The sequence below is a fragment of the Peromyscus maniculatus genome, chromosome 9 (assembly GCF_049852395.1).
Source record: "Peromyscus maniculatus bairdii isolate BWxNUB_F1_BW_parent chromosome 9, HU_Pman_BW_mat_3.1, whole genome shotgun sequence".
NCBI classification, from domain to species: Eukaryota; Metazoa; Chordata; class Mammalia; order Rodentia; family Cricetidae; genus Peromyscus; species Peromyscus maniculatus.
The window spans coordinates 53,006,976-53,079,064 of NC_134860.1; the positions used below are offsets into that span (position 1 = coordinate 53,006,976).

Genomic DNA, 72,089 nt, shown 5'->3' on the forward strand with positions numbered 1-72,089 from the left:
AACCACACATGACTAGACTGGTAAAAAGAGAAAAAAAGTCAGTGAAATGATTCCTAATGATACTCTGCTGTACTCGTAGACTGGAGCCTAGCATGATTGTCATCAGAGAGGCTTCATCCAGCAACTGATGGGAGTAGATGCAGACCCACAGCCAAACATTAGGGCGGGCTCAGGGAATCCTGTGGAAGAGGGGAAAGAAGGATTGTAGGATACCACAAGAAAACTCACAGAATCAACTAACCTGGGCTCATAGGAGCTCACAGAGACTGAAGCAGCAGTCACCGGCCCTGCATGGAACTGACCTAGGCCCTCTACACATGTGTTATCGTTGTATAGCTTGGTCTTCTTATGAACTCCTAACAGGGAGCGGTAGGGGGCTGTCTCTGACTCTTTGGTCTGCTTTTGGGACCTTTTTTTGAGACAGGGTTTCTCTGTGTAGCTTTGGCACCTTTCCTGGAAAATCGCTGTGTAGCCCAGGCTGGCCTCGAACTCACGGAGATCCGCCTGCCTCTGCCTCCCGATTGCTGGGATTAAAAGCGTGCACCATTACCTCCCTGCTGAGGTGCCTAGTCTTATTGCAACTTGATATGCCTGGGAGGCCGACCCATTTCTGAAGGGAAACAGAGGAGGAGTGAATCTGAGGGAAAGGGGAGGTGCGGGGGAGGGGGACTGGGAGGAGAGGGGGGGGACTGCAGTCGGGATGTAAGAAAAAATACAGGAAGGGAGGGAAGGAGGGAGGGAGGGAGGGAGGGAGGGAGGGAGGGAGGGAAGAACCTAAGTCGTAGAGAATGTGAATGATGCTGAGGGAGAGGCTGTGGTGGGGTGAGATGGATTCATAACCCCTGGTACTTCCATAAGGAGACTGCCAGCAAATGGATCAGGGTTCCATAACAGGAAACATTTCTATTTAACTAGGGGTAAACGGTTTGTCTTTAACAAGATTTTGTTACTCTATAAAGTATTTTTAAAGAAATAAAGCACTTCAAGAAGGAGCACCATCAACAAGAAGACAGGGTCAACCAGGGCACTTTGATCCTAGTGTTCAAAAGCACTCTGCGCACAGAATCAACTTTGCCATTGCCTGTGTCTGGCCCAGGATAAGGCCTAAATGGTTTTCTCAGTTTGCTCTCTATTTCTGTGATCAAGAAAACATGACCAATACAACTTGGGCAGGAAAGGCTTTTTTTTTTTAACCTTACAGCTTACAGTCCATCATGAAGGGAAGTCGGGAACTCAAGCAGGACAGGAAACTGAAGGCAGGAACTGGAGCATTGAGGATCAGTGCTCACCAGCTTGCTCAGCTTGCTTGTTGTGGTGATTGGAATGAGAATGGTCCCCGTAGGCTCATGTATTTGAATGCTTAGTCATCGAAGAGTAGCACTTGAGAGGGGCTAGGAGGTGTGGCTTTGTTGGAGTGGGAGTGGCCTTATTGGAGGAAGCGTGTCACTGGGGGTGGGTTTTGGGCTTTCAAAAGCCTAAGTCAGGCCCAGTGTCTCTGCTCCCTGTGGCTTCAGATGTAGAACTCTTCTCCAGCACCATGTCTGCCTGCATGCTGCCATGCTTCCCACCATGACAACAATGGACTAAACCTCTGAAACTGTAAGTAAGCTCCAATCAAATGCTTTCTTTTATAGGAGTTGCCATGGTCATGGTGCCTCTTCACAACAATAGAACACTGACTAAAACACTTGCTTACACAACCCAAGACCACTTACCCAGGCATGGCACTGCCCACAGCGGGCTAGGCCCTCACACATCAATCATTAATTTGAAAAAAAAAAAATGCTCCCAGATATGCGTACAGGCCCAAACTGATGGAGGCATTTTCTCAATTAAGGTGCCCTCTTCCGAGATGCCCCTAGCTTGTGTCAACTTAATAACAACAACAACTAGTCAACACAATGGTTTACAGAAGCCAGAAGCAATAGAATGTGGATATGTGTGGGGCATGTCGAGCAGGAACAGAGCATGGAAGAAACTATGTGCTGTGTGGGGAAATCGCAGAAGCCCATGACCATGTGAAGGGCCAGCAAACAGAAGAGCACCACTCACTTGAAGACCTTAACCAGACCGAGTGGTCCCGCACATGACTAAGGCCATGAGCTCATTCACTGCAGAGCTCCAAGATCCACCTGTATGAGCCCCAGGCCTGGGCAGAAAGATGCTTTAAGTCTGATGGGAAGAGATGGCTCTCTCTCCTCACCTGGTGCTTTTCTCAGCTGCTCCTGGGTTTGATCTAGGGAAGACCTTAGGGACACTAAATGGATATCACCTCCCCCTACAACAGGAACCTTCTTGACCCTGATGTTATTAGTGAGAGTTTTCTAGAGAAACAGAACCAATGGGATAGATGCATACACACATACACAGTAGTATATTCTCTGTGTTTATTTATATATATTCTATATGCACATATAAAAATGTATTAATTCAGCTTATGTTAAAACAGCAACATCCTCTAGATGACATCTGAAAGGCTGAGAACCCAGTGGTTCCTCAGTCCCTGAGGCCGGTGGCCCAGCAGTTGGAGTAAATCCTCCAGTAGCCATCTCTCATTGGGGAGGTTCAATCCTCAAAACTGGGTGCCTGGGCAGTCCCAACCTGGCACTGAAAACCTGGAATGTTCCTAGAGAGCTGCTGGGCCTGAGTCCACCATGGAAGCCTGGGAACCCTAGTTCTGTTAGCAGTGGAGGGAGCATCGGTCACAACTCAGTGCTGAGAGGGACCCCCAACAAGCAAACTCAAGTGCTCTTCCTTCTGCCACGCCCTTTTCCTCCGGACTGCTACCTGAAGCTGCCACACCTTCAGGGTGGGGTTTCCACATCAATTAAGGCAACCAGGACAGCTCCTCAGGTGCAGTTCCCTGCTCAGGTGATTTTAACTTGTGGCACATTGACCTAAAAACTGACTCTCCGGGTCTTCTTCTCCTTTGCAGGCCCTGGAGTCCTGTGGGGAGACTGGGCTTCCTGTCATGAGTAGTAGGGGTCAAGTCCGTGAAAGGAAATATAATAAGGAAGAAGGGCAGGTTGGAGAAAGATAGGGTCTGGGGAAGCCAGTAAACTGCCAGCAGGTTTCTCTCACTTTCTGAGGAAGGCCCTCTCCATCTTGGCCCATCTCCCTCATTGCTCTGGTTTCAGATCCTGAACATCCATGTGAAGCATGAAAGCACCAGCCCTGTTATAAACCCAACATGGACTGAATTTGTTCAGGCTCCTGTTTAAATATGTCATTCTCTAGGGTAGTTTTATGGGTGGCAATGATCAATATTCCTAGATGCATCTATATATCCCCCTCAAATCCAAACAGACAAAAAAGAGGTTGTGAGATAAGTTTATTTTTTATTATGACTGTGAAATGTCATGTATAGTTTCTACTCAGCCTATTCCCACGAATTTGACCACTTGGATAAGTTCTTGTTTTTCCGCAGGATTTGTCAGCCAGCTTTTGTTGGTCCCAGGTGTCACCTCTGCAGGTAGGTCAGCTCTCATGCAGTCTTCTTTACTTTCAGATACTATCAGATGATCAACATAAGACCAAGCACTTGAATCTGTCCAAATACAATTCCACCAAATTATAACAGTGGATGCTGAATTCAAACAACCCTACAGCAATTCAATAAATCTAAGTTGGAATTCTTCCCAAACAAAACCAAACTGTCATTGGCTGTTTTCCAAAACTGAGACAGGAAAAAAAAAAACAGTATTATTGGGCAAATCATTGAGTATCAGTTCGATTAGCCTGCTGTGACTTGTGTGTTGATGAGCAATATCAGAGATTATCAATGCTGTGGTTGGCGAGACTTTATTCCAGCCTCACCCTCTGCTTCATCAGTGTCCCCCACCTTGAGTAAGCTGGCCGAGCTCAGGGGTCACGTCATCTTTGCCCTCTGAGCTTCTAAATTCTTTCAAGTAAGAGAAGAGTTATAAAAGTCTCACCAATACTGCAGGCAGGCAACAGGTATTATTAGTCTACCCAACTTATTTCAACAATTTTCACTCTCATTATTACAGATAATAACCAAAGAATTTAATATTTGGCTTAATCTTTTTTTTGTTGTTGTTGTTCTTTTTTTTTTATTTTACAATACCATTCAGTTCTACATAACAGCCACAGATTCCTTTGTTCTCCCCCTTCCTGCTCTCCTCCCCTTCCCCCCAGTCCATCCCCCATTCCCACCTCCTCCAGGGCAAAGCCTCCCCTGAGGACTGAGATCGACCTGATAGACTCAGTCCAGGCAGGTCCCGTCCCCTCCTCCCAGATTGAGCCAAGCGTCCCTACATAAGCTTGTTCGTTTGAACTTCTTATGTACCTAATGAACCAACTCCGTGAGGGCTGAGTCCACCACTTCTAAACTCCATAGCAACTTGGTTTAGTAAATGATCACTATACAGACACAATATGGAACATAGATAACCAGGCACCCAGCTAAGAACCAAAGTTCATCAATAATTGCCCTCCTAGTCTTTCCTCTCCCAAACCTCATATTGCAGATCAGGGTTGATCTAGTGAGTCCTATTGTGATGCCATCTGTAAAAGCTACCTAACTATGAAGCCGGAGAATAGTTCACAAGATGGCCCTTACTTGTGGCTTCAATTGCAAGTTTGGAAATTGGAGGTCCGTAAACCATGCTCTTTCAAAGAATAACCCATTAAAAGGATACACAGAACTCAGCGAGAGCTATTATACAGTCAAAGGGCACTGATTAAAATCAGCCATGGAAAGCGCACAGAGGGCAGAGCCCAGGAAAGGAACCAAATGTGGAACTTCTCATTGTTTTCTGTGCATAGAGTCTGGACAGCATTTCTTTCCTGATATTTGCAGGGACACACAGAGAGCATGGTCAACTCATTCAATCTCTGGCGTCTAGAACTTTTGAGACACTATCCAGGATGTACAGATACATGCACAAGACTGATTTCCATTTCCAGCACACCAGGAAGCTGAGCTGATACCGTGTGAGGCCATGGCCCTTACTCAATCACCTTCTGAGTGTGGCTCAAATACCTTAACCTTAATCACAGTGTTAGCATTTGGCTGGGCGAAAGCCTGAATGTACAAAAACACTCCTACCAGGTCTTGACGGATACCTTCAGAAGATGGAAGCAAGTACCAAACCTCTTTTGGGATATCTTTCCTTTCAGTCCAACAAGTCTCAAGTCTTACTGAAAAATAGAAGGCAGGAAGCTGGCTCGGTGGGTACACGTGCGTGCTGCTCAGGCACAGGGACCTAGTTCAAACCCTAACACCCACCTGAAAAGCTGGACATGAACACGTGTGCCCCGGCAACCCCAGAACCTTGGAAGGCAGAGACTGGAAGATTGCTGAGACCCTGTCTCCGGGGTAGAAAGCAGAAAGTAATTCAACAGGGTACACAGTGTCCTCCCCTGGCCTCTATGAAAGCACACCAGCACACACTCACATCACCACATGGGTACAGCACACACACACACACACACACACACACACACACACACACACACACGGGGTGGGGGGGCAGAACAGATAAACAGTGTTTTCCTTCCTTTGCACACAAGCAGAGGCCCAGGAGTAGGATCCTGCCTCCAGGTGTGGATGTTCTGCTCACCCCGAGAGCTTGACTCTGAGAGAGGAAGAAATTTGTAAGCTGAAGAAAATCACATGGGATTAGCTTGTGTGCCCTAGAAAAGGCCGAATTCTGTAAGAGGAGATATCTTTCCACTCAGGGGAAAGCAGTGAGATCCCTGCTGATGTCATGTGAACAAGCTACCTTAGCAACCACCAAGAACAAAGGAAGAATGGCTGGGTAGGTCTTAGGCCAGAGAACCTAGTGTTGTTTTGTCAGCTGGTCATGTCTTCTTGTGTTGGTTTCCTTTCCTGTTGCTGTAACAAATACCCTGACGAAAGCACCTTAGGGGAGAAGGGATTTATTTTAGCTCACAATTCCAGGTTATAATCCATCTTTGCAGGGAAGTACGCCTTTGCAGCCCATCACATCCACAGTCAAGCACAAAGAGGATGGATGCATGCTTCTGCACAGCTGGCTTTCTCCACTCTCCCCTGCCTAGGAAATGGTGCCACCCACAGTGGACGGGTCTTCCCACCTCAAGTGATGTAATAAATCCCCAGATAAGCCTACAGGCCAACCTATCTAGACAGTCCCTCCTTGAGACTTTCTTCCCAGGCCATTCTAGATTTTGTCAAGTTAACAATTTAAAACTAGCCATCACGCCTCTGAACGTTTATGTTTCTATCCATAAGTCATTGTTCTCAGCCTTAGTCGGACAAGCTCCTTTTTTCAGTGGACCTCCCAGACTCATAACTGAGCATGCTGAGAATAAATGGCTATGATATCCTAGTCCTACACGGGCATTTATATCAGCCTCTCACCCCCTGGCCAAGGCTCAAGCAATGTCATGGAAGAGAGGAAAGCAGTAGTCTGGGATCTGGTGATTTGGAGGCCTGCTAGGAAAGGCTACCCACTGACGGGAGCCATAAGCCTAAGTGACCCTTGACACACATGCCGCCATATTTGGACTTCTCTCCTCTTTTCCTAGATCTAGGCCTTGCTTAAGTCTCCATAGTACCAGAACCTGGTCTCATAAATACCAGAACCTCTTCTCAGATATCAGGTGACCGCGCTGCAGTTAGGCAGTTAGACAAGAGTGGATAAATAATCCACATAGCAACATTCCCTGCTGGCCAAACAACCCATGTTTAAAGTCCCCTCCCTGCTTACATCCCCCTTTACCCCCGTCTATAGATGCCTTTAAGAGAAAACTAAAATTTCGGAGCTTGATCAGACGTCCTGTCCTGTTCTCATTCTTTGTGTCCCTTGTCCCTCTCATTCGCCGGCCCTCCCTTCGGTCCCCGTTGAGGACCCTGCTGGCCCGGGCAACCCACTGGATGTGACATTGCTGTCATGGACTCACAGCAGTTGTGGTCACCGGCACAAGATCAATCAATCAACATGCCAGCAAGGAGAACAATAGTTAAGGAGTTATTGGCAGTTCATGGCTCCTGGAAAAGGGAAAGTCGTTTTTCTTTAGGGGTATGGCCACTGGTAAGTGGCTCACGCTCCCGTGGCTGGCCCGGCACCCCGGAGTACACAAGCGGCACTCGGTTATAAATTATTTCTTCAAAAGAAGAGAATATGAAGTTGGGAGGGGACCAAGGGGAGTTGGGGGTGGTGTAATTAAAATACGTTGTATATATGTATGAGATGTCTCAAAGAATAAATTCAAAATATTACAGAAAAATTAAAGGAATTTTTTAAATAATAGGGGCAGATGTTGTCTGATTTCAAGACAAAATACAACTTCTGTATGCTTTCAGAAGCTTGACCCAGAATTCAGTCTTATGCAGTCAAAATCAAGCATTAGTTTATATAAAATTTTAGGCCCATGCACATGTGCATACAGCATACACACACACACACACACACACACACACACACACACATTTTTAATTAATAAAAATTTTAAAACTGTGCCTGCTAGTTTTTGTTGTTGTTGTTGTTGTTGTTGTTGTTGTTGTTTTGGTTTGTTAAGTAAAAAGTATAGCATGCCATTGTTTTGGACTAAGCTTATGGATTAAGCCTCAACAGACCAGATCAAAACTTAAAATGGAGTTACTCACACTAAAGCTCCATGGTACTGAATTGAAAGTTGTTATTGGATCTCTCAAGAAATCAGGAGGCATGATCCACAAATTCTCAAGCAGTCAAGTTTTGGTGTGTATGAGAATAAAGTTCCCTGGTTTAATCCTATAAAACCTCTGTTGGAATCACCTTGTGCTACCCATCACTTCCCTTTCTATTGCCTCCCTTTCTCACTCCAGAGTGAGGCCACTCTGAAATGGCCAGTCCGCTCAGAGGTGTTTGCCTCCGCTTTCCTCAGCCTTCCTGTGCTCACAAACACACATCTCTCCTCCTTCTTGGAACACTTACCTGTGTCTTATGGAACAATGTGTTGCCCAATTCTAGAATCCCACGTAAAACCCATTCACATCTTCAAATAGCTTCAGTTTTGTCTTTTGAGAAAGCCTGCTCGCACCAATGAATGAAATTGTGCATGTCTTATTTTTATTCATATTTCTCTGGCTTGTGATTAATTGATTCACTTTAAACAGTGCCAATTTCTTCATATAATAAAAAAATTAATTATCACTCTTATTTAAATAAATCCACCAAGCTGACCTTTCAAAAATTCTATCTTTTTTTCTTCTTTATTTGGCTTAGGCAGGTACTTAAGGGAAGTAAGTATATGATGCTTGAGTTAAGAGTTCTTAAGATTTATGAAGAGGAAGGGGAAAAAAAAGATTCCCTAACCTTTAGATAACAGGTTTTACTCAAGATAGATTGTCTGAAACAGCCGATACTGTCAGCTGTCATCAGGAGAAAGCACTACTCTTGCACAGAGCACATACCGCGTTCTGCGCCTCATTAGCATGTCCGGTAGTTTGAATGTGTGAGCAAAGATGAGGTTTTCTTGGATAATTTTTTTTCAAGAATCAGCTAGTGTTTTTAAAAGGAAGAAATTGAAGTCCCTTCTCTGACTGGCATGCAGAAGGAGAGGTACCCTTTGGGGATAGAAAAACCACACAAAAAGAAGAAGACTGCTGTGTTGTGCACAAACCCACAGAAAGATGTCATTCCCTGTCCAAAAGAACACTGGTGTTGGTCTACAATACCTGCACCTTACTGTAGAGGCATGACCCAGGCTTAGATGTGACAGTGGTCATGCATGGATTCCTCAAGACCTACAACTCACTTCTTGTCTTCCATCAGGATAGAAAGACCGAGAGTGGCCTCGCCACGCCTCCTGCCCCCGCCCCGGTGTGACTGGGTTTCCTTGCTCTCTTTTCTGCCCACTGCTAAGCCCCAAGGCTTCAGATGAGCAAAGTTCTGTCAACTTCTGAGCGGGGCCCCTCAAATGGCAGGATCTGTTATGAAATTGTTTTCCCACAGCTTGAGCTCCAAATACCACGTGGACACCGCCTTCACTGTAAGATGAACTGCCGTCGGGACTACCCTTGCATTTCCATGAGTCCCTTTAATCCCACACTGCAGAACGGCTGCTGAGTAAAGCGCATGCTGTGCTGTTCAGAAGGTCCCTGAGACACAGTCACACGAAATAACCGAGTGGCAAAGTGATAGCTAAAGTGTAAATACCTTATGTAAAATAAGGTAGATGGTTCTGTCAGTCTCCAATCAGTGTCTGACTAATTACATGTTCAGAAACATACAGGTCAAGACATGCTCGCACAGTTGTGCTGGGTAAGAATTGATATGAGGCATCCGCCAGAGAAGACTACTTGGACACAGGTTCAAGCCAATAGAAAGTCTTTAGTAGCAGCCAGCAACTACACTGGGTGTTTGGGACCTGAGTGCAGTCCTGGGCCTTTCTCAGGGTGAACTTTTAAGCACAAAAAAACATGTTCTGGGTTGACACACTTCAGTTAACAAGAACATTTAGCCAAAAACAGAACTACAGAAGCCAAAAAGCAAGGTTAGTACACTCAGAGACTTATCCAGAACTATGGATTTGACGGATTAGGTCTCTGTTTTCATCTTGGCAGGTGGTGCTGCCTCTGTGCTGGGTTCCAAGGCCTGAAGGGTGCTTCCATCATGGTGTGCTAAGGTCTGGGGGCCTGTCGTAAAATGGTGTTCTTCCTAGCTTTGGGACGGAGATCCTAAAGCTTTTATCCTGTCCTGACTGATGGAGTTGGAGGAGTCTGTTTTATTCCAGGCAGCTTCTACTGAGCCTCTGGGTGTGGGGGTGACTCATGAGAAGAACAAGCCATGTGGAGGAGTTTGTGATGTTCAGCCCATCTCCCCTTCTCAGAAAGCAGGGTGAGTTGCAGATTGAGTTTGCCAGTTCTGCCTACATGATGGAAGTAGGCTCTAGAAGGTGTCCAGGGCGGAACACATCCATGCACCAGGAAGGCAGCCTACTCGAACCCCATGAGACAGAGCTCCTACCCTTGGGGCACGGGGACCTCATTGTATGCATCCCTGTCTCTGCCTGGCCACCCTTGTCCTTTACCATGTCCTTGCTAACAATGTCCCAGACTCTTAAAACTTGAGACAAGAGTTGTGGAAACCCTCATTGTAGCCACGGCAGACAGATGTGTGGGGAATGTGAGTGTCTCCTACTTGCCATGGGATCTAAAGTGGAAGCATCCAAAAACTAAGGAGCTCTTGGCCATTGGTAGCTGTGGGAATCTGCTTTCCCTAAGTGTGTGTGGTCCCTGGTATGCCATCCGTGCTGTGGGTAGGTGGACATCCATCCAAGCCAGGGACAGCATAAATTGTACCTGATAGGTTTTTAAAAAGAAAAAGAAAAGAAGACACAAAGTTGGGTGGGTAGGGAAGGAGGAAGAAATCTGGGAGGGGGAAGGGGGGAATCCCGTCAAAGCACACTTTATGAAATGCTCAAAGAATTAATGAAAAATGGGAGGAAAAAGTGAACGTCAGTCCTGTGGGACTTAACCCTGAATCCTCTGGGTTTCTATTAATTCCTGGATGGTGTTGGAATGGAATTCTGGGAGATCCAGTCAGTGTTCCGAGAGAGGAGAGATGGCTGTGTAGGAAGATGAGCTCTGGAGGAGTGTGTGGGAGAGAAAGCCGTGTACTCTGGAGGTGAAAAGAGCAAGAAGAAAATGAAAACAGTTGCCTCATTACAGACTATTGCAATGAAAATTGTTTTAAGAAACTAAATAATTACAGTAATGAGAGCCACTGTATACAAAATGATGTAATTAATCAAGTAACATATCCAGCATCTGTACAGAAGTTATTAAAATGTTTGCATATGAACACATATAGTATTTATGTATGTATGTATGTATAGATTTTCTGCTAGAAGACAGAAAAAAAATTAAGTTTCCTAAAACTAGGAATATGAGTTTCACCTTCCAGAATTGAATCATAGTGTTCTGAATATAGAAATAATAATAATAATAATAATAATAATAATAACTTGACAAAGGTTAAAAAACACTTTTCATGAAAAAAAGCATATATGGATTTACAGCTGTGATAAAAGTGAACATAATTTGGAAAGAAACTGTCTTATATAAAAGGAATGGCTTTCCGACATTTAAGTCTGCCTCTAAAACGGGCAATGAAACCCTGTGTCTTTTCAACAAGTCTTAGACACATAATATTATAGACAGAAATAGATTGCCACAAAACAATGATTTTGAAATAGGGCCCAGGAAAATGGTAGGCAAGAAGACCTTTATAGCATGTGTAAGTAGAAAGTTGGGAAGCCTGCCTGGAGGTGGAGCAGACAAGGGGCTCTGTGTTAGCTTGCAATCACATCTGCAACATCACTTGACTTTAAGTTCATAACATTTATCTGAGTCATAACTGACGCTTTAGAAATACAGCACAGTGGCTCCCACCCCTCACCACAGGTGAGGGTGATCCACCCTAAGAGCATGCTTGTAGGGAAGCTGACTCTGCCCCTTCGCCCAAGGTGGGTAGCCCCAATGACCTGGACAGATCAGTTCAGCTACCACCCAGGCCCATGGCCAGGCCTTGGGTTGACCCACCCTAGCATCTCCCCCATCTAGGACCTGCTGGAGCTCGTGAAGGGACTGATCCTGTGGAATGATACCCACAAGATCTTCAAGACTCAGGGTGACCACAGGATATCCCAGAGGAGTTCTGGTGAGGATCCAGTGAGGGTGGTGTACAGAAACCAGAGGCTGTGAACCAGACCAGTGACTCATTGCAATGAACTTTGCCAATAAAGCTGATGGGACAAAGGGGTCTACTATTGACACACCGAAGCCTCCAATGCCACCAGGAGGAATGAAGAGGTGATGGAGAGGCAGGGAAGAAGAAGCAAAGAGGTTCTTCTGTTGTGGTGGTGGCTTTTGTTTGGTTTGGTTTGGTTTTGGGGAGGGGGTTGGTTTTGCTTTTGTTTGCTTGCTTACTTTGTTTTGTTTTCTTTGGGGGGTGTGGCAGGTATGAGGGGAGGATATGGGGGGAGCGAGAGGTAAGCAGAATTGGGGTGCATGTGAAATTCCCAAAGAGTCAATAAAGAAGTTAAATAAAAAAAATAAAAGAAAGAAAGAAATACAGCTCAGAAGTAGGAAACAGCATTGGAGACAAATCTCAGTAGTGATATATAACTATTACATTTTTGGACAGAATATTTAACTTGTCTATTACTCAGCTTCCTTGTGTATAAAATGGGGATAGTGCTACCAGCTCTACAGATTTTACAGGGATGAGCCTTGAGCCTGGGTGGCATAAGCCTATAATCTCCAATACTTGGGAGACTGAGGCTGGAGTACCACAAGTTCAAGGCCAGCCTGATTAACTTAGTGATCTAAGAAATGGGTACTGGGGACATGACTCCATGAGCAAAGTGCCTACTGTGTGAGCATGAAGACCAGCGGGCAGATCCTCAGATCCCATGTAGAAACTGAGAATGCCATCTCATGTCTCATTACCAAAGCCCTGGCAGTGAGGGACAGTCAGGAGGACCCCGGGAATTCATTGGACAGCCAGTTCAATGTGAGACCCTGTCTCCAAAAGTAAGGTGCAGAGCAATTGAGAGAGACAACCAACATTGACCTCTGGCCTCCATGCAGATGCACACATTGCACACACCTATATAAATGCACACACATGTAAGCGCTCTACAGCCAAGGGCATAGCGGAGTGTAAAATGCTTTCCTAGCATGTGTGAGGTCCGAGAATTAGTCATCAGTACTACACACACACACACACACACACACACACACACACACACACACACACACACACACATACACACACAATCCTTAGTAACAGAAACCTGTTCTAGCAAGCTCTTGAGAGGAAAGAAGTTTGCTTTGCCAGAGAACAAACACCCATGTAGCACTCTCCTTCTGTCAAAGCTCACCTTTGACCCCCTGAATCTCAACACACAATCTTTACAGTCCCATAAGAGACCCTCGACATCTCCACAGAAATGTTAAGATAAAAATGTGGTTTTTGAGACAGAGCAAAGAAACTCAAAATAAGAAATGACTGTTGTGTGCAAAGCTGACCCTGGAGAAGTCTAAAATGTCAGCCCTGCCCTTGAAGTACTTGCAGCCTGCTTCCTAAGAATGGGGAAGAGGGAAGGGATGAGACCTGGGGTGTGGTTGGAGACCAAGATAAGCATGTGCAATGAGGCCTCCATGCAGAAAGAGACTTCCAAAGACTTCTGAGTCTTAAGGAAAGAGGAACAACCCAGGCAATGGGAGATGATGCAAGCATGAAATGCAGTTATTTCTACAGCAAAGAGAGTGTAAGGAGCAAAGGAGAGGAAGCTGGTGTGGTGGTCAGAGGCAGAGCTGTTCATTCTCAGGACAGGAAGCCGAGGAGTTGATCATAAAATCTAATGGAACCATTGTTGGATCTTAACCATGGTGTGAACTTGGTCACCTTTTCACCTTGGAAAAGTTTCTGTGGCTTGACGCAGAAGTGAGAGCAGGAAAGAAGCTAGTCACCCTGCTGACAAGACATAGCCCATGCCCACACATGCAGCACAAGCGTGAGAGTCTCCTCGCAGAGACAGAAGACACAGTGTTGACAAGGAGAGTCACAACCAATATCGAGACAGAAGACAGATCTGGGGTGGCCTTGAGGCTTCTGGTTTGGAACCATAGAATTGAGCATCTCATGCATTAACCCAGAGAATACAAAAACAAGAACAGAGGTCCCAAGGGCTGATGAGCACAGTGCATTAGGAGAGGTCATCTCATGTTTCCCGTCTTTCCACATCTTGGCCACATAAGGACAAGCCTTGGACGGGAAGAAACATTTCCTTCCAAGAGACGATGCTCTTTCCAGGATGTGCATCCCATGGCAGCTGATCAAGGCCACTGATACCCTCTTCTATGGGGAAATATCAGGGTCCTTTTACAGTCCTAGGAGAGGGGCACACATAGCTGATTGGTACTGACCACCAGGTGAATGTCCTGTGTAAGGGCAACTGATGCATACTATGAAAAATGATCTCACCCCATCTTTTCTCTATGAAGGTGAAGTTTTATTCCAACCAATGCTTTACAAATGCTGTTTCTCCTGGTGACTCTGAGATCCAGATGAGAGGGATAAAAACAGTTCAGAGTCTGCCCCAGGGCTTTATACCAGGCACACAGTTGACCTGGATAGTTTTATGTCAACTTGACACAAGCTAAAGTCATCTGAGAGGAGGGAACCTCAACTAAGAAAATGCCTCCATAAGATCAGGCTGTATTCAAGCACGTAGGGCGTTGTCTTATTTAATGATTGATGGGGAAGGCCCCAGCTCATTGTGAGTGAGACCATCCCTGGGCTGGTGGTTCTGGGTTTTATAAAAAAAAAGCTGGCTGAGCAAGCTGCGAGGAGCAAGCCAGTAAGCAGCACTCCTCCATAGCCTCTGCATCAGCTCCTGCCTCCAGGTCCCTGCCCTGTGTGAGTTCCTGCCCTCACTGCTTTTGATGAGGAACTGTTACATGGAACTGTGAGAGAAATAAACCCTTTCCTCCCCAAGTTGCTTTTGATCATGACGTTTCATCGGAACAATAGAATCCCAAACTAAGCCAACAGTATTGTGCTTTCTCGGGCTTTATAACCAACACATAGTATTCTGCTCCACAGTTCTGCTACAGAAATTTAGAGACCACTGTGCTCGGCAGAAAGAAGCAAGGATGTGTAAGGAAGGGGTCCCTACGTGATACACAGAACGTCATTTGGATCTTATTTGCTTTTATTTTTAAATAACATGTAATTTTGTGTATCTGTGGAGTTCACTGTGACATTTCAATAAAGATGTGTATTATAGAATGATCAGTTCAGGATAATTGCCATCTCCATCTCCTTAAGCACTTATCATTTCTTTGTTTGCAGATTAGTCAAAATCCTCTTCTCGTGTGCATTGATGGCATAGTGGTAAGCATGGCCGCCTTCCAAAAGTCTTCTCTTGTAGTTATTTGGAAATGTGTGGTCCTTCCCTGTTATCTACAACCACCCTGTTGTGCGCTCAAACAGCAGAGCCTTCTAGTTATAACTTCGTATCCACTGTGAAGTCTCTCTCTCAGCCGTCCTCTTCTTTACCACACACCTCTGGTAGCCACACTATTCTACTCTCAACTTTTATGGTAGCAGTTTTCCACATTCCATATGATAGTAAGAACATGTGTATTGTCTCTCTGTGTCTGCCTTATGTCACTTTAACACAACGTCCTCCAAGTCCATCCATGTTGTTACAAATGACAGGAGTTCATCCTTTGTGGCCCAATAGTGTTCCATTGTGCGTACAACACTCACATCTCATTGGGCAATATGATTGTATATCTTAACTATTGTAAATACTAGTGCAATAACCATGGCAGTGTATGTGTCTCTTGATATGATGATGTCACTTCCTTTGGGTATAGAATCTACCGCAGGATTGACAGGCCAAAAAAGAACACTGGATCCTGTGGTGGTTTGAGTGATAGTAGCCACCATAAGTTCATGTGTTTGAATGCTTGGTCCCCAGTTAGTGGAACTGTTTGGGAAGGATGAGGAGGTGCGGCTTTGTTAGAGGAGGTGTATGTCACTGGGGGTGGGTTTCAAAAGCCCATACCCTTTCCCATTAGCTCTCTCTGTCTCCTGCTTGTGGATCAGATGTAAGCTCTCAGATACTGCTCCAACCACATATCTGCCTACTACATTTCCTGCCATGATGGCCATGGGCTCTAACCCTTTGAAACTTTAAACCCTAAATAAACCCTTTCTTCTATAAGTTGCTTTGACCATGATGTCTTACCACTGCAATAGAATAATAACTAAGGCAGATCCCCTGGGACTAGAGTTACAGATGTTTGTGAGCCATCATGTGGATGCTGGGTCTTGAACTCAGACTCGCTGGAAGAGCATTCAGTGTTCTTAACCACTGAGCCATCTTTCCAGCCCAAGTTCAAGTTTTCATTTTTTTGGAACCTCCACACTGCTTCTATGAAGAGTGTACTAATATACATTCCCACTAACAGGTTGCAGGGGCTTCCTTTCCTCTACAGTCTTGCTATGTTTCATCTTTGGCTCACTTAATAATAGCCAGTTTTAATGTAGTGGTGTGGTATGTTATACCGAAGAGTGAATTAGACCCTTATGTCTCACCATATATCAAAATCAACTCAAAGATTAGATTAGAACCAGGTGGGGTGGTGCATGCCTTTCATCCCAGCACTTGAGAGATGCATGGATCTCTAAGTTCAAGACCAGCCTGGTCTACAAATTGAGTTCCAGGCCAGCCAGAGCTACACAATAAGATCTTGTCTCAAAAAAAAAACAAAAATAAACAAATAACAACAACAAAACATATTAATGACTGGAACAGGAGGCCTCAACTATGGAACTAATAGGAGAAAGCAAAAGAGAAAAGATTCAAGACCTTCATCTGGGAAAGAATTTTTTAATAAGACTTCAAAAGCATTGGAAACAAAAAGCAAGAATTGACAAGTGAGGTTATATCAAATTAAAAAGTGTGGAGGCTCCTCAGAAACCAGAAGCAGAACTACCATGTGACCCAGCAGCACCAATTCTTGGCTCAAAGGACTCTGTATCCTACCACAGAAATACTGGCATTTCTGTTCATTGCTGCTCTGGTCACAAGTAGCGAGAAAATGGAATCATCCAATTGTGAGCAATCATGAATGGGCGAGCAAAATGTGGTATGTGTACACAGTGAAATTTTATTTGGCCATAATGGAAAAATTAAATTATGAAATCTGCAGGTAAGTGAATGGAACTGGAAAATAATGTATTAAATAAGGTAAGCCAGGCTCATAAACAAACAGGTGTTTTCTCTCATATGCTAACCTTAGCTTTTAGTTGTTATATATGTATATGTTTTATATATACATACATATACATATACATATACATGTGTATTTGTTTATATGGGGATAGGTGTGGGTAGAGGCCAGGAAACTAGAAAGGTGCTCATGAGGTGGGAGATGCTTTCAGGAGCGGTAGGGAGGGGAATTGCACCAATGTGACGGGAAAGGGGAAGGGAGAATTCTGGTGTCCAGACAGCACAGTGGGGATGGGGCAGGGAGGCGGGGGAGAGGAGGGGGAGTCACCCCACATTAAATGTGTATGAAATTTTTAATGTAAAAAATTATATTTTTTTCCTGTAAAGCAACAGATACAAGAGAACAAAGAGCCAACCTATAGAAGTAAGAGAAAATATTTGCAAACTATACATCTGATAAGGGATTAATATCCAAAATAAATAAGAAACTCAAACAAATCAATATTGATAATAAATAATAAGTTGATTCAAAAGGAGCAAGACAGCCATGGATAGATAGGGAAGGGTCTCATGGAGCCTTGTTCCCACCCACCCTCCATCTCCTGGAGCAGTTGGCAGCTGATTACTGCTGGGAGGGGGTCATTGTCTCCAGTGGTGTACCCACTAGTGAATCACCCCTGCTCCCGTCAATAACGACGACACACTCCTGCTCACACAGGCATCCTGGCTAACTAACCTCAGTGGGTCACGAAACAAAAGCAAAATAAAACAAGACAGAGTAAGAGGGACTTGGGAGGAGCGGGGCTGTTTGGGAGGTAGAGTAGAGATGGCGGAAGTTAAGTATGATCAGAATGCTTTACATACACACATGAAATTGTCAAGGAGTAGTTTTTTTAAAGTGGGCAAGAAACATGAATTGACGTGTCACAAAAGTAGACACGAATGGCTCCCGTGTGTGTGAAGAAATGCTCAACATCACTGTTTATTAGGTAAACGCAAATCAAAACCAGTCCTATTGTAAAGTAGAAGGCTGGTGCTAGTTGGAGACTCTGATGACTCAGCAGTGTGAAGGCTGGAAAGAGGGCAGGGAGATGGCGTGGGTGTGTCCTGAAGGAAGGAGGAACTGGTGGATAGCCCAACTTAAAAGTGCACACAGGAGGGACAGCTGCCCAGACACCTCCTGGGAAGCTGCTCCAGACACTCGAGTTCCTTACAGGCCTCGAACACAGCCACTGGGACCCTCCATCAAGGCAAGTCTATATTGAAATTCCCACGTATGCATTCTCCATTCTCCATTCTCCATTCTCCATTCTCCATTCTCTCTCTCTCTCTCTCTCTCTCTCTCTCTCTCTCTCTCTCTCTCTCTCTCTCTCTCTCTCTCTCTCAATTCCACATTTCCACATGCTTGAGACAGGCATATTATTCCATGGGCAAAACAAAGCTGCAGACCAGTAAACAAGCAAAGACTTTCCAATGGGTAACCACAGAGATACTCATTCACACCATGGTGATTTGAATGTGAATGGCCCCCATAAGCCCACGTTTGAATATTTGTTCTAAGTTGGTGCAACCATTTGGGAAGGCTTAGGAGGTGTGGCCTTGTTGGAGTGGGTTGTCACTGGGGGAGGGGGGTAGGCTTTGAGGTTCCAAATTCCCATGCCATTCCAGCTGGCTCTCTCTCTGCCTCATGCTTGTGGCTCAGATCTCTACTACTGCCCCAGTGTCACGCCTGCCTGCCTGCCACCATGCTGCCCTGATGGCCATGGACTCACCCTCTGAAACTCCAAATTAAATTCTTTGTCTTATAAGTTACCTTCATTATAGTATTTTGCCATGGCAACAGAAAAGTAGATAAGACACATATGAAATGTTCAGAAAAGATTCATTGACAAAATGGAATAAAAACTACAGAAAATAAGTCAAAGTTGTCTGAGACCGAGGTGGGATTGGAGGTTAGTTCAGAGAGGTATGAATGAATCTTATAGAAGCTGGGAAAATGTTCTCAGACTACTGTGATGGGGTGACTCAACTACTTGGTAGAGTGGCTTGAAAAACCGACTTTAGCACTTACATTTTATGACCCGTAAAGCTGGGGGTGGTGAGGCCACTCTCCTTTCGAACTCAACTTTCAGATCTTCTCTGTCTATAGGGTGGCCTTCCCTAAAGTTTATCTGAGAAGGCACCTCTGTTCAAAGTTCTGTGAAATTTCATTTTCCACGTCCCCTTTCACTGGCCAGTTCAAAGAGGAAGAAAAGTGGTTCTACTCTGTCCTTATTGCGCTGTGATGTGTGATTCAGAGTAAAGACTCTGCCTCTTGCCAACCAAAAGCCTATTCTAAGTGTCAGTTACTAGGATATGCCTCTTTTAATGATGGACACCTTAGGGTTTCTGACCTTTCTCTCTTGATCTGGTTAGGAGCAGGGCCTGCTATTGGAAGCATGGTCTTCCAAGCTGTGCTAATGTTGCTGAAATCTTTCTGGAATGAGCCCTCCAGTACCAACGAGAGTGGAAAAAAAGATGTATTCACCAGTGGACCAAAGCCAGGAGAGCTCCTGACAGGTCTAGGACCTGGGTCCAGCTTGTATTCTCATTTTATACTCTAAAACCACAAGGTGGGATGAGCAAGCAAGCCAGATTGGTCAGCTTGTTAAGGACAATGGCCCATGGTTTCAGCCGTTTCTCCAGGTCATTCTGTTCCAGGTAGCAAGTGAAGTCATGCTTGGCAAATACACAGTCCAAACAATGCTCTAAGTGAATCACTAAATAAGTCAATAAATCAGTATCTAAGAACTGGTCTTTTCTGCTTCACTAACATGCTCTGAATTCCGAGTGTTGTGGACTGGGCTGTGCACATGTGTTTACGTCTGCTTGTTGCTGCTTCTTCGCCCTTTCCAACGCCCATTTGCAAGGTGTGTAAGCCACACTGTTACGTGAAACTGATGTAGTCACATTCTTAAAGGTATAATATAATAAAAATTCATGAAAATCTACTTGATGTAAAACTGTTTGTGGGGTTTTTGTTTGTTTGTTATTTTTGTTTTTGTTTTGTGGGCAAGGGTGTTTTTGAGACTAGGTCTCACACACCTGGCCGAGTAGTTACTGCTTTCTTTTTTCAGTGCTAAGGATGAAACACAATGCCTTGACCGAGCTGGCGGGCGCCATAGCACTGAGCCACAGTCCCAGTCCTCCGAGGACCAATTTGATCAAGTTATTGTGCCGTGAGATACACAGTCAAGCTCCACGCACCTGATCTGAAGAGAGCTTTGGGCACTGCCCACTTTCATACTCCGTTAACATTTACTCTCCAGCGCTCGCTCGCCCTCCCTCCCTCCCTCCCTCCCTCCCTCCCTCCCTCCCTCCCTCCCTCCCTCCCTCCCTCTCTCTCTCTCTCTCTCTCTCTCTCTCTCTCTCTCTCTCTCTCCCCTCATCACTTTCTTCAGCCCCAAACCCTTGACTCCCAGTCCCACCTCTCATTTCCCTGAGAAAATTAGACAGTGCACTTCTTATCGCATGCCTCCCTTCTTCCCTCACACTTGCTTGTGCTCTCTCTGCTGAGTGAATTACAGATGCTCACAAGCTAAATGCCACCTTCCTTAGCATTCTGGCTCCGTTTCCAACTGCATTTTCCAGGACACTCCTCACTGGTCTACTCTCTCTGTCTGAATTGGCTCTGTCTCTCTCTATCCTGGATCGTGGGGCTCATCCTGACCAGCTCACAGTGCTGCCATTTGTCTCCCCCTTTTTGTCACTGTTCCATCCAGCAGTCACCCCCACTTCCCTCTCAATTTCTTTGAAAAAAATAACAATAAGTAGCCGGGCGGTGGTGCCACATGCCTTTAATCCCAGCACTCGGGAGGCAGAGGCAGGCGGATCTCTGTGAGTTCGAGGCCAGCCTGGGCTACCAAGTGAGTTCCAGGAAAGGTGCAAAGCTACACAGAGAAACCCTGTCTCGAAAAATCCAAAAAAAAAAAAAAAAATAACAATAAGTAAATAAACCCTTCGAAAGGGTTGGCCATATCCATTCATCTGTCTTCCTCACCCTGTCTCTCATCCCCACTCTGCTCGGATTCTGGGCCCCCACCCTTCCTCGGAAACCTCTTTTGTAATAGTCACCAACCACTTTCATGTTGCAGAAGCCGATGGTCAATCCCCAGCCCTCCGTGTACTGCAGTTCTCAGCAGCCAGTGACATGCATGGCTGTTAGTTCTCCTCCTCGGAAATTCTCCCCATTTGGCTTTCTTCCTTGTCTTCCAGGGTTTTGTTGTTGTTGTTGTTTGCATGCAAATATGTCATTGTATCTGTATGTCTTCCAGTTTTATTAAGATGTGTGATAAATGTTATATGACCTTAATTTAACACTATGGAGTACATACATGTATCGATCATCACATGCTACACCATAAATAGATATGTATATACGATAATATTTTTAGTATTTACAGATATTTTCAAAAACCAAAATCATTGTATGTATTGAAGTGTACCATATGCTTCTTATTTTGACTGTAGGCATTATACATAGCACTATTACATAAAGACATGTCATACAAGTAGATGTACATTGGACATATTCCTTTCATACATTTGGTTTTGAAGAAGCAAAATACCTAGTTTTCTTCCTACTTTTTGTTTTTGGTTTTGGTTTTAGTTTTGGTTTGTTTGTTTGTTGTTTTGTTTTTCCAGTCAGGATTTCTCTGTGTAGCTTTGTGCCTTTCCTGGATCTCACTCTGTAGACCAGGCTGGCCTCAAACTCACAAAGATCCACCTGCCTCTGCCTCCTGAGTGCTGGGATTAAAGGCGTGCGCCAACACCGCCCAGCTCTTCCTGCTTTTCAATACACACACACACACACACACACACAGAGAGAGAGAGAGAGAGAGAGAGAGAGAGAGAGAGAGAGAGAGAGAGAGAGAGATGGTTTGAATAAGAATGATCCTCATAGGCTCATATATTTGAATGTTTGCTTCCCAACTGATGGACTGTTTGAGAAGGATTAGGAGGTGTGGCCTTGTTGGTGGAGGTGTGTCTCTGGGGAGTAGGGGGGTTGAGGTTTCAAAAGCCTAACCGTTCCCAGTTAGCTCTTTCTGCTTCAGGACCAGATATAGCTCTCAGCTACTGTTCCAATGGCACATCTGCATATCTGCTGCCATGCTACCACCATGTTACCGCCATGCTACCACCACGATGGTCATGTACTCACCCTCTGGAACCATAAACAAGCCCCAGTTAGATACTTCCTTTTATAACTTGCCTTGGTCATGGTGTCTTTTCACAGTAATAGAACAGTAACTAAGACAGACAGATAGACAGACAGAGAACATACTGATGTGACTCAGCATTAATCCTCATCTTTTGAATGTATTCACTGCCAGATAGATTATGCCAGCCTGTGTTATAACTCCTAAATATCTGCTGGCAGCCTGGTGCTCTCTCCAACACCAACTGTAAATTTGGGTACAACTGCCTGTTCTGTCTCTACATTGGTATTACTTGATAAGTACCTCCCGTTCAGTATAAGGAAATGTGCTTCCTTGATGGGGTGGTGATTGTCCTAAGCAGACCTGCTGCAATGCTTCCCTTTGCCTAGTCGTGATCACTGACGTTTCTGATCATGGTCCATATAAAGCATAGGAAGACCAGAAAGAACAGCCGAGCATGTCCCCTGAACTGCATGCATGCTCCCCACTCGTGAGTGCAGTCTGAGAGCAAGGCATCAGTGCAATGGGGCAGACGATGCAGGAGTCTGGGCACCTGCTTGTGTAACTTGTCCACTTATTCAGGATCTCGTAGGCCTGGTACCTTTGCATCACTTCCTTCAAATGAAGAGTGGCTGCCACACCCTACCAACTTTATGACTACTAGAAACCAGACCAAACTGAGCGGCTCAGGTCACACAACACTTTGAAGCAGTCCCTATAATACAAAAATATGACCATATCAATAGCAGACACATTCACTTTTCTTATTAAATTTCAGTGGCTCCCACACGGCCTCTGGATGAAGTCAAAATCTTTGTGGCTGTTGACATTCTACAGCAGTAGTTCTCAACCTGTGGGTCACAATCCTTCTGGGGATCCCATATCAGCTATCCTGCATATCAGATGTTTATATTATGATTCATAACAGTAGCAGAATTATAATTATGAAGTAGAAAAATAATTTTATGGTTGGGGTCACCACAACGTGAGGAACTGTATCGAAAGACCGCAGCATCAGGAAGGTTGAGAACCACCGGTCTACAACCTCATCTCAAGTCAGTCCCTAGCACCTACTTCCTGTTCCCGGCTCTGTGGTGATCTTCTTCACTTCCTGTTCCAGGCTCTGTGGTATCTTCTTCACTTCCTGTTCCAGACTCTGTGGTGATCTTCACTTCCTGTTCCAGGCTCTGTGGTGATCTTCCTCTCTTCTCCTTGCCTCCCCTTACACTGTCTTCCTTGCCTGTTACCCAATCCATATTCCCAAACACCTTACTCCAGTCATCCTTTAAGAACCAGCTCAGAAAAAAATTTAAATCAATTCATGTGTACTATGGTGTTTATGCAACACTGAATACATCCATATTATTATATCACAGCAAGTCTGTGGAGTGTTGATGAGGGAAATGGTAAAAATATTTAAAATAATGGCAGTTAACTTAGTGACATGTCTTATTTTCACTTTCTTCTATGAGGGATTATTTTTTCAATTTAAAAATAACACAAACATAAAATGAATGATTTTTATTTAATAAAAAAAATGCTAAAATTTTTTATTAATATCTAATAAATGAGGGGAGCCACTAAGGCACTACAATTTTATCCAAAAGTGAATTCAGAAAGTTCACCTATGTAATACAGATACTAAAATAAGTTTGCTTATTAGACACAAAGCTGATCTTCACTCTGGACGAGGGAGATAAGCTGACTATTCTTCAGGTGACATGTATCTGCACCCTGAACGAGCCTCATTGGCATTGTTATCAGTTACTTAAAGCTCACTACCTTGTAACAAGTTTCAAGACAAGTCAAGGTACAGAGGACCCCACACACACCCCTCCACCCCACCACACACTCCCACCCCCACAGACTCTTGTCACCCAGAAGACTGCGTTAGACAAAGTAGTGGGTGTCGTCATGCCCCATCTCCCAACGGTGACACTCAACCCATTTCAAAGCCAGGCACATTTTGTCTTTGGCAAATTTTCCCTAAACTTTCTTATAAATTTTTCCAATTTTTTTTTTCAATTTTACAAAGAGCACATGTCCTTTTTTATAAGCATCAGTCCTTGCTCTAAACCACACAACACTAGAAGTACTCTTTCCTAATGAGTTCAGGCATCTACACCTCTTTCTAGGGGTTTTGTCTAACCACTGTCACCCCAGACTATCTCCCCTCCCTGTGCACCCCCAAATCTGTGTGAACCACATTCTGCCTCTACCACATTTGTTACAGTGTATATTTATTTTTCCGCAGGCCCAGCTCACACTGAGTGTTTTCAATACCAAAATTATGAGAGTCATCTTTGTTACCCAGCCCAGAGCTGGGGACACACACATACACACACACACACACACACATACACACACACACACACACACACACACACACATACTTTTTCTTTGAGTGGATTTAAAGAAAAATGGTGCATGTCCAGATTCTGTGCTTTTCTCTTGGCGAGGGTAGGAGGAGATTGGAGAAAAACAGCAGACAGAAGCAGCAGAAAGTGAAAAAGGGCAGGCGGAGAGCGCTAGAGACCCAGAGTTAGTTTCTGCTTCCCCGGGGCAGCTGAGGAGCAGCTGAGGAGGACAAAGAACAATTAGGACCTTAGACAGATGAAGTCCCATAGATTGGGACTAAATCACCTTCGGTGACATTCACGAAATGTGATACAGGAAGAGAAAGAAAGCACGCACGTTCTTTTGAGTCTTTAACTCCCTGGGAAGTAAACACCGGTAAGGAAGGAGGAGTGTAGGAGTTAAAGCCTGAGAAAATGGATTCCAGATTTGTCTTTAAAGTTTCTTCAGCAGCACTTGTCTGCTTTGATATTTACCCAAGATTTACTGAAGTCGAAATGCTTTAATAAGAGCCTGGCTTTCGGAGCTGTGTTCATAGCTATAGATTTGTGGAGGTTTGAACAGAAGGTCAGGTACTCAAAGACGGGGAAAGCACAGTGGCTCTGTACACAACGCCTGGTTCACCCACCACCTGAGCACTGCGCAGTCCAGGACGGCCACTCTGGGATAAATATTTTGAAACTAGAGCAGAACTGACACAGCTAACAGTTTGGGGAGAAGAGCCCAGCCTTCTAACTCTAAGAAATTTGACCCATGGACCCAGTAAGGGCCTTAAAAAATGTGTGTCAGCTGAAGCCGAATCCTTGTTCTTCTGTTCATTCCTTTTAGCAAATACCAACCAACAATGCAATGGCCAGCACCCGGCCCCTGCTAGAACTGACCAGTACACCACCATCACTCAGGGTCAGGGAGCTGAATGTTACAAGAAGAGCAAGCATAAGAGCCACACAGTTGTGTAGCAGAGACAATATGGCTCTGAGGCTCAGAACACCACCACCACCACCACCACCACCACCACCACCACCACCACCACCACCACCACCACCACCACCACCACCCCGGGCACCAGGATAAAAGTGAAGGGCCGTCTAGAGAACTTGGAAAATGCCATACCAGTGAAGCAAGATGTGTAGTGTATCCTAAGGCTTGAGACAATATCAAAGAGATAAAACTTGTGACCCTTAAGCAGCCCTTGAGCCACTACAAAGCCTGTTCATGTGTGAATCTCATGTCTATAATCCTCTCACAGCAAACCTGTGAATTATCTGCTCATTGTCCTAAGGAGTCTCAATGAATGGATGTTTGTTGAACCTCGGTATGTGCATGTAAGCACTTGATTCCCGATAGCCAAAAACATCCCAGTTTAAAAGGTTGGACATGGGAAATCTTACATTCATAAACATTGGACCGGATAGAACCACAGCCTCTTGAGTTGGCCCAGACATGTCCAACCTGCAACCCATGACAACTATGAATGCAAACCAACGCATTTATAAATTTTTCTCTTGGATTTGTTCTAAGCATGTCTCCAGAGACACCAAACAAAAATGGCATCCCACTGCCACAAAATCTTCCCTTCCCTCCCTGATCCTGACCCCCCATGCCTCCTCCTCACTATTGGCCCTAGATCACTGAGGGAGTATGGAGCAGGGAATGTTATGTCAAAGTGTTGGGTGCCGCTGCTAGACTGAACTTCCACCAGAGATTCCTAGACCATCCCAGTCTCAGCCCAACAGACAGTATCAAAATTCACCCCCTCCTTATAGGATCTGGCAATGTAATGTGATTGCCTTTCTCTTCTAGGGGTCACCCTCCCTGAACCAAGCTCGCCAAAAAGAAGAGCAAACAGAATCCCAATGTTTAGGCCTCTGATCCAGAGCTGGAAGAGACTCCCCACCCCTGTGGCTGCCCACTCTATGAGAAGTACCAGTAATGGAGGAAACTGCAGTCTCAAACTGGCCAACAAAGTCGCTGTGGTTACAGGGTCCACAAATGGGTGAGAGCAACCCTTTGGGAACTCGGAAGCTGTGGGTATCTCCGGATTTTGCTGATCTCTTTGTCTTGACCTTGGCCCCACAAAGCAAAGCCCACAAGGCTTAGGAGTCTGGAGAGTTCGATTCTACTTAGAAACTCCAAGGGGCCGGAGACAAAAGCAGTGCCAGATGTGTGACCGGCACGGCCCAATACAGGCCACTCTGTGATGAGCCCAAAGTCCAATAGAAAACAAGAATGTCTCACAGAGTAACTCATCAGAGGAAGGCAGAAGGGGTTCAACCACTGCTCCAAACTTCTGTTAGTCAAGTAGTGTGTAGATGTAATTCTGAACGGTTTTATTAAATAAGAAACACAGAGCCAAATGCAGAGTTAAAAGCCCCAGAGGTCAGAGCAGCAGCCAAGAGCTAAGACCAAGACCATCTTCTTACCCCTCGCTGTCGCTGTCGTCCTCCCCCTCTCTTCTATCAGTAGTGCTCCCTGGGCTGATAACGGCCCCCTCCAAGCTGAGTGCCTGTGAGCACTCAGCAACACTCAGAGACCTGGGTCAAGGAACTCTACAGTGGCACCCGCCCTTGGGGAACTGGATGTGGAGAGTCAGTTGTGGTTCTAGCAGAAGATGAGGCCAAGATCTGACGAGGGACACAGAGATCTGATTCAGCCAGGACTGATCTATCTTCTCTTTCCCATTCTGGCCATCTTCATCACCCAGAAGTAGGGCATGAAGCTAGCTGCTCTGGATTAGTAGAGAAAATTAATTTGACACCTCGGGGGCAAAAAAAATATAACGAGCAAGAAAGGGGTCAACCCAAGACTGAATTGTCACATCCTCTTCATCCTTGCCCACAGGATTGGCTTCTCCATTGCTCGACGTCTGGCCCAGGATGGGGCCCACGTGGTCATCAGCAGCCGGAAGCAGCAGAATGTGGACCGTGCTGTGGCCACGCTGAAGAAGGAGGGACTGGGGGTGTCAGGCACTGTGTGTCATGTTGGGAAAGCAGAAGATCGGGAGCGGCTGGTGGCCACGGTGAGGGACGTAGGCCTTCAGCTTCTGTGACCCACATAGAATACCCAGTTACAGACTCCATTGCATGAACCTGGGTCTCTTGGTTCTGCTTGGCATGCCCATAATCTCCCCTGAACAGAACTGATCAGAGAAAGGACACATTCAGGACAGGAGGGAGATGTTGGAGTGGGGAGCACTTTAGGAGTGAAGAAGCTGCATCCAGCCATTTGTTGAATACCCACCAGACCCTCCTGGAGGACCAGACCCTTGGGGAGGATCCAATCAGGGACAGAGATGTTATAGAGAAAGAAGTCCTGGTTCTTAGCCAGACCTAGAGTGTTCAGGAAAATGGAGAGGTGATCAGTATATCTCAGATGTGCTGATGTAGATGAGAGGTGTATTAAGAAAGGCAGGCTGGGGTGCCTGGGATTGGGAGGACATCGGAGGCAATCGGAGCGGAAACCCCAGCTTTGTCCAGAAGTTCGTTGTTGTCTCCTGAGAAGAGACCCAGTCATTCTCCAACCTTGCTTAGGATTATTCCTCTCTGGGACTGGATCCAGGCACATTCCCAGACCAACAAGAGCGGTGTCCCACTGCGACAAAAACTTCCCTCCCCCCATGTCTGCTCCTCACCCACAGGCCCTGGAACACTGTGGGGGTGTGGACTTCCTGGTGTGTGTCGCAGGAGTTAATCCCTTGGTGGGAGGCACCCTAAAGAGCAGTGAACAGATCTGGGACAAGGTAAGATCTGAGGAAGCCAGCCAGAGGCTGGTAGAACTTCATCCTCAGCCTTCAGATAACCCTCTCCCTGCGTAAGCTTGCTCACCGAGGAGCAGTCCTCAGCTGCCACACGGCCATGCTCTCTCAACAGCTCACTCACACAGGGCAAGGCCAGGTGTTCAGACTCCCTGAGCCTCAGTTTCCCCATCTGTAAGATGCAACCAAGAATGTCTAAGTTGAAGTTCTGGTCATCTAGAGAAGGGCATGTCTTTTTCCCTTGCCCAGGGATGCTTATTCTTCAACACTGGCCCTTGCAGGCTATAATCCCGAAACTCAGCCTTTGCCGGGTTCGCCTGATGATGTCTGCTGTGATCCAGATGGAGTTAGTACCCTTGGAGACAAGGGAAAGTATCCCAGACTTCAGGGTCTGCAATCCCGAGTCATCAGCCTGATCCCTTTTGTACTGAACCTTCGAGATGTCCCCCTGACCCCCGTAAATGCCTCAGTAAACTTCCCTTGGCGGAAGCATCATGCGATGTACACACCCTACATTGTACGTTTCCTGCTATGAGAGAACACTCAGCTGATTACATCTCTCCTCTCCTGCCCTTCACTTGCTCTGATTTCAGATCCTGGGTGTGAATGTGAAGGCCCCAGCCCTGCTGCTGAGCCGGCTGCTGCCCCACATGGAGAACAGGGGGTGAGGATCTGGAATGGGGGGAGAGGAGGTGGAGGGGGGAGTCACTTGTATGAAATGGGGAGTAGGGAAGCAAGAGTGTGCCAATAACACAAGAACAATACGAGTCTGTCTTTCAAACTTTGGAGTTACTTAAAGAAATGAAAGAACCCTATCCATTATTGTGCCCAGTGCCCAGAGAATGGAATGCAATGGCCAAGGAATTTGTCAAGGAGTCTTCTAAAAGGAGAATGGGGCCGTGGCGCGCGCGCGCATGCGCGCGTGTAGGGGGAAGGCGGGGGCGCATCCATAGGAGTTCCCACAAGCGTCCAGAAATCCAGAGATGAAAGTGACTTCTTTGGAGTGCAGGAACTCAGGTCGCAAGGCCTGGTGAACCTAAGGTGCCGCATGGCATCTCTGTAGCCTGCTGTTTCTCTGCCTTCTCGTCCGTCACAGGCTGGGGCCGAGGCCCGCCTCACCTGCTCCGTCTCGCCTGTGAGGGAGGCCTGGCACAGACTTTCTCTCATTTGATTTCCCACTGATCTCAGTGACTTGAGATGATTCCAGAAATGTGTTCTCCGGGAGTTCAGCGTTTGTTTGGGGGCAGAAGCCCCCTTCTCGAGAGCTCTTTCTCACTGGCTGCCTTGCAGGCCCACCCCACCTTTAGAGGCTGTCCGTTGTCAGCTGGGTGCGGGGACAGATGAGCGTCCAAGGTCATCAGCTACCAGTCTGGTTCTCACTCAGAAATCTGCCAGGCCCCTTCCCTGGCACAGCAGTTCCCCCTCTGAGACCAGCATCAGCAGTGTTCTGTGCCAGCATGGCGCTCACTCTGTAACTCAGAGTGGTAAGTGGAGGTTGTCTCTGGGCCAAGTGCTTTGCACATATTGCTTTAAGACTCCAGTTCCAGGGCTGGGCTGGCTCTGGAACGGTGGAGTGCATTCTCAGCGTACTTAAGGTCCCCAGGGAGAAAAGAAAGCGAATCTTTCTTCCGACCAGACTGCTTCCCTGTCTGGCCCCATGATGGCGTTCTGAGTCCAGCAAGCGCAGGCCCAGCACCTGGTACAGGCTGTGTGTTGCCTCTCTAGACTAGAGTTGTCAACTGTGAAACGCAACCAGCACTTCTAATTAGGACTCTCAAGTCCCGTTCCAATTCCAACACAGGCATGCTGTAGGATTAGATTGAGCCATATTTTCAAAAATGTCACGTTTGTAGGATAAAAAATGGCCACATGGTAGTTCAGAGGGTGCTCTCTGTAGGAGTCCAATGCAACAGATAAAAGCGGACGATGCCCCAGCCTGATACATGGATTTTTCTCTGTTTCCTGGTACCTGACCTGGGCATCTCTGCAGAACCCAGCTTCACAAAGCTAGCTGCAAAGGACTAATAAGAAGGCTGCATAGGCTTTCAAGTCAGAGGCCTGCCTTTGGATCCACACTCAGCACTGCTGTGCGGTCCTGCCATTTACAGTGTTCAGGTCTTTGTTTATCTATCGAGCAAGAGCTCAGATGACTAACGGACCCGTGAACGGAACTGACATGATAAAACATGCCAGCCCCCACATGAAATACAAAAATCCATCTATATATTTACTGCAGTAAGTAGTGAATATTGTTTGAAAGTAGAATAACCAGCAGCTTAGTTTATCACATAAGTAGTGCAGATATAATTTAATAATTAAACTCAGCCTATCATTTATAAAAATAGTAATTTATTGTTATTATTCTGGGATCTAAGCAAGCAAAATTACTTGCATTTTTTTTAAAAGAAGGCAGGATTTCACCAAATAAATTCCATTTAAATCGTGTCCTTCATTCTTATCTACTTGCTAAGATCCTAATTATCCTTCTTCATGACCCAATTTAAATGGAGCTTCCTGTATGCTGGAGAAAAAGGAACTCTCAACCTGAAATTCTATACTTAACAAATGCATCTCTCACAAACTCAGGGTAGAGTTACAGCAATCTTGGGTCAACTGAAGTCAGTCACTAAAGGACATTCTAGCCACATGCTTCCTGCCAGAGGAATTAGACAGCCAGTCCTTAAAACGCGTAAGAGCAAAAATTAGAGTGAATGACAGAGAAAAGAGTAACATGAACAAACAAAATCATCTATTCCCCAACGCAAAGATGTTTTGGAGGTTTCAGAGAAATAAAAACATACAAAAATAATTTTCACATCAGAAAGATAGAAGTTGAGTCACACTGTTGAGAGATTCATATGTTGTTTAGACAGAGCAAGAGTATTACATTTTAATTAGCTAAACAGCTCTATTTTACTTTCTGTACAAACAGATCCAACAATGTCCATAGAGGACAAAATATATTTTTAAACTAATAGATAGGGAGGTAAAACACAACAAACAAAAAATCCAAAAGAAAATGATAAGACAGGCAAAAAGGTACTGGGGGTGGGATTTGAAAATCACAAAATTGAATGTTAGGTATTAACCGACTCTTGGTACATCGGTAAACACTGTTAAAATATAAAAATCACCAGGCTAGGGCCAGGGAGGTAAATAAAGAGCTTGCCTCACAAGCGTGAGGACCTGAGCTTGCTCCACAGAACCCATATGAGAAAGCCAAGCTTCACCACTGAAGTCCCTAGCCACCCAGCCTAGGCCAGGAGGTAAGAGAGCTCAGATCAGTGAAACATCCCTCCTCAAAGACAGTGAGAAAAGACACCTGAGAAACGACACCCAAGCTTGTCCTCTGATGTCCACGCACACGTGCAGGAACACCTGAACACACACACTCACACACTCATGTACACACACACACACACACACACACACACACACACATTCAAGGGGAGGAGGTTGGAGCAGGAGCAAGAGACACTGGGAGTGATGCAATACATAAATACATAAAACCAAAGATTTATTAAAAAAAAAAAAAAACTAGTGCTATTGACAAATTGCCAGTCAAGTTGATGAAGGAAAGAACAAATAACACCAGGAATAAAGAAAAAAGCACCACTAGAGAAATTGAAGGCAATAAAAAGGCATTAAGCAAATGATACTGCCGACCAGAAAACTGTGATAAACACAAGCCGAAATTGTAATGAAACACAATTTTTAAAATTATATACCCTATCAACATTATTCAAAAACACAGAGGAAATCTTTCTAGTCTTTTTTATCTTATTTTATTAGGTTTTGAGAATTTCATACAACACATTTTGATCCTATTCACCCTTCCCCTAACTCCTCCCAGAGCAACCTGCCCCCTCCCAACTTCCTGCCCCTTTGTTTTAAATCTCTCAAGTCTAATTTGCACTCTAGTATACTCTTGGATGTTCGGCCTTCCACGGGGGCATGGTTGACCTACCAAGGGCTACACCCTGAAAGCAAACTGCTTCTCCCTCTGCCAGCAGCCACAGACTGCCAACAGCTCCTGGGCTCAGGGTGGAGCTTCCCGTCCACTGCCCTGGGTCAGGAGTCGGTCTGAGTTGAGTTTGTGCAGACCTCGTTCATGCTGTCACAACAGCTGTGCACTCATCTGTACAACTGTCCCGCCGTGTCTGGAAAACATGGCTTCCCGGTAGCCACCCCAAACCTCTGTTTCTTAAACTCTTTCAGCAGCACCCTCTTCGGAAACGATCCCTGAGCCTTGCAGGGGGGAGGTGTGATATAGTTGTCTCACGTCAGTTGAGCATCCATCCCCAAAGCTCTTGCTCTCTTCACCATGACCAACTGTGCGTTTCTGCGTCATCCCCATCTATCACAAACAGAAGCTTCTCTGATGAGGGGTGAGAGATCCATTGACATAAATGAAAGTTATTAAGAGTCGCTTTGCCAGGTGGCGGCGGCGGTGGCGCACCCCTTTAATCCCAACACTCAGGAGGCAGAGAAAGGCAGATCTCTGTGAGTTCACGGCCAGCCTAGTCTATAAAGCAAGTTCCAGAGCAGCCAGAGCTACATAATAGAGACACTGTCTCAGAAATAAAACAAGAGCAGGCTTAATAGTATGTCCACTTAGCATAACAATAGCAATCTATATTTGATTTTTTCCCCAAAAACAAAATCCAAACACAGATGGCCTCTCTGTTAATATAACCTGATTAACATTATTGAGGACCTAAGGAAAATGAAGATAAATCTTCCTACCAGGCCTAAGCTGTTCTCCCTCTCTCCCATGGCTTTCATCCCCAACACCAACTCCATTCTCAGGCACACACAGAATGCTGTTCCTCTTTATCTTGCCAGACAAGGTTCGGTGGTCCTGGTGTCCTCAGTGGCAGCCTATGTACCAGTTCCTGTAAGTATCACCGTCTGTGGCTTCAGTCAGGTAAGAGGAAACTCCCCTTTCCCACCCAGAAAATTGGGTGATGGAAATAACGGACATTTGACAGTGGCTTTCCTCAGAACTACGCATGTGCAAAAGAGGCAAATCATCTTCTGTCAATGCACTTGGCAGGAACATGTGCCACCTCTTCTGGACACTGGCTTCCAAACTTGATGAGCGGCTGTTACCGGGGTAGATTCCCTGAGCAGAACGCAGGAGACAGAAGTGTCTCTTCCTTGTCCTCAATTCCAGTCTCTCCATCTAGTCCCCTTTCTGTCCTCAGAGGCTGGGGGTCTACAACGTCAGTAAAACGGCCCTGCTGGGACTAACCAAGACTCTGGCGGTGGAGCTAGCACCAAAGAGCATCCGTGTGAACTGCATAGTACCAGGCTACATCAACACAGACTTCAGCCAAGTGGTGAGGACCAAGGAGGGATGCGATTCCAGCCGCTTCCTGGGGGCCTGCCACTTCCCACATATGTCCCTGCACTCTTTTTTTTTTTTTAATTCACACATACAATAATCCTTACTGAAGTTTCCCCTTCCTCCATGCCTCCCGGTCATCCCCACAAACACACACACACACACACACACACACACACACACACACACACACACACACACACCTCCCCTCTCCTGCAGATCCACTCCTCTTCTGTTTCCCTTCAGAAAAGAGCGGGCCTCCCAGAGACATCAACCAAACACAGTATAACAAGACCAGGCACCAACCCTCATATCAAGGCTGGATGAGGCAACCCAGTAGGCGGATAAGGGTTCCATGAGCAGGCAGAAGAGTCAGAGACACCCCCACTCCCGTTGTTAGGAGTCCCACAAACACACCAAGCCAAACAGCCACAGCATGTATGCAAAGACCCCAGTGCAGACCCTTGCAGACTCTGTGATTGTCGCTTCAGTGACAATCTCTGTGAGCCTGTGTGACCCCTGCTTAGGTGCTTCTGTGGGCCGTGTTCTCCTGGAGGGACCTGCACTCTTAAGCTTAAACCTTTGGGCTCTTTTTCGCTCAGATGTTCTGGTCCACAGCTTTGGAGATCCACATTAGAATCAAAATCAGGGTCATCCCGGAGTGTCCCACAGAAGCCCTTTCACGAACACACAGCATGCATCATGGAGAGCCCATGTGACTGTGTCTTGCATGAACACTACTCTAACTTTTGACCTTGCCTTTAGTTCACTGAAGACTCCGCCATCGAGGAACATTTGAAGTATTTCTATGGAATGCAGAGGTAGGTTATAGTGAGGCAGATTCCCTTGTAGACCTGAATTAACATGACCTCAGAACCTACATGAAAGATGAAACATCATAGCCTATCGCTCTTCAGGTTGTTAGCCATTCCCCTTTCTAGGATCTGAAGAGCCCCAAAGGCTTGAGGCAGCCTCTGTAGCTCCTTACAGGGCCCACAGCTGTTCACTTGTAGTTCTTTGCTCATCCCCACAGGGTCTTGATTCTGCAGTTTCACTCAAGAGCTTTGGGCTGATGGGGAGGGTGTCACTGTTTCAGCCTCCTCTCCTCTTTCCATACAGAGTGGGGCAGCCTGAGGACTGCGCGGGACTCGTGGCTTTCCTGTGCTCCCCGGAGGCCAGCTATATCACTGGTGAGAGCATCGCTGTAGCTGGCTGGTCCCCCCACCTCTGAGGGGCCTGAGGTCAGAGCTCAGGCTCACCTCCCCGCTTAGGAGCCCTGTGTGACCCTAGGACCATATGATGCAATATTTTTAAAAATAAGCCTGTGCTCCAAATGTGTACACTTTGGTTCAAAGCTTTCAGAAGAATAAAAGCTCATCAGAAAAGAGTTTATAATACAAAGCCATCATTAAAAGGAACAAAACAATGTCAGTTTGCCTGAAAACAAAATGTGGGCTTGGGAATCTTGGATAAAAGGAAGAAGGCACAGTTGGGCAGGGCAAGTGCTGGCTTTCTGAGCATGGTACTAAGTGCTTTCAGGTGGAGTATTTCCTCAGCGTTCCTGTGGACCTGGTCTCTTAATATCTAATTCTGCAGCTGAGGAAGCTGAGACTTAGGATTCTCATTCTCCCATCAGACTCACATCCTATAAGATCTGAGCTGGTCTACCTGCATCCCAGCACACTCCGGCCACACTGCATGCTCCCACCACACTGCATCCCTGCGCACTCCCACCACACTGCATCTCTGCACACTCCCGCCACACTGCATCCCTGCACACTCCCGCCACACTGCATCCCTGCACACTCCCGCCACACTGCATCCCTGCACACTCCCGCCACACTGCATCCCTGCACACTCCCACTAACCCTTAGAGAAAAATGTAAGCAAAAAGAAAAATATGGAATGGAATGAGTCAAAGGGAGGTATGGAGAAAGGAGAGCTAGAATTCAAGTGGGCTTGTTTGGAGACCACACCTGTCAGAAGCAACACAAGTCACATAGCACTCGGAGAGCTCCTACCCCTGATGCCAAACCAGTGAGTGGGCACGCTGGATAAACTCCTCAACAGCACACGTCATGTACACACAGGTCATGTACACACAGGTCATGTACACACAGAGCAGGTGTGCATAGACTGTGCTCTCGGAGGGCCTCAAGGACTCTCCCTTGACAAAAGAAAAAGAGAAGAATGACCACTGAGGAAGTGTCCACAGGACTGGCGTCCCCCACTGTCAGGGTAACAATAGGAATCCAAACCAGCAGCAGGACTGGTCAGACGGCTCAGTGGGCGGAGTACTTCCCACACAAGCATGAGGACCTGAGTTCATGTCTCCAGAACCCATTGTCAGGGGCAATAGCGCATGTGTCCGCAGCTCCAGCGCTCCTGTGGTGAGATGGGAGGTGGAAACAGGAGAGTGTCTGGAAAGACAGGGACCAGATCGCCTGGCATACATAGCTGCTCACAACAAAGGCAGAGCAAGGCAGAAGGTAGAGACTGACTTTGTTCTCTGCTCTCCACACACTCACCCACTCACACACACAAACGTGCGCACACAGCACAGCACACACACACATTGAACACACACACACACACACACACACACACACACACACACACACACACACGTATAAGGATAAAAATGTTTTTACCGGGCGGTGTGGTGGTGCACGCCTTTAATCCCAGCACTTGGAAGGCAGAGGCAGGTAGATCTCTGTGAGCTTGAGGCCAGAGTTTCAGAACAGCCAAAGCTACACAGAGAAACCCTGTCTCGATAAACAAGAACAAAAGCCAAAATAAAGAAGAAAAGTATCTTAAAATATGGTCTGGAGAGATGGCTCCAGTGGTTGGGAGCTCTGGTTACTCTCCCAGAGGACCAGGGTTTGGTTCCCAGAACCCATGTGGTGGCTCATAATCATCCATAACTCCAGTTCTAAGGGATATGATGCCTCCTCTGGCCTCCACAGGCACACCAGTAGTGCTCAGTGCACGTGAAACACTCATATACACACACAAAAAAATTAATTTAAAAATGTTTAAATAAAAATAAAATAGAAAAAGCCATTATATCCTAATTGTTCTCCAAGGAGCAAAGCTATAATCATGTGAGGGATTTCTGAGTCACAGAGATATTAGCAAGGGTAGCAGGCAGTGGTGTTAAGGCTAATAGAGCGGAGGGCAGAGATGGCTCAGGGATTAAGACGCCCACTGCTCCTGGAGAGGACTCACCCTAACTCCATTTGTAGTGGATTCGGTGCCTTTTTCTGCCTCTCTTGGGCACGTGACAATTGTGACACTACATTGACACATAGTCATTTAAAATATACATACAAGTAAGTAAAAATAATCTTTAAAAAAAAACTAATTAATAGAGCAGCTGAGCAGTAGGGGCTGGACCATTCCAGTCCTTTTCATCCAAACCAGGACCCTCGCAGACACTCCCCATGAATGTGGACAGCGTTCCCCAGCTCAGCTGCTACTCCCAGCGTGGCCCGGTATGCGGGGGTGGGGGGGATCCTCTGTCCCAGATACTCAGACCCTGTCCTGTTGCCTCTGTCTTCTTCACACACAGATGTTGGTGTGGGTCTCTTCTTCACACTCAGATGTTGGTGAGGGTCTCTGCTTCACACTCGGGTGTTGGTGAGGGTCTCTTCACACACGGATGTTGGTGCAGGTCTCTTCTTCACACATGGATGTTGGTGCAGGTCTCTTCTTCACACATGGATGTTGGTGAGGGTCTCTTCTTACACACAGATGTTGGTGCGGGTCTCTTCTTCACACACGGATGTTGGTGCTGGTCTGTAACTACTGGAAACTTTTTTTTGCCACTTCTATTTTTGGGTTTGTGGGGATTTATGAATGTTTTCCAAGGGCCTGAGGCTTTAAAAACAGGATATGAAGAGTTCCAGCCACCATGCTATACTATCTCCCAACCCCTGAGAATTTGGAAGGAGAGCATCCCAGCAAAAGGGAATGCCCTGGATAAAGTAATTCACCTGTTCTGGGGGTGCTGAGACACATTAGTGTAGGTCACATTGTTTAGAGAAAAAGTTCAAGGAACTAGACCAAAAGTTTCAGAAACGTCTAAGTGCTATTTGTTACAATTTAAAAAGGACCTGGGCTCATGTGTTTACTGCATTAGTCAGAGTTCTCTAGAGTCCTAGAATTTGTGGGATGAATCAATCAATCTCTCTCTCTCTCTCTCTCTCTCTCTCTCTCTCTCTCTCTCTCTCTCTCTCTCTTCAGTCCAACAATGGCTAAATATGAATGGAAAATCCAAGAATCTAGTAGCTGCTCAGTCCCATGAGGCTGGGTGTTCCCGCTGGTCTTCTGGGTGCTGACAAGGTGAGGGCAGGCAGACAAAGAAGAGCCCTTCCTTCTTCCATTGTCCTTATATGGGCTTCCGGCAGAAGGTGTGGCCCAGAGTAGAGGTGTGCCTTCCAGCCTCCAGGTCTGCATCAAAGTCATGTTGTCTTCCTGCCTCAGGACCTGATCACAATTGTGCCCTCCATTTCTGGATTATAGTCCATTCCAGCTATAGTCAAGTTGACAACCAAGAAGACCCATTACCCTTACTTTACAAACCTGTGCATCCCCCACATAACAGTTGAGACTGCAGCCCACAGCTCCAACAGGTTAGAAACTATTGCAAGGGAGTCTTTACAAACAATCTCATGATTTCCATGAGTCCCAAATCCTTATTTGAGTCTTCTGGAAGGCAACAGAGAAAGGAAGTAGCTCAAAATTGGTCTGGTCATGGCTACCTGCACAAGACCAAGCCAACAACAAGATCATTTGAACATTCTGTACAAACTGCACTTGGTGGATTTGGGATGGCTGTTCTTGGTTGTTAATTACATCTGGAATTAACTAAAACCCAAGCAGCTGGGTACACCTGTGAGGCATTTGTCTTTCATTAAATCACGTGACGTGGGAAGATCCACTTTTAATCTGGATCTTTTGTGGTGGGAAGATCCACCTTCAATCTGGGCCACCCCTTCTGGTGGAAGTCTACATAAAGGACATGGAAGAAGGAAGCTCTCTCTTTTTGCCTGCTTGCCCTCGCTCTGGCTGGCAAGTTCATTCCTTCACTGGCATTAGAGCCTATGTCTTCAGGATTCCGGCATATACTGAAGACTAGCAGAGACATCCAGCCTGGGATGCTGAACAACTACTGATTCTTGGACTTCCTGTTGGTAGATAGCCATTGTTGCATACCAACAATGGACTATAGGACCACAGCCTATAAGCCAGTCTAATAAATCCAGTGTGTGTGAGAGAGAGAGAGAGACAGAGACAGAGGAAAAAGAGAGACTGAGATTCATTCTATCAGTTCTGTTCCTCTAGAGAACCCTATCAGGTTGTGGTAACAGAAGTAGTTCTAGAACAGCAGAAGCATAATTATGAATTTTTTTTAGGTAAGTGGAATAGGCTTCCCAATTTGCAGACACCTAGAGTTACTGAAGCCTCTCCTAAAAGCTCAGAGAATATTGAAAGCCCATGGTGTGAGATATTTTACAAAATTATGGAGACAAATACATTTGATTGTTCTGATTTTTGATGAGTGAAAATAACAGATTTGGTGACTCTGTATATAAAATTTTTGACCATCTGTGGAAAAATAAGGAAAAGATGATGCTGGTTGGTTGCTCCTAGCATCTCTGAATAAATTGAAAAGGGAAAATAATGAGCTCTATGGTAAAGTTAACAACTTCTAGCATCTCAAAATATGGTGAAGGAAAACAATGAACTCTGATAAAACTGACTGGCTCCAGATGTGCATGGTCTAAAGATTTCTAAGTGTGCCCAGGAAGAAAATCTTCTCTCCAGCAGCCACAGAGCTCAAGTTGCAGAAAATCAAGGCAAAGCCTTCTTTATAAGGTTGGCTGAATTACACAGAAATTCAAATCCTGGCCTTGGAGAGTGTCGGGGTTAAAGAAAGGGCATTGATTGGTAAGGAATAGGATCTTGTAACTTGGGATGGAGACATGTGGGAGAACCATATCGAGGCTCAGATTCTCAAGGGTTTCTCTCACCTGAGGGAGTCGTCTCTCCACTCTCAGCAGAAGAGGCACTAACCCCCCCATCCCCCTGAAATATGCCTTTTCTGCCTTTGACAAAAGAAATGAGTCCCTTGTTGTCTGCTAAGGTAGCGGTGACGGTCCCTGAAGGAGATACCAGGTAAGACAATACTGACATCTGTAGCTTGAGTTTTCCTGCCTTGCCCACAGTTAGGACAAATCTCTGTCACCCGCCAGTCCCACAGCCGCTCAGACCCAACCAAGTAAACACAGAGACTTATATTGCATACAAACTGTATGGCCGTGTCAGGCTTCTTGCTAACTGTTCTTATAGCTTAAATTAATCCATTTCCATAAATCTATACCTTGCCACATGGCTGGTGGCTTACCGGCGTCTTCACATGCTGCTGGTCATGGCAGCGGCTGGCAATGTCTCTCTGCCTCAGCCTTCCGCTTCCCAGAATTCTCCTCCACCTTGTCCCACCTATACTTCCTCCTGCCTGGCCACTGGCCAATCAGTGTTTTATTTGTTGACCAATCAAAGCAACAGATTTGACATACAGACCATCCCACAGCAGACATCCCTCAGGGCCCAGCAATCATTGCTTCTAGACCTACAACCACACTATAGGCTAAGCAGGCTCCTCGAGAGGAGATAGGAAGTGTAGTCCATGAGGAGATGCGCTACACTACTAAAGAACTTAATGAGTTTGCTCATTTATTCAAGCAGAGGTCTGGAAAATATGTGTGGGAATGGATTTGAAGGGTGTGGGATAATTGTGAAAGGAACCTAAAACTGGGTCAGGCTGAGTTTATTGATATGGACTCACTGAGTGGAGATTCTAGGTTGAATAGGGAAGCCTACACAGTTAAAAAGGTGCCAACATTTTGCTTGAATAATTGGCTGAAGCACAGGTCAAAGATGGCCTACTGCAAAGGCCTTGGAGATGCCTGATATCCCTTGGCTTAGTGTTGATGAAGGGAGTTTAAGGTTCAGGGAAACTGCAATGCTGGAGTGGGTATGCTGTGTATGTATGTGGGTATGCTATTCCTCCACAATGGGAACGCCCAGAAGACAGGCCCTTCACTAAGCCTGTGAGACACAAAATGGTGAGCGGACACCAGCACATTTGAAGGGCTTCGTCATCGTCACCCTTTTCCTTCTGCCAGACCATAGGGTTGGAGATGCTGCTGCTCGGCTGGATAAATTAAATGCAGTGGATTTAATTTGGCTCTGAAGTATCAGGGGCCAGTGGCAGCACAGAATCACCAAAAGCAAGGAGACCATAGTTATGATAACGGGCAGCACAGACAAAGCAGTGTCCATAATGGTCTGACCCACAATGGTCAGCACAGGCAAAGTGAATTCTATGGTGGCATGACTCCTATGGACCTTTGGTACTAGCTAATCCATTTTGATGTTTCCTGGCATGAACTGGGTAAGCATTTTTGTTTGATTTGTATAAGCAGAAAATTTCTCAAACAAATGAAAGAACAGCTCCACAGGATCATGGCAAAGGGTAATCTCAGTCCTGAACCAGTTTCCAGACTCGAGCAAGTTTGCAAACCCAGATCCTCTTGAATGAAGAGACAACCAGTTCTTCTGAGGAAGTACCTTGATTAAATACCTAAAAATTCTAGTTAGCCTTTCTCCAGTCCTTCCCCAGAGAGACCTATGGCCTTTTAAAGGGGTAACTGTATACTGGGTGGAGGAAACAGACTTCCCAGGGTCTACTGGATACTGATTCAGAATTGACACTGATTCCAGGAGACCCCAAGGAACCCTGTGGCCCTCCACTTAAAGTAGGGGCTTATGGAGGTCTTCTGATTAACGGAGTTTTGGCTGAAGTTCGATTCATAGTAAGTTTACTGAGTCCTCAAACCCATCCTGTGATTATTTCCCCAGTCCCAGAACGTAAAATTGGGATAGATATACCTAGAAGTTGGCAGAATTCCCACATTGGCTCCCTGACCTGTGGAGAGGGCTATTATGTTTGGAAAGGTGAAATTGAAGTGTTTTAGAGTTACCTCTGCCAGGGAAAAGAGGGAGTCAAAAACAGTATTTACCTCTCTAGAGGTGGTGGCACCTGGAAGAATGGAGCCAATAAATGAGGGGGACTGAAGCCAACTTATTCAGAGGATCAGACAGTTTATCTGAGGGTTAAGAGGAGTCACATGAGTAAAGTGCCCAATCATAAGGAGAAATTGTGCATGACAGACAAGCCATGACAGACATGGCAGAATCATGTTTTTCCATAAATGTACATAAACAACCAACAACCGCCAGTTGTAATGAATAACCTGAAGCAAACTCACTCCTATCTGCTACACCTGGGAGGGGCATGAGAGCATAAGCTAAGAACAATTCCGTGTTGTGAAGAAACGGAGGCCACATGACTCCTGTCTTGTTTTCTTGAAGTTTTCTCACAAGCACTAAGAATTCTCCTCCCAAGACGACATTGTTTGTTGGATCCTGTTCAAACAAACAGTAATGCATCCCTGGAGGAACTGAAGAAATTGGTGCCACCATCATTGACTTAAAAGATGCAGGGATGGTGGTTAACACCACATCTCCTTTTAACTCTCCTATCTGGCCAATGCAGAAGGCAGATGGATCATGACGAATGACAGTTGACTATCAAAAACCCAGTCAAACAATAACTCTTCTTGTATTTGCTGGACCAGATGTGGTGTCCTTACTTGAGCAAATTAATACATCTCCTGGTTCATAGAACGCAGCTACTGATCTAGAAAAAATGCCTTTTTCTTGGTACCTGTCTATAAGAGACACCAGAAGCAATCTGCTTTCATTTGGCAAGGCCAGCAGTATACCTTTACAGTTTTGCCTCAGGGATATATTAACTCTCCTGTCCTGTGTCATAACTGTGGGAGTCTGTCGGAGTCCAGCTCCAACATGCTCCCACCTTTTGAAGGGTTCTTGGGTGGAGGAGAGAGGAATGAGGAAATGTTAGGTAGAAAGAAAGAGATGATGAGAAAGACAGAGACACAGGAGAGCTTCTGGGGGCTCTGGGTCAATATCCAGTCGCCCAGAGCTTTATTCAAAAGAGCTTTTTCTAATATGCCAAGGGGAAAGGCAGAAGACCTCCCCCTTGCAAGATCAAAGCACACCATACAGCCAAGTGTAGACCCTTCCAAACACCTGGTACCCATGCCCATGGCCAAATCATTCCATTATGCATCCCTGCTGGGTAAAGCAAGCTCAGATTTTCTAACTCTGAGTAATTTGGGCCGCCACACATAACTTAGCTAGAAGGGATCTTGATCACCTGTCTCTTCCACAAGATACCACATTAGTGCACTATATTGATGACATTATGCTGATTTGACCAAGTAAACAGGAGGTAGCAACCACTTGGACTTGTTGGTAACGTGTGTATGCGTCAGAGGATGGGAAATAAATCCAACCAAAATTCAAGGACCATCTACCTCAGTGAAATTCTTAGGAGTCCAGTGCTGTGGGGCATGAAGAGATATTCCTTCTAAGATGAAGGATAAGCTATTGACCTGATCCCTCCCACTACCAAGAAAGAATCGCAACCTTTAGTGGCCTATTTGGATTCAGCAGACAGCACATTCCTCACTTGGATGTGTTACTGCATCCCATATACCCAATGACTCAGAAAGGTGCCGGCTTTGAGTGGGGCCTGGAACAGGAGGAGGCTCTTCAACAGGTCCAGGCTGCTGTGCAGGCTGCTCTACCACTTGGACCATATGATCCAGCAGACCCAGCAGTACTTGAGGTGGCAGTGGCAGAGAGGGATGCTGTTTGGAGCCTTTGGCAGGACCCCATAGGTGAATCACAGAAGAGTCCTTTGGGATTTTGGAGCAAGACTCTACCATCATCTGCAGACAACTATTCTCTCTTGGAGAGTTAGTGCTTAGCCTGCTCTTAGGCCTTATTGAAAACTGAACATTTGACATTGGGCCACCAAGTTAGCATGCGATCTGAACTGCCCATCATGAGCTGGGTGTTACCTGGCCCACCAAGCCATAAAGTAGGATGTGCACAGCAGCAATACATTGTCAAACAGAGGTGGTATATACATGATCCAGCCCCGAACAGGTCCTAAAGGTACAAACAAGTTACATAAAGAAGTTGCCCATGTGCCTATGGTTTTTACTCCCATAATAATATCATCTGCTCCTAAGAGCATCCCTACAGCCTCCTGGAGGCTATAGCCTCCCTATAATCAGTTGACTGAGGAAGAGAACACTAGAGCCCAGTTTACTGATGGTTCTGCATGGTGTGCAGGCACCACCCAGAAGTGGACAGCTGCGGCATTACAACCCTGAAAGACACAGATGAAAAGAAATCTTCACAGTTGGCAGAACTTAAGGCAGTAGACATGGTCATACATTCCGTTTGGAAAGAGAAGTGGACAGATGTGTGATTGTTCACTGATTCGTGGGCTCTAGCCAATGGATTGGCTGGGTGGTCAGGGACTTGGAAAGAGAATGATTGGAAGATTAGTGAGAAAGGCATCTGGGGAAGAAGTATGTGGATAGATCACTCCAAATGGGCAAAGGATGTGAAGATACTTGTGTCCCATGTAAATGCTCATCAAAAGGTGACTTCAGCAGAAAAGAAGTTAAATAATCAAGTAGATAGGATGACCCATTCTGTGGACAGTCAGCCCCTTTCCCCAGCCATTTCTGTCATTGCCCAGGGGGTCCATGAGCAAAATGGCCATGGTGGCAGAGACAGGGGTTATGCATGGGCTCAACAACATGAACTTCCACTCACCAAAGCTGACCTGGCTACAGCTGCTGCTGAGTGCCACATCTACCAATAGCAGAGACCAACACTAAGCCCTAGATATGGCACCGTTCCCCAAACTGACCAGTCAGTGACCTGGTGGCAAGTTGTCTACTGAAACAATTCCTCTGTAGAAAGGACAATGCTTTGTCCTTCCTGGAGTAGATACTTATTCTGGCTATAGATTTGCCTTTCCTGTATGTAATGCTTCTGCCAAAACCACCATATGTAGACATCTAGAGTGCCTTCTCCACCACCATGGTAGTAGTCCACACAGTATTGCTACTGACCAAGGAACCCACTTCACAGCCAGAGAAGTGCCACAGCGGGCCCACAATGATAGAATCCACTGGGCTTACCATGTTCCCACCATCCTGAAGCAGCTGGCCTGATAGAAAGATGAAACGGCCTTTTTTAAGACACAGTTATGGTGCCAATTAATGGCAGCAGCCTGGAGGGCTGGAACAGGGTTCTTCAGAAGGCAGTATATGCTTTGAATCAACATCCAATATATGGTACAGTTTCTCCCATAAGCAGGATTCACGGGTCCTGGAATCAAAGGGTGGAAAGAGGAATAGTTCCACTAGGAACCAGGAATAGACCCACTAGGAAAATTTTTGCTTCCTGTTTTCATCACTGTTTTTTTTTGTTGTTGTTGTTGTTTTTGTTTGTTTGTTTTGTTTTGTTTTTCAAGACAGAGTTTCTCTGTGTAGCTTTGCACCTTTCCTGGAACTCACTCTGTAGCCCAGGCTGACCTCGAATTCACAGAGATATGCCTGCCTCTGCCTCGCGAGTGCTGGGATTAAAGGTGTGCACCAGTGGCCTAGAAGTCTCGGTTCCAGAGGAAGCAATGCTCCTGCCAGGTGCTACAACAAACATTCCATTGAACCAAAGCTCAACATCCCCCCTGGCCACTTCAGTCCTCTTGTGCCCTTAAATCAACAGGCTAAGAAAGGAATAACAGTGTTAGGAGGAGTGATTGATCCAGGTTACCAAGAGGAAACGGGATTGCCTCTCCACAATGGAGGTAAGAAGGATTCTGTCTGTGGTGCAGGAGATCCTTTAGGGTGTCTCTTGGTGCCACCATGTCCTGTGAGCAAAGTCAATGGGAAACTACAACAGCCTGGTCCAGGCAGGGTGACAAAGGGCATGGGACCTTCAGGAATGAGGGTATGGGTCACTTCCCCAGGAAAAGAACCAAGACCTGCTGGTGGTGGAGGAAATAGAGGAGGTAGTAGAGAAAAGCAGTTATAAATACAAGCCATGGCCATATGACCAGTTGCAAAAATAAGGATTATAATTAGCATGAGTGTTTCTGTCATATCTTCTTAAAAATGTGTTTGTATAGATATTCATGTTTTCCTTCATTGATTATTTATCATGTAACATCAATTAAGAGAATATCAGTGGTTGTCATATCTAAGTTTTGAGATACTAAAAGAATGTTCCTCAAGGGACATTGCCACCTATTCTAAATTTTATAATGTGTTTGTGGTTTTACAGAGCCTAGTTATATCATATTAAGTATGATTATGACCTTGTTAAATATATAAAGTGTTTGTGATTGTATGTGGGATGGTTATATCATGTTAGGTGCAATTATGACCTAGTTGTTGTTTTCATTTGGAAATTAAGCATGACATAAAGAGATAAATATGATTGTGTGTCAAGTTGACCAAGGGTGAATTTGTGATGGCTATTCTTGGTTGTCAACTTGACTACATCTGGAATTACTAAAACATAAGTGGCTAGGTACACCTACGAGGAATTTTTTCTTAATTAAATCATTTGAGGTGGGATGATCCACCTTTAATCTGGGCCACACTTTCTGCTGGAAGTCTACATAAAGGACATGGAAGAAGGAAGCTCTCTCTTTTTGCCTGCTTGTGTTCACTCTGGCTGGCAAGTTCATTCCTTTGCTGGCATTAGAGCCTATGTCTTCAGGATTCTGGCACATACTGAAGACCAGTCTGGTGGACTGAACAACTACTGGTTTTAGAACTTTACATTTCCACTGGTAGACAACTGTTGTTGGATTAGCATTACCACATCCTGTAAGCCACTCTAGTAAATCTCATATACATATACATATATGTGTGTGTATTCATTCCTATGTGTATATATACATATACAATATATATCCATATATGTATATATTCATATGAATATATATATATATATATATATTCATTCTATCAGTTCTGTTTGTCTAGAGAACCCTGACTAATGCAAGGTTCCAAAAAAAGAGGGGGAAAGGGAGACATTCTGGGGAGTACCTGGAAGGAGGAAGGAACTGGGAAGTATATGTTCAAGATACATTGCTTACATAGAAGAAATTGCCAAAGAATAAATAAAAGATAAAGTATTTCAAGGACTCAATATTTATATGCTAACTGTATAGGCATATCTCTAAGCTATAATGAAACACTACAGAAAGCAAAAAAGGATGATACATAATGGGGGTTAATATGAGCCCTGGGCACTAAACACATGTATTAAAATGTCATATAAAATCTACCATTTATGCAATAATATAAGCTAATAAGAATTATTTTTAAAAGATAATATAAAAGGTTTGATCCTACATAATATCAAGTATAAACACACAGCGATGCACATAGAAGTACATATATGTGAATATATGAGTGGTGGTTTGAATGAGACTGGCCCCAATAGGCTTACACGTTTGAATACTTCCCCCCAGTTGGTGGAATGTTTAGGAAGAATTGGGATGTATGGCTTATTTGGGGGAGGTGTGGCTTTGTTGGGGGAGATGTGTCACTGGAGTTGGGCTTTGAAGTGTCAAAAGCTCACACCAAGCTCAATCTCATGTTCTGCCTTCACCTTGCCCATAAGATGAAGGCTCTCCCTGCATGAGACCAACCTAGGCCATCTGCATGTGTGTGACAGTTGTGTAGCATGGTCTGTTTGTGGGGCTCCTAGAAGTGGGATCAGGACCTGTCCCTGGTGCTTGAGTTGGCTTTTGGGAACCTATTCCCCATGCTGGGTTGCCTTGCCCAGCCTTGATGCAGGGGGAGGAGCTTGGTCCTGACACAACTTGATGTGCCATGCTTTGTTGACTCCCATGGGAGGCCTGACCCTTTCTGAACAGAGATGGAAGAGAAATGAATGAGGGAGTAGATAGGAGATGGGGGGAGAAAATGAGAGAAGAGAGGGGAAACTGTGGTTGGTATGTAAAATAAATGAAAAATGTAATTTAAAAAGAAGATGTAGGCTCTCAGTTGCTACACCAGTGCCATGTCTGCCTGCCTACTGCCATGCTCCCCATCATGATGGTCATGGACTCACCTCTGAAACTGTGAGCAAGCCTATTGGTGAAATTATTAAGGCCACTCCACGTAGTTAAAAGGAAGATTTATTTAGTGGATAACTTACAAATGAAGGGATAAGTAGGTCGCGGGGTCTGGGGAAGGTGTATCGCAGTCCAGTGGTGTTCTCTGGAGCTCTGCTCGGTCCACCTCCACCATCAAGGGTCCAGGAACAGAGAGAGAGCTGGCCCATCCAGCTCTTGGGTCTCTCGGCGCCTCCCTTGGCCCCGCCTTATAGGTGTGACAGTTGCTGAAGCCTCAATGGGGATTGGAACTTCCAGATCAAAGCTGGAATGGCTACCCACTACACAAGCCCCCAGTTAAATGCTTTCTTTCTTTCTTTTTCTTTTATAAGTTGCCTTGGTCATGGTGTCTCTTCACAGCAGTAGAACAGGAACTAAGACAACATATAAAAATGTAGAAAATCAATCCCAGACCGAAGGGTGAATATACCAGAAGAGAAGATCAACACTGAGTTGGGATAAGATGAAGACAAAGGAAGATGTGAGGCTTCTGAAGTTTCCACAATAGAAGGACATCTGTGAGCCTGTGTGAGAGAAACCAGAGTCAGTTTGAAGTGGTTGCTGAGGGACATCCACCGGGCCTGTTGTATCTCTTCCCTCACGTCTCACTTGACTAAATGATGGCCACTGGCCACTGTCATTTATTTTCTAGATGAGAAACTGTTTCCTTGGCGTGTGAACGGTCAAATGATGGCATTCTATCAATAAATAAAGGGAGAGGAATGAATTATCGGCCTCACTAACATATCATACATTCTTCACCCCTTCATCTTACCTGTGCTTCTCCTATGCTTGGGAATACCTCTGGGAATCAAACTCCAGGCCTTAAAATCAGTCAATAATAAAGAACATCCTACAGACACTCATTTCCTCCTTCTAATATTACCTAACATTACTTTCCTCACCACACCTGACATTTTCCCCTTTACCATTCTACTTACCTATGAATATATATGTGTACATAATTACTATTATTATTCCAGATGCCTATTCATATTCTTTTGAGAGAAAGAAAGGGTGTGACTTTGGGTGGCTGGGGAGGTGGTGTGGATATGGGGAGAGTTGAAGAAAGGGAAACCATAATCCGAATATAACATATGAAAAAAATGTATTCTCAATTTTTTTTTAAACGGAGGGACTTATTAGATTAACTTGCAGGTTAGTCCTGCAATGGCCATCTCCCAGTGGAGAGACTGAGACCTGGTAGTTGTTTAAGCCACAAATCTGAATGTCTTAGCAGTCCCAGGCTGACACGGAAAGCCGGGAGAATTCTGGGAGAGCTGCTGTTCTTTGGCCTACTCTGGAATCCCAAAGCTGCTTCCACTGGTGCAGAGACGCCAAAGCAACAGGGTGGACAAACTTGCCAGCAAGAGTGAGGCAAGCAGGCAAAGAGCGAAGTTGTCTTCTGCCACGTCCTTTTGTCTGGGCCCCCACCACAAGGCGTCACCCAGATTCAGGGAGCATTTTTTCCTGCTTTAAGTAATCTGATAAAAAAAAAATCCTCTCTAGAAGTGCCCAGAAGTGCGGGGTCTAGTTAATTCCAGATACAGTCAAGTTGACAACCAAGATTAGTCGTCTCCGAAGTCTTATCTTTACAGGAAGACAATGCAGTCAAGTTAGAGAAATAGCACTTTGGGTGGTTGACGTTGACATGAGTTCATATGTCACAGATGGAATTAGCTCTCCCGGGGAACTCTGCCCAGGGTTGCACATGCCCACTGTTGGGCTTGAAGATGCCTCACTGGGGACATTACAGGGTCACTCTATCACCAAGAGACAGCCAAACTAAATATATACTGTAAGACTCACCACACTCTGGAGACATTTCCACATGTAAGGAAATTCTCCTAGAATAGGAGAGGTTCGAGTTGCAATAAAAAAAAATGCCAACAGAAGGACATCTTCTGAAGTCTGGAAATAGAAGGATTAAAGCACAAAGATGTGTCATCTTGTGTGAACCAAGCTGCAGGACAAAGAGACCAAGAGAAACTTGAAGTGCTTTAAATAACCCTTAGATGAGATGGGTGCCACACAGCCACGGTGAGCGGCCAACTAAGGTGTCTATCAGTGAATAAATGCATAAAGACATGGGCTGTATGCGTGCGGCAGGGGAGTCTGACCACTGGAAATAATGAAATTGGGTCATTTGCATCAACACAGATAGGACCAGAGGCATCATATGAAGTAAAACACGCCAGATACAGAAAGATAAAATTGCATGTTCTCACCATGGGGAAGCCAAGACGTTGATCCCGTAGAAAATAAAAGCAGAACAATTGTTACTGGAGGCTCGGAAGAGTGGTAGAGAGGAACAGAGATGGCAGACGGCAGAAATGGTCTGATGGGAGAAAGAGTTTCGTGTTCTACAGCACAGTGGGATAACTATAGTCTACAACAATTTATTATAAAATGCAAAGTAACTACCTAGAAGTCAGGCTGACGAGCTGCTGCACCGGGTACAGGGCTTGCTGCCACGCCGGACCCGAGTTCAGGCATGGGGCTGACGAGGCGACAGGAGAGGACTCACTCCGAAAAGCTGACAGAAAAGAACTGACTTCCACAAACTCGCTGTAGCAGACACACGCCCATACACAAATACACAAGTAAATGTAATTTAGGAAAAGTCTGAAGTCTCCCAATATGGAGAAATGATAAACATTTTTCCATTTTCAAATAGTTATCATTTTAATTACCTAGATTTGATTAAATATTGTATACATGTGTGTGAAATTATCAAATTATACCCATAAATGTAAATATTATGTTAGTTAAATTTTTTTATTTTATTTTATTTTATTCCACAATACTATTCAGTTCTACATAACAGCCACAGATTCCCCCGTTCTCTCCCCTCCCACACCCCTCCCCCTCCCCCCAGCCCACCCCCCACTCCCACCCCCTCCAGATCAAGGTCTCCCCCGAGGACTGGGATCGACCTGACAGACTCAGTCCAGGCAGATCCAGTCCCCTCCTCCCAGATTGAGCCAAGCGTCCCCGCATAAGTCCCAGGCCTCAAACAGCCAACTCATGCAATGAGCCCAGGACCTGGCACCACTGCCCAGACGCCCCCCAAACAGACCTGAATGGGTAAATTTTATTTTTGAGGACTCCATGCATACATACAATGAAATATGACCTCACCTGTCCTCTATGTACCCCTCCAACTCCCTTCATATCCCCCCATCACATCCTCTCTCAACTTCATGTCTTTTTTTTTTTATAACCCACTAGTCCAGTTAGTGTTGTCCAATAAATAATGATTCTCCCTCCCCCCACAACCATCCACTTTCAATAGCTCCTCAGTCGGGAGTGAGGGCCAGCGATCATCTACCCAGCTTAGGCCGGAGTTTTGACTGGCTTGACTTTCTGTAGGTCTTGTGCAGGTAACCCAGCTGCTGTGAGTCCATGATTCTGATAGCCACACATTTCCAGAAGACAGCATTTTACAGCAACTCTTCCCCGTCCTCCGGTTCTAACATTCTTCCAGCCTCCTCTTCCGCAGTGTTCTCTGAATCCTGGTGGTAGTGGCGTTAACACAGACACACTATTTAGAGCTAAGTGTTCAGTCTCTTATTCTCAGGACTTTAACTAACAAGATATCTCTCCACGGCCTGCTGCACACTGCAAAAAGGAAATAACCTTTTCTGGCCAAGTTTTGGGTAGCCAAGGTCTATGGGTATAGACATAAATATTTAGAAGGCAATTTTACATACAGTATGGCCACTTAGCAAAGTAGCAGTAGCAAGTTATACCCAAGGGCCTCGACTTCCACTGTCGTGGACTTTTGACCAGGATTACAGAACCAGGTATGGAATTCCCACCTGTGGAATGGGCCTCAAATTCTACCGTAAAGTGCTTAGTTACCCCCATAACAGCTGTGCCGCTGTGCATCCGTAGACACCTCTCACCTGGCAGATCCCTATTGCGGCATGCAGGCTTCAGCACTGGGTCAGACCATTGATGTAGTTTCTCCCCCAGCATCCTGTGTACCACTTTCCGGGACGATGAAGGCTAGCCAACAGAGAAGACATTCCCCAGGTTTGATTTCTCTGTGTCCTATCTATCTTTAGCTGTAGGGTCTTACCATGTAGTTATGGGGGGGGAAGGTAAACAAGGGCAATGGCAATAGCCTTTGTAGTTTTGAAGACCTCTGGGGCCTCCCTAACCAACAACTCATGGGGAGGTACCCCATGCCTTGTACTGAAATTTTCATTTAATAACCCATGTCTTTGAGAGTGACATTGTCCATTCATGCAGAGTACTTCCATTCAAACTTTTCCCCCAAAAGTGGTATCTCCAACTAGCTTACTCACTTGTGGGTTTTCATAAAACTGTTTCATATATCCTTAGTTTTGGCTACACAACCACTCTGCCCTATACACCCCCATCCCCTGGCCCACCCCTGCCTAATCCTTTAACTCTCAGGATTCCCCACAGTCCTTCTGTTCATGTGTGTTCTGTATCTCAACTTGGTTCTTGTTTTTTAAGTTGGTTTGTGAGAGCGAAGGCTTCCATGTGGTTTTTCATGTACCCTAGTTTGGGTCAGCCCTCCCCTCTGCTCTTGATTTCCTCCCTACTCCTACACCTCTCCCTACTTAAGCCTTTACACTCCTGGTAGTCTACCTCACTGCTTTATTTTACCTGTAACCTAATATCCTCCCTCTCTTAGTGTGCACACCCAAAGAAAAGACCCTTTCTGCTTTCCTGGCTTCTACTTGTGCTCCAGGTTAACTACACAAACAAAAGGCTTAAAGCTGGGATCTACACGAGAGAGACACACAATATTTGTCTTCCCGGGCCCTAGTTACCTCAGTGTATCTTTTTCTATTGATCTGCAAATTTTGCTTTATTTTTCTTCACAGCTGAATAACATTTCATTTGTATGAATGTGCCATCTTTATCTGGTCCATTCATCTGTTGATGGACATGTGGGTTGATTCCACTTTCTGGCTGTTATGAATAGGGTAGCAATGAACATGGATGAGCAAGTGTCTCTGTTGTCGAATGTAGAGTCCAATGGCTAAATGCCTAGGTAGGAGGGGTAGAGCTGGGTTATAAGACAGTTTTGTTTCTAGTTTGTTGGGGCTTTTTGTTGTTGTTGTCATTTTAGAAACTCTCAGACTGATTCCAAACAGGCTGAAGTAGTTTACACTTCCACCAACAGTGTATAAAAGTTTCCCTTCCCCCCACATCCATGCTAGTACATATTGTTATCCTAGTCCTGGTGATGGCCATTCTGACTGGGGTGAAACAGAATCTTAAAGTTATTTTAATTTGCATGTCCCTGACGGCTAAGGATGCTGAGCACTTTTAAGTGTTTCCTAGCCATTTGCATTTCTCCTTTTGAGAGAATTTTGTTTTCAGTCCCATGACCTATTTTTAAATTAGGTTATTCTCTGTGTTTGTTTCCATTAATGAAGCTTTATTATAACACAGCCATGTTCATTAGTTAACAGCCAAGTTGAGTGGCTGCAGCACAGATTCTGTGGCCCACAAGTCATAACACGCTCACTCTTGGCTCATTATAGATTACATTTTGTAAGCCTAGCTGAGGACAACCTTTTTCCTCATCATCCCCATTTAAAGTTGGGTTTTGTGTTCCATCCCACCACAAGGACATTTGCTCAACTGTGTTCATTACTGCTCTATTCCTAACAGCCAGAAACTGTTGCCATCCCAGAATGCACCTTGCTAAAAGCAAACTTGAGATAACATGAGCTTCCTGTAACTCTGCTGTCTGATGCCTTTGTGTGACTTGTCTTCTGTTCCCCATTTGAGCAATAAGACAAGAGCTCTGCTCTTAGTGAATTCGCTGAGTCATCAGCCCTTGTACCTTTTCTAAACCCAGATTTCGACTCTTTATTATCTCTTCCCCACCCCCCACCCCCGCCCGCCAGTCCTCCACACAGGTCCTTGTTCAGAGTCCTGATGCAGCTGGTCTGAGTCAAAAAGCAGACATGAAGGAATAGAATGGGTAGGAATTTTTTTTTGTCCTGAGTGGGAATCAAACCCATGGCCTTAGATAGTCTAGGCAAGCATTCTACCATTGAGCTCCCCCAACCCTAGGGGTAGCATAGCTTTTGTGAGATCTTTGCTGTTGTTCTTGGTAGAAGCAACCATTTGACTCAAGAATGGAGTCCACAAAGATATGAGAATGGGAAACATAAATTTCCTAAGTCACTCACTCAGACAGATGGTAAGAAAGGCCACTCCTAAGTTTCACTCATTGCATCCCAGCTCTGTGTGCTTTACATACCAAAGTTACAATGCATGATGACCACTGGCTCGAAGTACATTGCTTATCTGAAGGCAGCTCATTATACTGTGAAGAGTATAATCCCTAAATTGGTCCATCCTTTCATTGATCTGTCAAGTTCTGAGACTCCTGAGTCATGTGACTTGTGATGAGACCAATGAAGTTCACTTTTCCACCATGACATTGTCCTTAATTCAAGCAATATTATGTGGCTCTTGAGATTGACATTCTCTTTATTTAAAAATTGTATCATCAGACAGTTGATCGGCTTGATCAGTTTGGGAGGCAACTAGGCAGTGGGACTAAGTCCTGTGCTCATTGCATGAGTTGGCTGTTTGAAACCTGGAACTTATGCAGGGACACTTGGCTCAGTCTGGGAGGAAGGGACTGGACCTCCCTGGACTGAGTCTACCAGGTTGATCGCAGTCCTCGGGGGAGGACTTGTCCTGGAGGAGGTGGGAATGGAAGGTGGGCTGGGGGTAGGGGTAGGGGGTGGGAGGGGGGAGAATAGGGGAACCCATGGCTGATATGTAGAACTGAATGGTATTGTAAAATAAAAAATATATTTAAAAAATTGTATCATCTTTATTAATTTGTATGTACATGTGTGTATATGTCTGTCTATAAGCACACACATGCTACATGCAAAGGTGGATATCAACGCTGTGGGATGGTCTTTCTATACACTATGAATATATGTTGTTCTCATTGGCTGATAAATAAAGCTGATTTGGCCTATAGCCAGGCAGAATAAGGTTGGGTGGGAAATCCAGATAGATGTATAAGGAGAAAGAGGGTGGAGTTGGGTAGATGCTATCCAAATGCCCAAGGAGCAAGATGTCAGAGAACCTGTAAGCCATGGGCCATGTGGTATGTATAGATTAATAGAAATGGGTTAATCTAAATGTAAGAGCTAGCTAGTAATAAGCCTGAGCCATCAGCCAAATATTTATAATTTATATAAGCCTCTGAATGATTATTTGGAAACAGCTGAGGGACAGGGCAGGACAGAGAAAAGCCTCCATTTACAACATTCTCTTTATTTAAGAATTATATCATCTTTATTAATTCATATGTAAATGTGTGTATATGTCTGTCAAAGGAAAACTTGCAGAAGTTAGGTTTCTACTTCCACAAGTGTTGGAGTCCCGAAGATGTCAGTTCTAATATCATCAAAGTAATGCCTGAGCAACAGGATGGTTGTTCTCCTGCCAGGGAGGTGAAGGCAAGCAGGCTAAAAGCAGAAGCGTTCTTCTCCTATGTCCTTTATATGGACTGCCACCAGAAGGTGTGGCCTAGATTTAGGGCAGGTCTTCTCACCTCAAAAGATTGAGATTTAAGGTAGGTCTTTCCACCTCAAGTGGGTCAATCAAGAAAAACCTCTCACAGGTGTGCCCAGCTGCTTGGGTTTTGTTGATGGCAGCTATACTTAAGTTGACAGCCACGTTGACAGGCCACCACAGTCACAGCCATAGAAAAGCACCTGACACACCTTCTGAAACTCATGCTGGGCTTGATCATGGTGGTGTTGTGAGATGGGACCAGGGGGTATTGTATCACAAAGAGCGACTGAGACTTTTCTCAGGAGAGTGGCTGGCTCCCTTCTCGTGAGAGCGGGTTGTTATAGAGTGTGTTTGCCTGTTCAGGAAGATGGCTTGCTCCTCTACCATCACCACAGGTTAAAGGAACACAAAACCCTCACTGCTGCCATGGCCTCAGACTTCAGCCTCCAGAACCTCGAGCCAAAATAAACCTCGTCACTTAGTGAATTACTCAGGGATTTTGTTCTAACAATAGAAAATGGACTCGGACAGACTCACCTCAGACCCTGAGTAAGGTATGCATGCTTTCGCTCCAAACTCTAAGAAAACTACCAAGTGCTCTTTTCCATCCTTCGTGGTCAGAAGTTAAAGTCCTTGCCTTTCTGAAGAAACATCTGAGCACACCTCAGACCACTGAGGTCCTAAACTGTCCTCAATTTCACGGCCCCCTTATTCTTGGTGTTTACTTTCTGCCCTGCGTAGGCACAAATGTTGCATTAACACTTTGTACTCTGCCAGCTCCAAACAGCATACCATCATCAATACAGCAGACTGGAGAGATCTTTCTGTGAAATGTCAGGACAATCAAGTTTATTTTAGACTAGCGTGTGACAACATCAAGGAAACTAACTCAAAGCATAATTTACTTCTATAAACAGGGATTTACTTCTGCAAACTGAACATATGTCGATGCTTCTAAGTTAGGTTCCTGGTTACTGTTCTAGTTACACTTTTGGCAATTATGACTACTCTACTTTTCCCTCTCCTAATTAAGCATCACTGTTGGTCTGAAATCTTATCCTAGGAGGATGACTGTCGGATCAATCTATCTGACCAGGAAGTCTGGCCTACAATGCCTAAATGTTGTGCCTAACGGGCTTACAGCACCATAGAATTGCCATTACTTCCAAGAAGACTCCTTATCTTGAAGGATAGCACCCCAGCCAGCTTCTCTGTGATGCCAGCTTCTGTCCCTAGCATATTCCTTACTATTTGTTATCCTTTCTGTGTAGTTCGAGCTGTCCTGGAACTCACAACCTCTCTGCCTCCACATCCTAACTGCTGGGTTTACAGGTAAGCACCCCTATGCCCAGCATGTGATTCTTTTCACCCCATATTCATACTCTGCCAAGATGTTATAATATCTCCATTTTCCTTACTGTCCACTGCTTTCCATTCCGGCCTTCAAGGGGCCATTTGTCTCCGAGTGTCCCTGTGTGGCTATTAAATTCTAAGTCGCTGTATCAATTCAGCCTTGTATCCCAACAGTAAACTCTTCAAAACTCAGTATAGTCTCCCAGTTCCAAGTATTGTTCTCTATTATTAACCAGGCACTGAAAGCTTTATGACTGCTGTGGGATGATCCTTCTGTCTGCTGTGAATATGTGTTGTTCTTATTGGTCGATAATAAAGCTGTTTTGGCCTATGGCAAGGCAGGATAAGGTTAGGTGGTACAGTCAAACTGAGGACTGAGATGAAGAAGGGTGGAGTCAGGGAGACATGAGCCAGCCACCCAAGGAGCAAGATATCAGAAAGCTGGTAAGCCACAGGCCACGTGGCAATGCATAGATAAATAAAAATGGATTAATCTAATCTTAATCTAAGAGCTAGTTAGTAATAAGCCTGAGCCATCAGCCAAACATTAATAATTAATATAAGCTTCTGTGTGGTCATTTGAGGAGTGGCTGCTGGGTATTTGGGAACAGGCAGGGAAAAAGTTCCACCTCCATTTACATATGACAAAGAATGTTTGTATTCAGTTGGCTAATGTTCCCCCAAGTGGATCATGCTTAGACATGACCTAGGTATAGGTTGAGAAGTTATGAGGGAGAACCAGCAAACTTGGGGGGAGGCAGGAATCATCTTTCAAGTTATATTTAGTCATGGATCTCTAAAGGAACAGAATGAATAGAGTTAGTGTATGGGGGAGTGGGGAGAGAGAGAATATAGAATGAATATATATTTTATGTATATATAATATACATAATACTTATCTTAGAGTGACATGCAGATTGTGGTCTGAGTAGTTCAACAATGGCTGTCTCCTGACAGACAGGCCAAGAGTCTAGTAGTTGTCCCATCCATGAGACTGGGTATCTCAGCAGTCCCAATCTGGTACTGGAGATCCAGGGAATTCCTAGGGAGCCACTACTCTTTAGTCTACATTGGAATCTCTATATTTATGAAAATCAGACTTCTATGAATCAAAATTAAAATAAAATTCAGGAAGCAGTCAAGGCTAAAATAAATATTACATCCACAGGTGTAGAGACAATTACAGTGCATTTCTCATTTAAAATCATTCCACAGATGCGTAAGTTGAGGTTTCATGGCACCCTGAACCAACTTCAGAATGTATAAGATTCATCATCTGACCATAGACATGATATAGCTCTGAATTATCTCCTAACAATTTTAAATAGCCACAATGGGCTCGGACATGTTTTGTTTTATATTTTGGGGGGTTTGTGCTATTTTTAACAGTGTTTCTCCTCTAAACTTTTACCTACCTCCTTGATGCCAATATACCATCCTGAGAGTGATTTTTACATGTTGAGTTGTTATGGAAACTTTGTTGGGATTAATAATTTACCTATAGATTCTTCTGATTTTCAAATGTATGCAATCATCAGATAATTCACAAATCATAACATATCCTTTTTTCCAGTATTTATAGTTTGTGTTCATTCCCTTGGCTTACAATATCAGATTGGACCTCCAGTTCAGCGCTGAAAAGATGAACATTGTGATATCTTTATCTTGTTTCTGATCTCAAAGGCCAGCCTTTCCATGTTTCACCAGTTACATGTGTTAACACGGAACCTAAAGCGCTGTGAACTCTCATACACTTGTGATACAGCTCTTTTGAAAGCATTCATCCATTATTTATAAAAAGCCAAAGCTGTGCTCATTCAAATGAGCTAGAAATCCCAGCCCAATAGAACTCCAGGCCATGTATACTAAGAGTCAGGAGAAGAACTTTTCACAGCAGAACAATTCATAGAAACCACAAATGGGAGCCATCTCAAAAATCTACCAACAGCACAATGGAAATGACTTCAGTGTGTGTTGGTTTACTTTTTCCACGTGATACATCACCCTGAACTTAGTGGCTTTAAGAAGATACAAGTCTGTGGACCAGCAATTCAGACTGAGTTCAGTTGTGGTGTTCTGGTCTCCACTGAGCCACAGCTGTCTCACACATCTGGGACAGGCAAGTCAGCTTGTAATCATGATTTGACTCTCACATTTTTGAGGCCTCAGCTCAGACATCTAGAACAACTCAGCTCTAGTCCATAAATACTGTTCTCCACCAGTATTGCCCAGGCTTGTTCATAAGACAGTCATGGTCCCATCAGCAGCCTAAACTCAGAACTGACACATGGTCTCCTTTTCTACATTCTACTGACCAATGTAAGCCACAGTACCAGATAATCTCAGAACAGGAAGCACACCACTTTTAGAGGGAAGAGATTAAGGTCACCCTGCAAAATGCTAAGTAATGTGGCAGAGATTGAACTTTACCACAGAAACTATTCTAAAAATGAAAAACCATAACAAAATAATGTTGAATAAAATGAGTCAGACATAAAAGGAAGCACACTACACAATCTTTCTAAACAAAGTGAAAAAGCAGGCCAAATTAAAATATAGGACTTATTGATATATAGTTAACAGAGTTTTAACTAGAGAATAATTATCATAATTGGCAGGGTACAGCCATTTTGGAAGAGTGGTTACTTTAACTATAGTGAGAAGATATAATGATTTTAGACATATGAGCGCAGAATACAGGGGTTTCTGGGTAATTGGCTGTCTTGTATATAACTTCTTAACCTGGGTGGTAGTAATGAGATCATTATGTATTTTTTTAAGATAAATTTTTATGTGTATGTGTACCTGCATGAATTTATGTGCCACATGTATGTGCAGGTACCTGTGGGAGGCCAGAAGAGGGTGTAGGACCCCCTGGAACTATAGTTACAGGTGGTTGTGAGACACTGATGTGGGGACTGAGAACCAGACCCAGCAGTATGCTCTGAACCACTGAGCCATCTCCCTTGCCCTCAGAGTGATCATTTTAAATTAAGTGGTGCTTTGTATTTGATGCATCTTTCTTTGTGTTATTTCTTATGATAAAAATTAAATAGTATATGAAACTGGTTTAAAAATAGAAAATTATTCTATAAATATTATAGAATAAAGAACTTAGAAACCACTCCTGCTTATACACTATAATTTATTATATAGTAAGCATTACAGCATAATTTAATAACGGAAGAATACATTAGTTAGGAATAATTTGGGGAAACTGTTTCACTAGAGGGAAAAACAAATTGGATCTCTCTTTACCAGAGTAGACAAGGAAAGCTCTAGAGCAGTGTTCCTCAACCTGCCCAGGGCTGCGACCCTTTAATACAGTTTCTATTTAATTCAGTTTAATACAGTTGGGGTGACCCCCAACCATAAAATCATTTCATTACTGCTTCATAGATGTAATTTTGCTACTGTTATGAATTGTTATGTAAATATCTGATATGCAGGATATTTGATATGAAACCCACAAAGGGTGGTGATCCACAGGCTGAGAACCACTGCTCTAGAAAGAAAAGACTCAAGCTAGAAGTTATAAGGTAATGGTAGATATTGTGGCTTAATGTCTTTCCTGACATATGGGCCATGGATGTATTTCTAAAGAAAGTCTACACATCCAAGTGTATTTGGGCAGCACAAATGGGTCTTGATGGGCTTTTTTTTTAAGGGAACTCAAAATTTGGTGGGTAGGGAAGTGGGTAGATCTGGGGAGAGTTGGGGTGGATATGATCAAAACACAGATGAAATTCTCAAAGAAATAATAAAAACATTTTTAAGTAAGTGGGCAATAGAGTTGAGGCCATCTATATCAGTGAGGCAGGATGCTGTAAACTGAAGATTGTATGTAACTTGATCCTTTACATCTAGAAGAAGAAAAAGTTAAGGAAGCAAAGTTTAAAATGAAAATTAAAGCACCCTCCTACCATAGGTTTTCTATCTATAACAACTGCTGCTAATATGTGTGTTGACATTTCCTAGAAAAGGGTGGATTTTGTTTGTGTAGTATTTATTTTTGTTACATTGTTCTATACATTATTCTCTTTGATTCATAATATACTTTGGACATCTCCCTTCCCACAAATCTACCTCTCCTTTAAGCAGATACTGGATTTTTATTTACTTCAATTAAGTTTTGCTACTAATAAATCTTGGTTTGCTTTTCAAGGTGTTTGCTAGCAAACAATGTGCTTTTTAAATTGTTGCTACTGGGACTGGAGAGATGGCTCAATGGTTAAGAACACTTGCTGTTCTTCTAGAGGACCTGGGTTCAATTCCCAGCATCCTGTCAAGATGCTCACAACTGCCCCCAACTCCTGCTGATGTGTTCTTCTGGTCTCTGCAGGCACCTGCAAGTACATACACACACACAAAAGAAGGAAAATAAATCTTCACATAGTTTGCTAGTAAGCAGTATCTCTGCCAATATTCTTGCACATGAATTTATAGAAAATATTAGTGTTACTCACCAATCCTAAGTAGTAAAATTTCTAAGTCAAAAGTGTCAGAATACGCATTCCATTTGTTTAAATATGTGATAGAGATCATCCAATCACCAAGAACCTCTCAAACTATGTGTTTCTGCATGTTTTTGTAAGCACTGGATGTTATAAAGCTTTCTTACTTATTTTTTTAACAGGCAATATAAAGTTGAAAGATTGTATCTTGCTGATGTTTTTAAATAAGAGTGAGACTGTGTGCATTTCCATCACTTTGCAGGCCATTTGTATTCCTCTTGTGAACTGTGTGCTCTGATAGCTTGCCGGCTTTCCCTGGGTTGTTATATTTCCTCATTCGTTTGCATGGGTTATTTTGCAAATCAAGGCAATTAGCCATTCTATCATATGTTCTGCGGTTACATTTTCACAGCCTGTCTTGTCTTTTCCCAAACAGAAGTTTTAAATTTTTACACAGTCAAATTTATCAATCTGTTCCTTTACGGCTCCTGGGAAATAGATATTTCAAATTTTATTTTGTGGCTTGAAAGTTTAAGTGATTTTCTTCAAGGAGTGACTAGAATGTCTGAGGTGGGGAGGGAGGGGGACAATTGAGACAACTGCAGCTTAGAAGCAGAACAAGGGATTTTTTTTAATTACTTCTTTTATTTTTTGAGATTATACTATAATTGCATCATTTCCCCCTTCCCTTTCCAACCTGAAAACCCTCCCATAAACCCTTCCTTGCTCTCTTTCATGGCCTCTTTTTTATTAATTGTTGTTATATACACTTATGTATGCATATATTCATAAATACAATCTGTATAATGTTCCTCGTGTGTATGTTTTCAGGGATGACCATTGGGTATTGGGTAACAGATTGGCATGCTCTTCCCTGGGGAGGACTGTGTCTCCTGCTCTCAGCAGCCCTTAGTTGCCTGTAGTTCTGTGTAGGGTCCAGGCTTCAGGGGCTTTCCTGTCCACTTTGGCATGTCTATTGGTGTTATTCTTGTTCAGCTCATGTTTAGGTAGTCACTTCGGGAGACTTTATCTTTGCTACATTCTAAATACTTATCCTTAGACACACAGGTAAGTGTAGCAACCACCCTCATCAAGGAAACTGCTCTTTGCAACAGATGGAGGCCAATACAGAAAACCACAGCTAACCAAAATGCAGACTGTGGAGTCCAGTCCCAGTGGATACATCTCCAACACAACTGCACCTAAAGCTCAGGGAACATGGCGGAAGAGGGAGCAGAAAGACTGCAAGAGCCAGAGGACTGGGGAGTTTGCAGTGAGACCGTATATCCTAGAATGTCAGAAGAAAAAATTAAATGAAGAGATGGTGAGGTGATGGTCACAGCGGCCCAGGGGAGGCCAGTTTCCAACCTATTAGCGTTGAGCAGGAACTGGCCTGTCTTTCTTCTTCAAGCGAGCTTCCAACTGTGCCAATGAGTAGTGCTCCTAAGATGTGAGGCAATGGGCCTGGTTCCTCCTGGGACATTAGAGAAGGTGAGTGGATGTCATGATTACCTGGTCTTCTGAGGAAGTTCAGCATAGAACGTATTTGATTATTACACTGGTAAAATTGAGCATACTTGTAATATAAATCCCATAGTCTGTTTTTCTCCTCTGAGGTTCCAAGAGAGATTTAGATTGGAAGAAATTTTCTTTCTAATTCTTAGTCTAGCTAAGGTACTATCAGTTTGGTTAAACAAAATAAAACAAAACTCATGGTGAAACTGATTTTTTCTACTGTTTTCTTTTTTTTTATCTCTTTCTGCCCCTAATCATTTTGATTTACTTTCTTCTGTTAATTGTGGGCTTAGCTTGCTCTTTCTTAGTTCCTTGGGTTGTAAGTTGCTTAGGTGACATCTTTTCTTTCTTATCATAAAAGCATTTGTAGCTACAAAATTCCTCATAAAACATTTGTTATATCGTATAAGTTTAGGTATCTTTTTTTTCACTTTTGTTTATCTCAAGATTTTTTTTAGATTTCCATTTAATTTCTTCTTTGATCCATTGGTTGTTCAGGAGTATATCATTTAACTTCCATGTGTTTTTGAGTTTTCCAGTGCTGGATAATCCAGAAGAAATACATTCCTAGAATCATACAACCTACTCTTAATGAATTATAAAGAAACAGAAAACCTGATCAGACCAATAATGGGTAATATGAATGAACTGAAATCAACACTTTCCCAAGAAATGGAAGTCCAGAAGCTGCTGGCTGCACAAGTGAATCCTAACAAGCATTTAAATAATGTCTGAGCTCAGAGTGACGACACATTCCTGCTGTGGTGGTTTGTATAGGTATGGCCTCCATGGGCTCATGTGTTTGAATGTGTGGCCAATAGGAAGTGGCACTATTAGGAGGTGTGGCCTTGTTGGAGGGGGTGTGTCACTGTTGGGGAGGGATTTGAGATCTCATATGCCCAAGTTACACCCAGTATAGTATACAGTTCACTTCCTGTGTTCTGTTCATCAAGATCTAGAACTCTCAGCTCTTTCTCTAGCACCATGTCTGCCTGCATGCCACCATGTCCCATCATGATGATTATGGACTAAACCTCTGAAACTGTAAGCCACCCCAAATTAAATGTTTTCCTTTATAAGAGTTGCTGTGGTCATGGTGTCTCTTCACAGCAATAGAACCCCTAACTAAGTAAGACACCTGCCTATGATCCCAGCACTTGGGAAGTAGAGACAGTAGGACCAGAAGCTCAAGGTCATCCTCAGCTACAGGAGATCTTGTTTTAAAAAAAAATTGTTTTTATTTAGGAAGAATAATTAATGTCAACCCCTGACAATAGGAAATGTAATGGTTGTTTTTTTTTCTTCTATAAGCAAAAACAAAATTAGTGGAACCATATCAAACTAAAAAGTTGCTACTATATAGCAAAGAAAAAGGGCAACAAAATGGAAATGCAACTTTCTGTGACTATAACAAACACCTATGTTAATCAACTTACTGTGATTTTCAACTTACTGTGAGTTTCAGCTCACAGTTTTGAAGGCTTAGTTCGTGACCTGTTAGCCTCATTGATTTGAGTTCATCATGCCAGAAGAAAGCAGAGCAAAGCAGATTGCCTTACAGCTGGAAAACTAAACACAGCAGAAGGAGCAGGGTCCCAGTGCTCTACTCATGAACATGTTCCCAGTGACCCACAGACCATTACTGGTCCCCATGTCCTAACGGTTCCATGAGCTCCCAAAGGCAGCATTCTGGAGAAGAAGCCAAGACATGGCTACTGAGGAGAGGACACTGTACTAACTTCTCACCATTGTGGAAAAATACATGTAAGACAGCTACACAAGTGAAGGACTAGTCAGCTATTGTCACCACTAGGCAAGAAAGCCCATGTCAAGCCTAAGTCACTGGATGAGGTGAGACACCGCCAACTCCATCAGAACTTCAGGAACTCGGGGTTAAAAGCCTGAAAGCACTGTTACACTGTTGTGTAGTGCTGACCCTCGCCTCTTGAACTTTCAGTTGCACCCTAGTTCTTGGATGGTTGTAGCAAATAGAAAAAAAGAAAGTTAAGGCGATGTAGCACTAAAGGAACATAATTAAGGGAACGAGGAGAAAAACTTGTCAGTGGCTGTATGTGAAAAACCTTCCCCCTGAGAATCTGCCCCACAGCTATCTGTAAGTTCTGTCTCATTTATTGGCAGATAGAACAAACAGTTCTTGTTGACACTCAATTCATAAGAAATGTGTCTAGCTTTACTGTTTTGCAATGATGAAATATTTGCATTCCATTCATTTCAAGGACCTCCATGGGCACTTCAAACACATCAGTATATTCTTGCCATTCCCAGCTGTCTTCCTGCCCCGGCCAGCGGGGTCTTCAACAGGGACCCGAAGGGAGGGCTGGTGAATGAGAGGGACAAGAGACACAAAGAATGAGAGCAAGACAGGATGTCTGATCAAGCGCCAACATTTTATTTTCCTCTTTAGGCATATATAGGCAAGGGCAAAAGGGGGGTGCAAGCAGGGAGGGGACTTTAATCATGGGTTGTTTGGCCAGCAGGGCATGTTGCTCTGGAGGTTATCTATCTACTCTTGTCTACTTGCCTAACTGCATCGCGGTCACCTGATTTCTAAGAAGAGGTTCTGGTATTTATGAGACCAGGTTCTGGTGCTGTGGAGACTTAAGCGAAGCCTAGATCTAGAAAAAGAGGAGAGAAGCCCAAATATGGCGGCATGTGTGTCAAGGGTCACTTAGGCTTATGGCTCCCGTCATCTTTCAATCCTAGAAGGGAATTCCTTTGATAAACATCAACACACCCTATTTTAATGTGCTCTTAAATTTTCATAATGATTTCCATAATGCAGGTACCATATAATGTGCCTGCAGTCTAGTGCATACCTACCTGAGAATATACTAGTCATGATCCATGAATCAGACAAAACCCAAACCAAGTGTCCTGGTTAGTTTTTATTGTCACAACTTAGAGTCATCTGAGAAGAGGGAACCTCAGTTGAAAAAATGCCTCCATCAGATTGGCCTGTAGACATGTCTGTGTGGTGTGGTCATGATCACTAATCAATATGAGTGAACCCAGCCCACTCTGGGCAGCACTTGAGCTCAGAAAGCTAGCTGAGCATCACCCATCAGTGAGCCGCTTAAGCAGCATTCCTTCTTGGTTTCTGCTTCAGTTACTGTTTGGGTTCCTGCCCTGAATTTTCTCAAGGATAAGATTGTGATGTGGGTGTGTGAGCCAAACAAGCCCTTGCCTCCCCTACGTTGCTTTTGGTCTGAGTGTTTTCTCACAACACTACCAAGGAGCTCTCACTATAGTTCAACTATCCCATCGTTGCAAGAAAAACAGCATGCAACCCAGACCACTAAACTGACCACCCAGCTTCTTCCATCAGAGCCTTTCCATTTGCTAGATAAGATGCTGCCCATCTAAACCAGGCAGCATTTTGTTAAACAGGCCATGTGCGGGTGGCAATTGGATCCATTAGCTTCTCAAATGACCCCAACTCAGTACTAGAAGAAAGGAGCTATTTGCTTGTGAATATGATGTACCTCTTTGTGTTCATCCAATAACATGTCCCTGAATGAATGTTTTTATTTTATTTCTGTACTCTTCTGGGCACTACCTTTTTTATTGGAATGTTTCTCCAAAATAACCCAAGACTGAGCATTTCAGGTTGCAGGAGATTCTGTGTCCTTCAGTGACAGAGACTGCCTCCATTAATGACCAATTGCAAGTATTCGGTCCCAAAGGAACTCAGGACAAATGACTAACTGAGGTGCCTGTTAAAATACCAAAGCAGACACTGGTAAAGTCAGACTCTCTCAGAGTCCAAACACCTCCTACAGAGTCCTTGCTTCTCTCAGCATGTCTCATCCCTGTCCCAGTGCCCTACACACCCCCGAGCTTCGATTCCCTTTCCCTAGCTTTTAACTCTACATAAGTCGGCCATTTTGACCATGCTGACTCGTGGGTCTCCTCCCCCTCTCCACTCCTCTTTCTTCTCCTCCTCCCTCACTCTCGCCCCTCCCCGCTTACGGCCCAGTCTGGTCTGCTGGCCATGTTCAGTCCACTACTTTCTCTCCCTGCTCTGGACTCTTCCAGATGCCTCTGGCTGTTCTCTCCCTCATATCTACAATAAAAATCTTCTCCTCAACCAGACCTAGGAGCATCCGTGTTCTCGTTTTCATGCAGCAAGCTAGTAGATGACTCTCAAGTGTTGTGTCTCACCATACTGTCCCACAATGTTCCTGTACAAAATCCACCAGTCACCTCTGGGTGGCACCCAGAAGCTTTTGCAATAATCTCTAGTCTACTTAACTAAGACTTAGAGACACTTCCCAAACCATGTCTGAGTATAGCCCAAAAGAATCAAGAGAGATTTCTTTTTTTCTGAGTCCAATACATCGTAATTTTTTTTGATCCATTCAAATATACTCCTATTTGGAGATAGTTTTACAGATAAACTCTAGTGATATTTCCAATGCAAAATAGGCATCCTTTAAAATCCAGACAGACCGGCCAAGAATGTGTTTTGTTTAGAATGAGAATATTGATTGCTTCAGTTGCTTGTGTGGCACTATGGGTAGCTCTTATCCGAGTCATCCTAAGAATTCCAGTACTTGGCCCTGCCTCTGGGATTGTCCTAGATTTATCAACCACCCTCTGTTGGTTGTCTGTGTTGCTCTTACATTTGCGTCAATTCTTGCTTGTTCTCTGCTTTAAGATATTATCACGATGTCATCATTATAGTATCCTGTACACAGTAAGTTCAAGGCCAGCATAGACTACATGAAATTTTGTCTTAAAAAAAAAAGTGCACTGTGCTAGCTTCTTAATGCTGTGAAAAAATATCTAGAGAAGAAAGGATCTGCTTTGGTTCATGGTTTCAGAGATTTCAGTCCATGGTGGCTTAACCCTATCACCATGGGGTAGGTGATCATCGTGGGGTATGTGATTACATGGGGTGTGTGATCACATGGGGTGTGTGGTCACATAGGATGTGTGATCACATGGTGTGTGTGATCACCATGGGGTGTGTGATCACATGGGGTATGTGATCACATGGAGTGTGTGATCACCATGGGGCGTGTGATCACATGGGGTATGTGATCACATGGAGTGTGTGATCACCATGGGGCGTGTGATCACATGGGGCGTGTGATCACATGGGATGTGTGATCACATGGAGTGTGTGATAACCATGGGGTGTGTGATAACCATGGGGTGTGTGATAACCATGGGGTGTGTCATCACGTGGTGTGTGTGATAACCATGGGGTGTGTGATCACATGGGGTGTGTGATCACATAAGGTGTGTGATCACATGGGGTGTGTGATCACCATGGGGTGTGTGATCACATGGAGTGTGTGATCACCATGGGGCGTGTGATCACATGGGGTGTGTGATCACATAAGGTGTGTGATCACATGGTGTGTGTGATAACCATGGGGTGTGTGATCACATGGGGTGTGTGATCACATAAGGTGTGTGATCACATGGGGTGTGTGGTCACATGGGATGTGTGATCACATGGTGTGTGTGATCACATGGGGCGTGTGATCACATGGGGCGTGTGATCACATGGAGTGTGTGATCACATGGGGCGTGTGATCACATGGGGTGTGTGATCACATGGGATGTGTGATCACATGGGGTGTGTGATCACCATGGGTGTGTGATCACATGGGGTGTGTGATCACATGGGATGTGTGATCACCATGGGGTGTGTGATCACATGGGATGTGTGATCACATGGGATGTGTGATCACCATGGAGTGTGTGATCACATGGGGTGTGTGATCACATGGGGTGTGTGATCACCATGGGGCGTGTGATCACATGGGGTGTGTGATCACATGGGGTGTGTGATCACATGGGGTGTGTGATCACATGGGGTGTGTGATCACATGGGGTGTGTGATCACCATGGGTGTGTGATCACATGGGATGTGTGATCACATGGGATGTGTGATCACCATGGTGTTTGTGATCACATGGGGTGTGTGATCACATGGGGTGTGTGATCACATGGGGTGTGTGATCACATGGGGTGTATGATCACCATGGGTGTGTGATCACATGGGATGTGTGATCACATGGGATATGTGATCACCATGGTGTTTGTGATCACATGGGGTGTGTGATCACATGGGGTGTGTGATCACCATAGGGTGTGTGATCACCATGGTGTTTGTGATCACATGGGGTGTGTGATGATGCAGAATACTTAATTGATCACTCACCTCACTGTGGGCTGGGAGAAGGAAATGAATACGAGTCAGGGGACAAAGCATACCCTTTAAAGTCACACCCCAGGGACTGGCCTCCTCAAACTAGGTCCCACATCCTCATAGCCCATTCAGCTACAGTGTCCCCTCATACTAATCACCTGCCAGGAGTGTCGCCAGCTGAAGACCAAGCCTCCAATACCTGAGTCTTCTGGGGGCAGGGAGGGCACCTCACAGCCGAGCATTAAAGCACACAATTACACTGAAAACGTAAATAAATCCCAAGCTCCTCTGACCGTATTAAATGTAAATTAGGAGTCTTCCCACATGAGCACAAGCTGACTTCCAAGACTGAGGAAGAACAAAACAGCGCTGGACCCATCAGAACAGCACCGCCCTTGTTCCTGCCACACTCCGAACTGTTGACCGATATCGGGACGACTGCTGCTATGGGCGGGCGGTGCTACTTTACTCAAGCCTCATTCTCCGTTACTCTGCATAAGCTCTCCCTTTATTCACAGGTCACTGGGGCTGGGCTCTTTACAAAGAATTATTGACATTAGCGCTTCTGCTTCTAACACGTCATTGATTTCTTCTTGTGCACTGGATATCCTATCCTGTTTCAAATGAAGTAGTATGGACTTGAGCAGAACCCTTTAGCATATCCAATCAACACTGGCCTGACTCTGATACATTTAGTTTTATAGTACTCAGGACAAAAAAAAGTGTTCCTCGTTCATAACAATACCCACCCTGATAAAAAACATTCAGTTAGAGATGAATAAAGTCCTTTCAGACATTCCAGTTTGTAGGTGGACATTTCTGTCCCGCCAGCAACTCCCAAATACCCAGCAGCCACTTCCTAAATAACCGACTCGGAGGCTTAATATTACTTATAAATGATCGGCCAGTAGCTCAGGCTTATTACTAATTCTTACACTTAAATTAACCCATAATTCTTATCTATGTTTAGCCACGTGGCTTAGTACCTTTTCTCAGTACAGCATTCTCATCTTGCTTCCTCTGCATCTGGTTGGCAACTCCTGACTCCACCCTTCCTCTTCCCAGCATTCTTAGTTTGGTCTCTCCACCTTTGGCCTTCCTGTTTAGCTACTGGCCAATCAGCATTTTATTAAACCAATTCAAGTGACAAATCTTTACAGTGTACAAGAGGATTACTTCACAGTACCAGTTCTCATCCAGATTTCCACCACAGTCCTGTGAACCACTGCATGCCCCTACCCTCCCAATCTAATTGTGGCCCTGTGAGGGCTTCACCAATAGGCTTTGGAACTATGGTACAGTGGGCCTCCAAGGTCTCCCAGAAAAGTCTTTTCTCCAGCCTGCTATTGTGTGCACAAATACTTTGAAGTCAGAAGACTCAAGTTATTGGAGCCTAGGAGGCCATTACCATAAACAATTCAAGTTTAGAGCTCATCATTGTTCTTCATGCTTCTAAAATTCTCTAGACAGGATCAAATAGAGCAGAGTTGATTAAACAACTTTAATACTGGGGAACCATCAGAATTTTCCACTGGTCAACCCAGCTTCTTACCTCATTGCAGTAATCTTGTGTTTCAATGTCAGCTTTATCCATCTACTTATCAACAATCATCTAAAGATTTCTACTTCACTAGGACACTTCCCTTGATTTCTCCTGTTGTTTATCTTCTCTGAATCACCCTTGTTATCTTCCCAACTCTTATGAGACCATCTGGACTAGCTCAGATAATACATCTAATGAAACTTATCTGACTAGTGTTCAACTTTATAGCGTCATGAAAAATGCCGTCTTTAATCTCAACATTTACCATGGCATGGGTAAGGAGCACAGTTGGTGGAACACATCTTGCCCATCACAGGCTCCTTTATCCACCAAGGTCATTTGTCATTCGTCTTAGTTCATTTTGAATTACCAGGACAAAATACCTGAAGATAGGTATCTTATGAAGAAATTGGGGCTTCTGGTGACAGATAAGTGACCACAAGGCAGGAAATAGAAAGGACAACACCACATGCTAAAAGGCACATGAGCAGGAAAATGGGGAGGGGAAAGAGTGAGTTAAAAAATCTAAACTCATTTTAAAACAGCACATTTTTGAGGGAACTAGTCCAGTTCCAGGAGACCTAACACTCTTCCAAGACACCAATAACCCATCTATGGAAATAAAGCCCCCATGAACTAATTGCCCTCATTAAGTTCTACTTCCCAAAGCTCCACCACCTCAGCCCTGCCACTGAGGACACTAAATTTCTATCACATAACCCTTTGTGGGATAAAACAAAGCCACAGCAGCATTTGTTGGAAGGCAACAATCTTCTTCTTTGCATAAGCTACTTTTATATTCTAAGTTACTTATCCCTGAAAAAAATGACCTAGTTTATGTCTAGACTATGATAGCTACCTACAATTATTGAATAACAAGGTATGAATCCTCAATCAGCACAAACATGTGCATTGTCCTGTTTAGTTTCTGACAACACAAACTAAAGACCGCTGGGAGAGAGGGAATTTCAGTTTAGGAGTGGCCTCCATCAGATTGGCCTATGGACTTGTCATGACTGGTGATTAATGCGGGAAGGCAAAGTCCATTGTGAGCAATGCCACGCCTGCACAGTTGGTCCTGTGTTGTATAAGAGAGCTGGATGTGTCGGGATACAGCCTGGATGGCCAGGAACTGAAAAGAAAAGAAAATGATGCCTAATGATATTCTGCTATACTCATAGATCAGTGCCTAACTCAATCATCATCAGAGAGGCTTCCTCCAGCAGCTGATAGGAGCAGATGCACAGTCCCACAGTAAACATTAGATGCAGAGAGAGCCCAAGTTGGAGATCTCCATCAGGTCCCTTCCCTCTGAGTTTGGGTAACCCCACAGAAAAGAGGAGGAAGAATTGTAGGAGCCAGGGGTCAGGGACACCAGGGGAACATGGCCAACAGAATCAACTAAGCAGGGCTCATAGGGCCTCATGGAGACTGAAGTGGCAATCATGGAGCCTACATGGGTCTGTGCTAGGTCCTCTGCAAATATGTTATGGTTGTTAACTTGGTGCTTCTGTGGGACTCCTCACAGTGGTAGTGGGGTGTCTCTGACTCTTTTGCCTACTCTTAGGACCCTTTTCTCCTACTGGGCTGCTTCAGCCTGCCCTGATAGGAGAGTTTGTAACTAATCTTATTGTAACTTGTTATGCCATGTTTGGTTGATCTCCCTGGGAAGTATGAGAGCCAAATTTATGTTTTCACCTTTAATCACTGTGCATAAAAGACCTACAAAACAAATATGCCTCCAACCTGTAAGCCTAAAGACAGATACTTTCTGAAATGCCAGAGGCTATTGTTTATATATGATAACAAGCCACATGCTCTTGTTCCCTAAACAAGTTTGACTCAACTGTACCTGATGTTCTTGATCACATGTAGGTGGGTGGTAAATGGGCAGAAGATACATCAGGTTGTATGCTAGCTCCTGATTGGACCTGATGGGAAATACAGTGGCC

The 72,089-nt window shown here is 44.6% G+C and overlaps 1 protein-coding gene and 1 long non-coding RNA gene across 2 annotated transcripts; one reads left to right on the top strand and one right to left on the bottom strand.

The window, feature by feature from the left end:
- Positions 1-3,318: 3,318 nt before the first annotated feature.
- LOC143267171 (uncharacterized) lies at positions 3,319-5,842 on the bottom strand. The gene is made up of 4 exons (XR_013042073.1): positions 5,586-5,842; positions 5,252-5,330; positions 5,089-5,163; positions 3,319-3,547 (listed from the first exon to the last, which is right to left on the bottom strand). It is a non-coding gene; the product is annotated as an uncharacterized LOC143267171 (long non-coding RNA).
- A 20,261-nt stretch (positions 5,843-26,103) lies between these two features.
- Positions 26,104-34,818, top strand: LOC102904584 (dehydrogenase/reductase SDR family member 2, mitochondrial-like). The gene is made up of 8 exons (XM_076545026.1): positions 26,104-26,295; positions 27,141-27,318; positions 27,937-28,038; positions 28,647-28,717; positions 32,899-32,950; positions 33,261-33,395; positions 34,166-34,221; positions 34,520-34,818. The coding sequence occupies exons 1-8, from the start codon at positions 26,156-26,158 to the stop codon at positions 34,629-34,631; spliced, it is 846 nt and encodes a 281-aa protein (XP_076401141.1). The 5' UTR covers positions 26,104-26,155; the 3' UTR covers positions 34,632-34,818.
- Positions 34,819-72,089: the final 37,271 nt, after the last annotated feature.

Coding starts and splice junctions, on each gene's coding strand:
- LOC102904584 (XM_076545026.1), top strand. CDS start 26,156: ATGTTTAGGCCTCTGATCCAGAGCTGGAAGAGACTCCCCACCCCTGTG. Junction 26,296..27,140: donor GTTACAGGGTCCACAAATGG/GTGAGAGCAACC, acceptor CCTTGCCCACAG/GATTGGCTTCTCCATTGCTC. Junction 28,718..32,898: donor CCCCACATGGAGAACAGGGG/GTGAGGATCTGG, acceptor TTATCTTGCCAG/ACAAGGTTCGGTGGTCCTGG.